We start from the raw sequence: 69,862 nt of genomic DNA, 5'->3' as shown, positions 1-69,862 counted from the left end.
TGTATATATAATATCAAAAAAGAATATTAAATCATTCCTTTCCCTTTTCTTCTCAAAAAAAAAAAAAAAGAAAGAAACTCTCAGGGGAATCTCTCTGGGTTAATAGTAATAGTAATAATAACAACAGCCATTTGCTTACTCTGGGCCAGGCTTGCTAGCTGCTTTATCGTCATTGTCCTATTGAATCTTCAAAAGAATCTCATTCATTTGATACCTCAAAGAATAACGCATAAACAAACATTCCCATTTTGCAGATGAGGACAAAAACCGGCTCAAGGAGGTTAAGATATTTGTCCAGACCGCTGACAGTGCAGAACCTGCTTGATATTTCTCCCCCTCTCTCTGCCTCTCCCCCGCTAGCACTGCCTTTCTTGGGGCGGGGTGGGGTGGGGGTGGGAAGCAATCTTGCCCAGAACCACACAGCGCAGAGGCAAGACTGAAAGAACCCCAGCCCTATATGCTTAACCAACATCCCAAACTCCCTAATGTAATTATCTGGTGAACAGAGACTCTGGTTTGGAGGTTTACTTTTATTGGGGACCACCGCAGTCCTGGAGGGACCATCCAGCCCCCATTCCACCTTCCAAGCTGGGCTGACCAAGACTATCTTATTCTTAGATCCCAAGGACCTAAGAGGTCAGGCGGTTCATCCTTAGCCTCAGGGCCAGCCTGTCTTCAAGGACACTCCTCCTATCCACCAGGGAGCCCCCAGGGCCATTATAAGAGAAGCTAAGGCCAGAAATGCACCATGCCCCCAACGTCCCACCCCCATTTCTATCTTCATCCCTCCTGAGAGCCTGGTGGAACCCAGAACTTTGATCCTACCCCATGGCCCTAGCAGTGACTCAGGTTTTATGAGGAGCAGAGATGAAAGGGGTTGAGGCCCAGGGAAGCCTGACTTGACTCCAGACTCCAGAAGCTGAGTGGCCCTGGAAAAGCCTGTGAATGGGAAAAGTAGGGGGCTGACATGAATCCCCAATCCTTTCTTCAGACCAGAATTCCTGCGGGCAGAACACAACCAGATGCCTGAGCCCTGGATCAGAGCCCTTGGCCGAGTCCCTGACCTCCTCGTGTCCTCACTAAGGAGCCCCTTTTCTTCCATCAGAATCCTGTCTGCTTGATGGGAACCTGACAAAGAGCTTACTCTCTCCTGAGTCCCCCACTGGGTCTCCTCTTTTATTTCTGCAAAAATAATAACTACTATTTCACTGAGATTCCCTATCCCCAGGGGCATTGATATTAAGTGCCAGAGCCTGGGTTCTAAGTCATTAATTGACTGATTGATTGATTCACTCATTCATTCATTCATTTCATTCATTCAGTGCTAACTGTGTTAGGTGATGTGCTGGGCCCTCCTTTGGTGTACCCCAAAGTGGCATCCTAGGAGTCCAGGGATCAAAGGATTAGATATAAAAACAGAAACCACATTTGCAAAGGTCCCACTGATTTTGGCAAAGCAGCAACGAAGAAGACCTTCAAAAGAAGCCACTGGTCATCAGATCAGATGCTGTAAATGACCTCCCAGCAAGCAGGATTCCACGCCTTTCTCAAGCCAGCCCAGCCCCTGAACAACACCCCTGCCAGTCACTCATTCCATAAGCATGTGCTCATTGCCTTCTGCCTGCACATTTCTAGGATACAGAGGTCACCATTTGACAGTTGACCTGTCCCATCCCTGGAGAGTCATGACTGCTAAGGTGTTCTTCAAACTCGGCTGGAAATCTGCTGCCCAGAGCTGCTCCCTTTCTTCCTTGCTCTGAAGGCATACCCCAATGGCCCAGGATGCCTCTTCTAGGCTAGCAGACTCCCTCAATCCCAGAGCCCTCTCTTCTTCAGGGGCCCAGACCAAAACGTATCTGTTGGCAGGGTGACTGTGAACTCCAAATAAGGTGTGTGGGGCAGGGAAAGGGAGAGGCTGAGGAGGGGGCGGGGGGAGTGTGGGAAAGAGCCTTGTCTAACCCAACAAGTCCTGGATTCTCCCCGCTTACCCGTGAGTCACCCCCAAACTAGGCCAAACCAGTCCACAGGCCCACATGCCCACAAACACATGCTGCGTCACACAGGCTCATGCTGACACACAGACACTAGCATGGACCCACAGAGTCACACAGGCGCAAAGACAGACCCAGACGCTTACACAGACACACACGGTCACAGTCAGTTACAGACGCTCAGAGACACAGCGGACACGCGAGTCACACATACACAGAAACACAATGACACACGTGCCTGTTCACAAGACACATAGTCAACTCACAGCCATCCTCTTCCTCCTCTTGAAATTTGCCTGCACTTGAACACAGACACACACATGAATGCACATAAAGCTTACACATTCCCACTTGCAGCCCCAGCTGTGTTGTGCCTCCCCCCACCCCACCCCAATATCTGCTGATCCTGGCCCAGATATGTTTCCCCAGAAAGGGACAGAGAAGGAGGATATCCCTGGAGGTCTGCTTCCTGCTTCTGCACTTGACCCCTAGCTTCTGGCCAGAGTCTGTCATTAGCTACCTAGTCCCCAAATAGCCAGGGAGTGGCGGGTAGAGCCCAGGTCCCTCAGCTAAACGGCTTCTTCTTTCTCCTCTCCAAGGCCTGCCTCCGCCACCCACCTTCCCTCTCTCTGGAGCCCTTCTCTCCCAGCTGGGGACCCAATTGGGTCTCTGAGCAAGCCTCTCCCTCCTCCTTGCCACAGGACAAGGTACCCCCAACTCCTGCCCAGGGGCCTGGACATTCCTGATGCTGCCGAATCCACCTCCACAAGGTCCCTGGAAACCCTCTACAGTAACCGCACTCCACCCTCTGCTGTCTACACAGGACCGGCGAAGCCCCCGGGAGCGACAGGATAAAGCAGTGGTTAGAGTACAGGCATCCAGGTTCAAATTCTGACCCCTCCGCTTTCTACTTGACTTTGGGCAAGTGATGTAACCTCTCTGAGCCTTAGTTTCCCTATTGTAATGGAGGCAGTGAGGAACATTAGTCCTACTTCATGGGGGCTATTTGAGGTTAAAAAGAATTATGCTTAGAAAACAAGCCATAAATAACAGCCACCACCCTCATCATTAGGAACTTTCCAGAGCCTTGTTTGAGGCCCAGTACCCCTTCCTGGTGGCCCTAGAAATGTCACCCCCTCCTCAGTGAGTTTTAGAGGATTCACCCTTCTACCTCTGAGCCTACCACGCAGATTTAGGAGAGTCATTTCAACACAAATAAAAACCAAGGCTTGGGAGCCTTGTGCCTGATCCTGTGGTCACCACCCCAGAGCCAGGTGGGGTAATTACTGCTGCAAACGAGGCGTTAGTAGCAAGCATCCCTGCTATTTGGGTGCCCCAACTCCTTGGAGTTCAAAGCATGTCCTGTGTCCACCTCCTTCTTCACCTCCAGCTACCAAATCTACTCGCCAACTCAAGGTCCATAGAGGTTAAGCAACTTGCCCCAGGACACCCAGCGCTTTGGCTGGGTGCCTTTTCCCAGGCTGGGTCTGAGGTCTCCTGAACAGAACCGGGAGTGTGTGGTGGGCGTTGCTGAGAAGGTGACCCTCCCCCACCCCTTCTTTGACAGGCGATCCACCTCCTCAGGTGGACAGAGGAGGAGAGCGGCAGTGGTTCCTGGAGGTAGCCTGCGGGTGACAGGAGGGACAGGAGGGCACAGCTCGGATCTGGAGGAGAGGGCAGAGTCAGCTCACATTCCGGGAGCTGAATGAATGAGCCTTGAGTTGGAAAAGCCCAGAGACCAGGCAGAGACCCAAGAGAGGGCAGCCAGGCCAGTTTCCCCTCCTGTTGTCGCCCCGTGTGGGGACTGGCCCCTACTCACCGTCTGTGTGGGGCTCGAGGCGTCCAGTGGGCCCGGAGCTCCTGCCGCTGGGCTGTGATCTCCCGAAGCGGTGGGGCTCTGGGCCGGGGCTCCTGGGGCAGGTCTGTCAGGCACCCCGTGACAGGGCGGGGCCCCGGGGGAGGCTCCTGCCAGCCCCAGGATTCCTCAAGGCCGCAGGGGTGGAGAGCTGGTTGGGCCGGTTTAGGCTCCTCATGCTCCTCCCCAGGTGCCTGCCCATACCCCTGTAGGGTAATAGTGATGTGGTAGCGGGTCCTCCTGCCAGAGGGACTCCGGTGCAGGGTCTGGGCTGGCTCTGGCAGGGCTGGCCCCGCTGTGACAGGCTTGCCCTTTGTCCCCTCTGCTGGGGGGAAGGACGCTGGGTGGGGCGGCCCAGGCTGCAGAGGAAGCTTTGGGCCAGTGCACGGGGGTTGCAGGCAAGCCCAGCCCGGGGTTCCTTGTTCCAAACATCCAGGGGCTGCCAGCTGGCACGAGGGGCAACTCTCCAGCCCCACGGAGGCACAGACGGCCAGGTCAGAGGCACTGCCCACAGCCGGCCTCTGTAGGCGCCCCAGGGGTCGAGCGGCCCCCGCTGAGCTGTGTCGTCTCTTCCAAAGCCGGGACCCAAGGCTCCCTGCCCGAAGGTCCCATTCTGAGCAGCTCCAGGATCGGGCCTGGGGGAAAGCAGAGGCAGGGGTCTGGTGACAGCACTTTCCCTTGCCCTCCAAGCACCCCCCGAACACCCTTGACTGTCCTCCCTGGCACAGGAGAAGCTGAGCAGAGCTGCCTAAGGCCCATGAGAACTAGACAAAAGGGCAGAGCTCTGCCAAGGCCCTCCCATTCTATATATGAGGAAAGTGAGGCCCAGAGAGGACACTGACTTGACTAAAGTCACTCAGTGAGGGCCCAACTCTCAGGCCAACTGCCACCTTCCCAGGCATCCTCAGTCCTCTGGCCCTTTGGCACAGCTGCTCTGGGAATTAGGGGCTGCATGGGCATGCATGCTACATACGAGTGTCTGTGGCCTCCACTTGCTTGCGGCCATCTCCCCAGTACCCACACAGCCTGAGATTTCCAAATACACCCGGGTGCAGAGATGCACCTGGGCCGTGGGGGAGCCAGGAAAAGGGGTTCCCCCGAAAGTGGGGCAAACCTAACCTCCATCTGCTATCTTCCTCTGGGGTCCAGCCCGGCCGTGGAAATGAGGGAAGAGGGCCAGGGATCCCAGGCCCATATGGACACTGCTCCCCAAACCACTAATTTTCAGGGACGTACTTGTGTCCTTGGCAACAGAGGAGCCAAGTCTGGGGTGAAAATTCCTCCTAGTGGTGGCCCTTGACCCGAAATACCTCAATTTACTCAGCTGTGAAATAGATGCAGTCTCTCATTCCCCAGGGGCTAAATACCTCAACAGCTAGAAGGGTACAGTGATTAGCGTAGGGGCCTGGAGCGAGGCAACCCAGGCTCAAGTCCCCGCTCTGCTACTTCCTAGCCACCCTCTCAGTGTCCCCGAGTGTAAAATGGGTGTGATAATAACAGTACCTGCTTCCTGGGAGTGCTGTGAAGATTTCGGGAGATAAGCTGGGCAGGGAATCAGCACATAATGAGCACTCAATTAAATGCTAGTAATTACTAATGGTATTCAGAACCACAGACACATGGCTGCTTGAGCCACCTCCAGAGGCAGCTGCCTGCTCCTCTAAAGGGAGGACACCCTGTCACTGTTCAAGCCGTGGCTCGGGTCCCCACTGAAGATGGGGTACTGTGGCCAGAAGGTTAAATCACTGGCCCAGCTTTACTCCTGGGGAGCCATGCCAGGAAGGTGGGGAATGGGCCCAAAGATGAGACCAGGTCAAGCTAGAGGAGGGGATGTGGATAAGGGGGTCCTGGGGACAGGCACTGGCCCTCCACGCCTCCCCTGAGGGCCTGAGCATTAGGAAGCTCATGCTTCCAGAACATCTGGTGCCCCATGCTGGATGTTCTACATGTTTACTTTCTCTCTCACAACAGCTCTGAGCCACATTATTGTCCCCATTTTGCAGATAGGGAAGCTGAAGTTCAGAGGTGGGGGGGAGGCAGTCATCTGCCCAGGGTCATACAGCGAATCAGTAGCAGAGGGAGGATTAGAGAAATCCAGGTGCCTGGTTCTCAGGGCTTCCCCAGCTCCTCCCAGAGCTTCTGGCCCTCCTCCTCTCCCACCCCTTTGGATTCTTTCTTACCTTGAGGCTGACATTGCTGGTGCTGCCCAGGCCCTGGGCCAGGTCAGGGCAGCTCTGGCCACCCGAGGGCCTACGAAGGAAGCAAAGGGAAAGGAGTGAAGTAGCATTCTCCTCTCCCGCCCCCAGACTGGATCTCGGGGTCCTCTCCCACTTCTCTCGGGGCAGACATGTGGGCTGAGCTCCTGAAACCTTGGGAGGGGAGCAAGGTCTATGCAGCAGCCTCCTCTCTGCTCCCTCCCCCAGCTGTCTACTCCCAAAGACAGAGAAAGAGACAAGGATATGCTTGGGACAAAAATGGGGACCAGGTCTGTAGCAGGGTCAGAATATAGAAAAAAGACAGCACCTCAATAATCTAAAAGTTTGCCATTTACCACTGGCCCTCCCTGTGCCGGGCTTAGTCTTAGGTATGGTGTTCATGTGATCATCTTCGAGCCCCACAATAATCCTAGAAGGTAGAATTATTATGCCCATATTTTTCCAGTAAGGAAACTGAGGCCCAGAGAGGTGAAGTGACTTGCCTGGAGTCACACAGCTAGTGAGCCTTAGAGTGAAGACACTAGGACAGTCTCACTCCAAAGGTTGGTTGGAAATCACAGCACTAATGCGGGCAAGATGGGGAGGTGCCTTGACTGCCCCCTCCGTGCATCTTGCGCCTGATGCCAGGCAATCAGCAGGGATCAGAGGCTTGTGCCTTAGTGCTGGAGTCCCATTCCCACGTCTGATGAGAGCCAAGTCCAAGTGCATGCATGGGATGTATCATCACGCTGGCCCATGAGCAGTCCCTCCCTGCCCTCCCAACCCCTGACTCACCTGCATGCCAACCCTGCCTCCTCTCAAGTGGGGAAAGGGAGGGGCAGTGCCACCTGGACCTATAGGGCAGGTTCCTGCCATACAGGGTAATGGGAGAGGGCGTGTCTTCCAAGTGGGGGCGGGCAGGGCAGTGGCAGGGTGTGGGTACCCACCGGGGGGTGGGGGGGCACCCAGGCTTCCAGGCTTCTGGGTGGCTAGGCCCTCCCCTCCCCTCTCTCTTTGGTGTGAAAGAGCAGTACAACCTTTCCTCTCACTCTGCCCCCATCACGCCCCCACCCCTCCCAGAGCTGCCAAAGATGGCTGTCATGATAACATCAGAACAAATTGCTGGATAACTGCATAGACACACAATACCCCGTGCCTGAGAGCACATTCCACCCTCTTCAGATGCCACTGTGTGAGCTGCTGGGGTCCTCTTCACTGTTCCCCTCCCAGCCATTCAGCTCTGCCATCCAGAGCCTTTTTCCTTGCCCTTAGACATTAGCTACCAGTGAATGCGCTCAGAGAGGAAGCAATTTGTTCAAGGTGACAAGGCCAGCGACACCTACGGTTAGGATGGAGCTCTGGTCCCCTGGCTTCGCAGCCCTGAAATCTCTCCAGCACATCCAGTGCTTCGGGATGTCGGTCCTGGAGCCAGGCTGCTCAAGCTTGTAACCCAGCCCGCCACTTCCCTGCTGTGTGACTGGGCAGGTGACTTCACCTCTCTGAACCTCCATTTCCATATCTGAATCACATGAAATACTGGCCTCCTAAGGGCTGCTGTGAGGATTAAATGAGATGATCCAGGCAGGGCACAAAAGGCAAATAAAGCTTTATTGTTATTACAGTCAGGGATGACGGGAAATCCTCTCTGTGGCGTATAAGGGCAAATGCAGGGCAGCCGAAGGCAACTCCAGGTACCTGTCCTGTTCATGCCAAAGGGAGTGAAGACCAGAGGTAAACTGGCCGGTGATGAGAGAATCAAAGTCCACAAGGGGCGGGAGGAGCTATGCATTTACCTTTAAACTGTCTCGGTGAGGAAATCAACTGTCTGCAAGCAGCCTGCCGGTTTACGGAATTGCAAAAGTTGTTTTTTAAAGTTTTAAAAGAGCACAGTACTTTATAAAGATCGTTTTCACATTCACATGTCCAAAATCCTGGTACATGGACACATATATTTTTATGCCCCGAGACACTCATACATGCTTATTTGAACATCCACTACCCTCTAACACACACACACACACACACACACACACACACACACACACACACACAGAGCTAGGGCCCAAGGGCACCCCTGCGGCCCTCCTCCATCCCTCTCACCTCTCCCGAGCTCTGGCCTCCTCAGAGGTCCTCTTCCCCCTGCGCTCCCTCCGGAGCCCTAGCCCTGACAAGCGGCGGGCCAGGCGTGCCCCCAGGCCCCCGTGCCGCTCCGCCATGGCAAGGGCAAAGCCCCGAGCTTCGGCGCACCAGACCGCTCCGGGGCTACGGGGGCCACCCGGATCCGCTCATTTGCAGAGAAACGCCTTCTCCGGCCCGCCCCCCTGAGCAAACAGCGGCCCCGCCCGCGGTCAGTGCGGGCGGGGGACTGACCCAGAAACTACCCTTGCCGCAGGGCAGGGGGTGTGCTCGGCAGGGGCCGCCCCCAGCCCGGGCCGCTCCGCCGGAGCCCCCTCGCACCTCCGCCCAGGCCATGCTCTCAGGTCCGCGCTACTTCTTCTGGCATCGGGAGACGCCAGGGGTACACCGCGTGCTGGCAGCCCCCAAGCTGACCTTGCACGAGGTGGGTGGGGAAAGCGGAACCTAGTACCAGCTGAGGTCAGGAGGCAGGGCTGAACAAGGGGGTCTCTCCCCTCCCCCGAGAAGGGGGGGGGCTAGAGCGCAGGGGCGGGACCAAGACCGGAGTGGGCTTGGTCTTGTCGAGTGGGTGGAGCCTAGCCCGAGTGGTTAGCTTCTGGCGCAGAGCCAAAGAGGTGGCGGGGTGGGCTTAAAACGCTGACCCTGATTACTGCAGGGAAGGCCAAAGCCGACCTCGCCATTGCCCTGACGGAAGGGGCTCCCCGTAAGACTTTTCTCTTGCGCTTCTGGAGAGCCTACAACACAGCGTGAAGCTTGCCAAGTCTCCGGGTGGGGAAGCCACTCTCGAAACCCACAGGGGCGCGAACGGAGCCCCCTGCTGGAACTTGGCCGGCTATTACTGTTTAATAATGGCTATTGGTATTTTTTTTTAATGTTTATTTATTTTGAGAAAGAGGGAGAGCGCGCGCGCCCGCACGGGAGTGGGGCAGGGGCAGAGAGGGATAGGGAGAGAGAATCCCAAGCAGGCTCCGCTCGGCGTCGGGCTCTGAGCCGGATGTCATAAATCATGAGATCATGATCTGAGCCAAAATCAAGAGTCAGTGGATTCTTAACCCCTGAGCCACCCTGGCGCCCCAATAATAGCTACTGTTTATTGTGATTAATAACCTGGGTCTCCTGCTTCTCAGCTAGTGCCCTTTCCCCTCCTGTTGCTAACTCCCCAGTGGGGTGCAGAACTTGCCCATCTGAGGGCATCCCCTAGGATTGCAGAGAGAAAGGTCACCAGGAGGCTCCTAGCTCCTCGGGTCCTCTTTGCCAGTTCTTCTCTCCTCCAACTCTTTCCCGAGCTCGCACCTCCTTAGCCCTTTGCCCTCTGTGGTGGCTGGTCATGGCACACAGGGGGATGTCGTGTTTCTGGGTCATGAATAGACACTGTCATCCTTGTGTTCCTGCCCCTCCACCCCACAAGGGGGCTCAGCTCCTGGCATGTGCCGAAGGAGGAGCTCAGCCCCACCTGACCATGGCAGAGAGCACCAGCTAAAAAGGCACAATGGCTTCTTAGGAACTGTGAGACAAGAAGCTGGTGGGAAGCAGCAGACATACATCTGGGCAGGTGCTGGGACATCTGTTCAGGAAGGAGAGCAATGTGCCCAGTGCTCGGCAGCATAGTCTGCAACAGGCAGAGTCTTGGAAGGCTGGACTACCCACTGGCAAGCTGAGATTGGAGGGCCTGGTCCCAGGTGGGGAACAGGAGACGGCTGCACGCAGTACCCCGGGAGAGGGCATCACAGACTCCCTGGCTGTGTTCCCTGACCTGGTGGGTTGCCGGTGTGGCTTCCTGTTCCACTGTTGAAGCTCAGGAGGCCTCAACTTGCCATAGAGAACAATCCTTTCATTGCTCTACCCTGCCCCCTCCCCAGGGCAGTCCTGGCACCAGGGCTCAGGCTGGCTGTCCTTACTTGCCCCCGGATGCCGCTGAGGACCTCTTGACCTTTTCCGAATCCCAGCCCAACTGCCTCTCTGATGGCACCCCCACAAGATCTAGTGCTTCCTGGTGCCATCGGGCAAGGCAGGCAACAGACGCTAGGGGCAGGTGGGTGTGAGCTCGGCCGCAGGGCCGTGGGGTGTGCAGCCGCTGGTGCAGCTTCAGGTGGATGTGCTGGGTGAAGCGACTCGGGCAGACACTGCAGTGGAAGGGCCGGGCCCCCGAGTGCATCCGCAGGTGGGTCTTGAGGTTGCTGGAACTGCTGAAGCGCTTGTGGCACGTCTGGTGGGAAAGGGACGCTGCTGTCAGCTCTGCCCACCCGGCTGGCTCAGGATCTCTGCTCCCCTTGGGCACCCCCATCACCACCACCACCACCGGTAATGCAGGCCCAGAAGCTTCCTCCCTGGGACCCACAGTGTCTGGCCCATTGGAGCCAGGCAGACCTGGGTTAGTATCCTGCTTCTTACTCCCTGTGTGATCTTGTAGAGGTGACTTCTCCTGTCTGAGCCTTGTTCTCTTTATTGGTAACATGTGACTACTAATACCTAACCTCACAGGGATGGTGGCCTGAGTGGCATAATCACAGAGAACCCCCGTGCGTGGGTCTACAGCTTCTGTGGGCGTAATTAACGTTTACTGGGAGCTGCCGCATGCCAGGGGTTAGTCGCACATCTGTCGTCCCCAGGACCCTGGAGAAGCATGATTAGGTACATGTATAGCTCCTACATTATAGTGAGAAAGCGAGGCTCAGAGGAGAGCCACTAGCCAAAGGTCACACAGCAAGCTGGAGGTAGAGCTGGGATTTGCACCCAAGTAGCCCAGATTTAGGACCTCTATATTTCTTTAATGTCTGCCTCTGTAAAACAGGGAGAGAGTTCCTACTGTTCTGACTTCCCAAGCGGTGTGGTGAGATTCAGAGAGAGGGAGCTAACACCAAGCTGGTGTTATCCATAGTGTGTGTTTTCACACACTGAGCCTTTTACTTCTCCAGCAACCCTGGGAAGTAGGTGATAGGTATGCACTCCCCAGGACCCCCAACTTCATTTTTCTCCTCTCATAGGCCTTTATCTCTATTCCTCACTTCAGACCCAGGGAGTGACCTCCAGTAGCCCTTCCAGGCTAACTAGGGTCACTGTCACCTCCCTCTACCTCCCTCCCCACTTCCACCCTTGCCTTCAGTCCTGTCTCCATTTGCTCAGGAGGACTGGGTGCCACCCCTCCAGGGGCCTGGAGCTACTCACCAGCCTACAGGAGTACAGGGGAGGGGAAGGAGGGTCTCACCAGGCACTGGTGGGGCCGCTCCCCAGTGTGCACCAAGTGGTGCTTCTGCAGGTGGGCCAGCTGGGTGAAGCTCTTCTGGCACAGGGCGCACTGGAACGGGCGCTCCCCGCTGTGCACACGCAGATGGACCTGAGCCAGGTGTGGGACAAACGTCGCCAACTGCCCAGAACCCTCCAGTGGGGTCTGGGATCCTGTCCAAATCTCTCCCGACATCCCCATGGGGACCCCTATTTAGCATTTAGGGCTCCTCAACCCCTTTGCTAGTCTATCCCTGCCTCAGGGCTTCTCTTGCCTTTCCCCAGGATACCCTCACTCTTTCTGCTGCCCTGCAGGAGGGGAGGTGACACTGGTCAGGGCTAGGTAAAGGAGTGCTACCCAAAGTGTGGGCCACAGACCAGCAGCATCAGCATCACCTGGGAGCACGTGAAAAATGCAGTTTCTCATTAACTAACAAACAAATAAATAATGGGGCGCCTGGGTGGCTCAGTTAATTAAGCCTCCAACTCTTTTTCTTACTTTTTTAATGTCTATTTTTTTTAAGTTTTATTTATTTTTGAGAGACAGAGAGAGACCAAGCATGAGTGGGGGAGGGATAGAGGAAGACAGAGACACAGAATCTGAAGCAGGCTCCAGGCTCTGAGCTGTCAGCCTGGAGCCCAAAGTGGGGCATGAACCCACGAACTGTGAGATCATGACCTGAGCCAAAGTCGGACGCTTAGGGGCGCCTGGGTGGCTCAGTTGGTTAAGCCTCCGACTTCGGCTCAGGTCAGATCTCACATTCGTGGGTTTGAGCCCCGCATCAGGCTCTGGGCTGACAGCTAGCTCAGAGCCTGGAGCCTGTTTCTGGTTTTATGTCTCCTTCTCTCTCTGCCCCTCCCCCTCTCATGCTCTGTCTCTCTCTGTATCAAAAATAAATAAAACATTAAAAAAAAAAAAGTCAGACGCTTAACTGACTGAGCCACCCAGGCACCCCCTTAATGTTTAAATTTGAGAGACAGAGCACAAGTGGCGGAGGGGCAGAGGGGAGTCACAGAATTGGAAGCAGGCTCCAAGCTCTGAGCTGTCAGCATAGAGCCTGATGTGGGGCTCAAAGTTACGAACTGTAAGATCATGACCTGAGCTGAAGCTGGATGCTTAACCAACTGAGCCCCTCAGGCACCCCGAACTTCTGACCCTTGATCTTGACTCAGGTCATGATCTTGAGATTCGTGAGATCGAACCCTGTGTCAAGGCTCTGTGCTGACAGTGCAGATCCTGCTTGGGATTCTCTCTCCCCTTTCCCACTCATGCTCTCTCACTCACTCTCTCATGCTCTCGCTCTCTCTCTCAAAATAAAGGTTTAAAAAATGCAGATTCTCAGCCCCTGCCCAGGCCAGCTGACCGAAAGTCTCTGAGGCGGGACCTAGGAATCTGCATGTTTCCTAGCTCTCCAGGTGGTTTAAGGCTCATTAAGCTTTAAGCATGCCCTGAAGAACCCGGAGGCATCCCTCCTCAAAAACCATAGCTTCTCATCAACTTCAATTGCTGCCAGCGTGTGCATAGATCCCCATCTCTGCGGACACACAGAGGGGTGCCCATGGGGCCCCCTCTGGCGGATGGGGCTGATGGCACCGACAGCACCGTGCTGTTTTATGGGGTCCCAAGTGAAAAAGGCTGGCTGTCAGGTCGGTGGGGCCTGGACTCACTAAAACCTACCTTCTCCCCCACCAGACCTTCAAACAAATAAACAAGAGGAAGCTTAACTGGGGATCCAGAAAGGGCTTTGTGCTAGATGTTGAGAGGCTAATATCAAGGTCTAACTTCACCATTAAATCAGAGTAACTTTGAGCAAACCTTTCCCTCAGTTTCCCCATTTTTGACTGAAGTGGATACTCTCACAGACTGTCTCTCGGGGTGGCCAGGACTTTGGCGGCCATCTTGCCCACATCTCCTCTCTGCAAACAGGACACTGAGGCATCCCAGGTCACAGCCTAGAGGCTGCCCAGGAGTCGCTCTGGCTTTAAGGCCCTTGATTCTGGAAGCGGGATGCCTCGGGGTCACTGCAGGGTGCGGAGGGGAGCCGAAGAGCCCAGAGGTGCAGGCGCGGGTACCTTGAGGTTGGAGAGCTGCCCGAAGTTCTTGCCGCACACGTTGCACTCGTACAAGGTTTTGCCGTTCTCTTTCTTCAGTGGGTATGGCAGCGCCGCGGTGCCGGTCTGGGAGCCGAGTGGGGTCCGCCTTGTGGGAACCCCCCTGCCAGCACTCTTTTGCCCTGAGGAGTAGGTCCTGGCGGCTCCGGGGCCTGGATTCCAGGCCTGGAAAGGTTGGATCTGGCCAGAGGCTTGGGAGGCCCCTGGGTGAGGGAACAGGGTCTCCTTCTGGGCAGTGGGGTGCCCAGGCTCGTTGACACTCACCAGCAAGCTGGGCATAGCCATGCTGGGGTGGGAAGGATCTGGGGGCCACCTGAAGAGGCGGGGGCATCGGACAGAGGGTAAGGCCCCGTAGGTGAACGGGTAAGGCGGAGGCAGGAGAAGCGGATACAGATACGCGGGACAGAAGGGATGGAGACAGAATGGGAGCTCTTTGGAGATGGGAGTGAGCAGCAGGCAGGACAGACAGGAGCAGAAAGGTAAAGGGCTGGGGCTCCTTCTGTCCTGCCAAGGGGGTGGGCAAGAGCTGCTGTGGGCAGAGAAGGATGGGCAGCGGGCCCCCTCGCCAGCTCTTTCCTGCTGGCTTCCCCTCTGGTCCCTGCTTGCAGGGTGCTTGGCCATGAGTTTCTCGCCGTCAGTGGAGGTGACATGCGGCCCTGGTGGCTGCAGCTCTGAGCAGGAAAAGGAAGACAGTGGTCAGGGCCCTACAGCCTGGGGAAAGTTCTGCTCCCCATCTAAGCTGCCCTGCTCAGGCTGGGAAAGCACTGCAGCCTTCCAAGGCTGTTGGGTGACTTGGGCAGGCATTTCCCCTCCCTGGGCCTTTCTAGTCTGCACTTGGACTTGCTGACAAAAGGGGCTAGTATTTCTGCAGGGCTCAACAATTTTAAGGAAAGAAGACAATTCAAAGAGTCTATGAGAGGGGGTGCCTGGGTGGCTCAGTTGGTTGAGCGTCAAACTTCGGCTCAGGTCATGATCTCAGTTCATGGGTTTGAGCCCCGTGTCGAGCTCTGTGCTGACAGCTCAAAGCCTGGAGCCTACTTTAGATTCTGCGTCTCCTTCTCTCTCTGCCCCTCCCCTGCTCATGCTCTGTCTCTCTCTGTCTCTCAAAAATGAATAAACATTTAAAAAAAAAAAACCTTATTAGACACCCAAATGGAGAAGCCAAGTAGGTACTTGGATGAATTGGTTTGGAATTTGTTTATCTGTTTGGTTTGGAGTTTATAAAGGAGCGATCCAAGCTGAAGACATGAATCTGGGTGCCAGGGGTCCCGATGAGACCACATAAGGACAACACCTGATCTGCAGTATCCAAAACGGTAGCCACTTGACACATATGATGGCATTTAAATTAATTAAAATAAGGACAAAAAAAAATCAGTTCTTCATTCACACAAGCTACCTTTAGAAGGCTCAGCAGGTACCGTAGTAAACAGCCCAAGTATGGATCATTTCCCTTCTTCAGGAAGTTCTGTCAAACAGTGTTGCCCTCCATAAAGTTAACGAGAGGTGGGAAAGAGGAGGAGACTGAAGAGCAGGGAAGGGGAGGGAAGAAGGCTCTGGAGTGAGTTATGAGGCATGGGGATATTTGGGAGGTAGGCAGGGAAGAGCTAGGAAGGGAGACCAAGATGCAACAGCCAGGGAACTGGGAGATAGGCTAGGAGGGATATAAGGCGGAATACTGAAAAGAAAAAATGTCACAAAATAGATTGTCCGCTTGGATCCTCATTTATTCAGTCAACCAACTTCCCTGAACTGTTTCACTCTGTGTTCTGTGCTAGGGAATAAGGGACAGGGTAGCATAGTCCCTTTCCTCCAGGAGGTCACCTACATCCTACTCCCATGGAAAAAGAAACTGGCCTTGGTGATGTGTCCAAGGTCACAGAGCCAGAAAGGGCAGAGCCAGGACTGCATCCTCAGCTTTCTGGCTCCCGGTCAGTGCTCCTATCTTATAATAAAGACTTGTCTAGCTCAAACATTCTGGGCAGACAGAGCACCATCCTCGATCCCAGGACTTGGGCTACCCCTACTCCAGATCCCGCGCTCATGCCTGAGAACGCCACTGTCCACCTCCTCTGGCTCAGGTGTACCCTGAAAGCCCCACCCCAGGCCAAGACTCCAGGCCAAAATGTGGAAGTAAAGCATGACTGAGGCTCCATCCTCACCAGTGACACCGGGTCCCCTCCCTTTCTTGGCCAGAAACCTAAGAGTCCTCTCCCACCTCCTTTTTCCATTAGCGTGCAGCCCTCGGCCCTGGCTTACTTGTGCTCAGGGCATCACTTCTGGGACCTTGTGGGACCATGCCCAGTGCTGCCAGCTGCAGGGCACACAGGTATAGGTCCAGGCCCTGGGGACAGGTCAGCAAGGCAGAGTTGGCTGGTGCCGGCGGCAAGGGGCACAACCAGCTGGCACACGATGAGCCCTGGGCATCTTCAGTATCAGGAAGTGGCCTGCAAGCTGAGAAGACCTGGCGGACAGGGGTTCGGGGGCCTGGGGGCAGGGGACTGGGACACCTATGTTCCCAGATGGTCCCAGCTCTAGTTTGGTTTCCAAAAGAGAAGAAGGTAAGACCCACCCTCCACCATTGTCTGTCACCCAGATGGCTTCCCCATCCCTCATTTGAAGACTTCCCCAGAGACTTTTGTACCCACCCCACTATTGCCCTCCTCCTACCCTCTAGAACCCCTCCCCTAGCCCCTTCTCTCTCCCACCCTTCCTTCCTGACCCCCCTTGGCCCCACTGTGTCTCAGACCATCTACTGTGTCTTGAACAGAGCCTAGATGAACTTGGAGAAAATCCTCATCAAAGGCTGTAAAAACCCCACAAGATGGCCCTGAGCTCCCCTCCCCCCAAGGCCCAGGCCATGGTCATATACAGCCAAGCTTCCTGCAGGCGCTATGCCTTCTCATGCCCCACAGGAAAGGTCTGGCCCCTGGGGCATGGGAGAGGGTCTCGGGCACCCCAAGGGCACATCCCTGTGATGTACTGGGTGAAGTAGGAGTGCCCAGGACCCAGGGGGGAAAGGGAGAATCTGGTCCCTTCAGATTCCCGCCCCCCCCCGCCCCGACACACACACACACTTCCTCCTAATATCCTCTCCCTTTGTAACCTTGCTGACCTCAAAGATTGGGCTGGGATCCCTGCGTACCTGGTTGCCTTGGCAGAGCTGGAAGTCCACGCTGGAGGACAGAGAGCTCCCTGTCCTTCCCAGAGGCTGAGTCTTGTGGCAACAACCCGATTCCAGAGCAGACTCCCCCTTCATGCCCCTACTACCTGATGGGATGACAGGTCGGTTGCAGGTGAGCAGTGAAGGACCTCCACACAGGAGCCTGGCTTCTAGAGCTGGCGCTTTCACTACCCACTGTGTGACTTTGAGCCAGTCACTGCCCCTCCTGGCCTCAGTTTCCCCGCAAAACACAAGGGTTGGAGAGGCTGATGTCTAAGGACTCCGTACTGACATTGAGAAGCCAACGATGTGCTCTTGGTAGGTGCAGGAGACGATTGGAGGTGAGAAGCCTTTCTGGGTGGCAGAGAACAGTCTGAGAGAGCAGGCCCAGAGTCCTCTGGGTCCTCTGAAAGGAAGATATTCTGATTGCTCAGCTGTCTGCTTCTCTGCCTTCTTTCACCAAACGCCACACAGCACCGGGCCCACTGCAGCTCAGCAAGTGCCCCAAGGTTCATTCCCCTTCTCCTCCATAGCCATGCCTCCCTCCTCCTCCAGTGCCCCTCGGACCCTAGCACGTTCACTCATTCACTCCAGCGTCTTCCAAAGCATGGCCTCCTTTTTCTCTTCCCCGAGTCCCCCCAACCCTGCCCACCAGAGTCTCTCCACCTACCTGCGTGAGGCTCTTCACCCACTTCTGCAGAAGTTCCCTCTGGGGGGTGCAGGGACGTGGGCAGGCGGGCAGCCGCTGCCTGTGGTTGAGGCCCCAGTGAGCATGTGAGATGACAGGAAGGTGCTTCATTTGAAGTTTGCCACAAGTAGGAAGAAGGGGGCAGGCGGGCAGGCAGGGGCCCTGAGCCACCTGATGATCGGACCCACCCACCAGCCTTTACATACCGTGGCAACTCTACAGGACAATGCGCTGATCCACGACCCCTACCGACCACTACTGGAAAGTCCGCGTGTGGAGGTGGGGCTATGTCTGGTTCTCAGAGAACCTAGGCGGTTGAGGCCAAGAGGGGCACAGCAAGGCTCAAGGCTGGAGCTGAGGTCGTTCTGGAGGAGACGGGAGCCCAGCCGAGAGAGAGCCGGGCAGTGATGATGATGGAGAGGACAGTGATGGTGGTGCAGGGACAGGGACAGTTAGAGACACAGACAAAAGCAGGCAACACAGAAGGATATAGGGTGGAAGAGAGAAGAGAAGGAATCTGATCTCACAGAGCAGAGGCCCCGGAGGCAGCAAATACACCCTCCTCTTTCTTTGTCCCATCTCTGATCTGCTGAGAAATCCTGAGAAATCTTTTCTTTCATCCCCATACTGCGCTGAGTCCCCCAACAGGGGTAAGTGGTGATTCAAGAACGTAGCCAAATGTGTGCAAGGAATGACTAGATATCAAAAGGAAAGTTCCATTGGCTAGGAGGCAGTGTTTTAGGCTAGGCAATTTCATTATTTCTGGGAGCAAGAAAAGGCACATCATTTCTGGAGACTCAAATTCTGCCCAGTTGGTGTGTCTGTATTACACAATGTCTGACCCCGTGTGACACACACCGAACCAGTCATCAAACTCCACCCAGCCCTCCCTTCGAGGTGGCCTGGAGCACACAGGGACATCCTGGACTCTCCGCCATGGGCAGGGGCATGTTGCTGGTGTTTCTCTGCCAGCCCAGCCCCCAGCTGGTGACTACCTCCTCCATGGCCTCCACCACTTCCTATCAGAGTTATTTGCCCACATACCTGATCCCTATGTGCCTATGAGTGTCTCAAGGACAGGGACCACTGTCTACTCATTTTTATTTCTGGTGCAGACATCTGTTGGGTTTCTCGGATGCTCAGAATGTGGAACTTTCCCCCCAGATGCGTCTGGAGGAGGCAGAATGCACCTCTCACTATACAAGCCAAGATGGCCGCACACTTGGTTCCACCTCCCTGTCCCAGGACATGATGCAGGCACATGACATGGACTGAGCCAACTGGATCCTCTCATCCAGACTGGATCAGAAACCAGTGGCCCTATAGTGGCAGGTCAGTGGAGACTCCACTCTGCACATTATGCCACATCGGCTTCCAAGACAGCAGAGGAAAGAAGAGGGTTCAGAGGGCCTTGCAGAATCCTTTCTGATCTGGTCCTGGGTGGGGGGGGGGTGTCCCAGCTTCTCCTGATCCAACCCATTCTCCAAGCCCGGCTCTACAGCCTTTCCAGACATACTGTGTGCTTCCCCATTATGTTTTAAATGAATTGCTTTTCTTAAATTCTCCTGAAATGGTTTCTATAGCTTAACCCAAGAATCCTGCATGATGTATGCCCAGAACAGAACATGAAGCAACAGGTTCAGGCTGGAATAGTCAAGGATCTGAGTAGCAAGCTACCTGTACAAAGAGCTTCCTGCCTTTCTCAGCTGCCCTCTCAGTATCCTTCAGATTAGTGAAGGAGCTCCCTGGTGCCCCTTGTGGTCTTGATCCACCCAAACTCCATACCACAAAAGCTAGAGCCCTCCCAGCCTCCAAGGCCACAAGCTTGCCTCCCCTCCAGCCTTGTTGGAATCACAGGGGGGCCGGGGCCCAGCCAGGCACCCACAGAAAACCCCAATTTCATCTTCGAGAAGAAGTCACATATACCTTTGACTTCTATCTTCCACCTGCCAACTTCTCCTGGCATCACACTCTGCTCCCAATTCTCAGCACAGTCTGTAAACCGCTTGATTAGGAACAAAAAGGGAAGCAGACTTGGAGATTTCTGGCTGTCCAGTCCCTGAAAGGCCTGGCTAGGAATGTCCTTGGAGGTAGGCCAAAGACATAGGCCCTCGAGTTCCCACACAAAACAATCTCTACCTGCCACCCTTCCTTGTTCTCATCTCCTAGGCCCTGCCAAGTCTTCTGTCCTATTAGCCTCCAAGTCCACCCTGATGTCATTAGCCTAACTGTGATGTCACCATGTTTCACATCCCTGGGGGGGTAGCACAGGCATAGGACCACACCCTCTTAGCCAGGGGACTTGTGCAGATACCTGGCCCCAGGTGAGAGACCCAGGCCATGGCAAGTCCTCAGTGACGCAGGGAGACTTGGGGAGTGCTTGTGGAGGGGGTATAGGATTCAAAGCCTTCAGGGGTCAATGGGAGACACCAGAGAGGCTTTTGACGAGAGCTGGAGGGCTGGACAGGGGTCCTCAGGCTCCTGGCTCTGGACACTTTCTTTCTTCTTCTTACTGTTAGTTACAAAATAAAACATACTAGTGGTAAACATTTCAAATAGCAGAGAATAAAAAGACAAAAAAGGGGTGCCTGGGTGGCTCAGTTGGTTAAGCGTCTGGCTTCGGCTCAGGTCATGATCTCATGGTTTGTGGGTTCAAGCCCCGCATCGTGCTCTGTGCTGATTGCAAGCTCAGAGCCTGGAGCCTGCTTCAGATTCTGTGTCTCCCTCTCTCTCTGACCGTCCCCTGATCACACTGTCTCTCTCTCTCTCTCTCTCTCTCAAAAATAAATAAAAAGCATTAAAAAAAAAGACCAAAAAGAATGGAAGCTAGTTCCCCTCCTTCACAATTTCCCAGGGACCGATGTGAACTTTTTGGTGTTTACATATGAACATTATGTATGAACCTACACACAAGTAAGCGAACTTTTTAGCCTTATTTTTATACAACACAGATTACATGATACGTTTCCTGTCCTGCAGCTCTTTCTATCTGACAATCTGCTGTGGCCATATTCCATGCAGAGCAAACACATTTGCCTCCTGCTTTTTCCTGATCGTATAATGTCCTATGGAGGGATGGGCAAACTGGGTGGCACTCCTATATGTGGACTCCCCAATTTGTCCCTGTTCCACACAAGATTGGAAAAGACCTCCATGCAAAAGTAATATGCAGAGTGATTAAGAATATTAGCTCTGCTGGACTTAATCCCAGCTCTGTGGCCTAATGGCAAGTCACTTAACCTCTCTGTGCCTCTTTCCTCACCTATCAAATGAGGATCTTAATAGTACTTGCTTCACGGTGCTCTTTTGAAAATTCCTCAAGTTGATTCACATAAAGCTCTTAGAACAGTGCCTGGCCCAAAGCAAGCACTTGACAAATGTGGATTGATGTTAACACTGTACATCAGTCTTTGCCTAGTTAGGCAAGTATCTGCAGGTCAGCTTCCTAATGGTGTTAAAATTGTGATGAATGTTTCTGGCTCACTTTGGAAAGACCAGGATTTGAGAAGCACACTTGGAAAGATTAACTACATTCTGTCTTATTGCTTTATTCATTAGCCTCTAGTTGGAGACCATTGGGCTCACCCAATGCTGTCCTACCCCCCCAACGCCAGTCCACACACCACACTAATTATAGCTTTTGGCATTTGGGTGCTCACCATGTGCCAGGAACCCTGTAAAGCACTTTGACAGGTTTTACTTAACTCAATCAGCGCAGTGATCCTCCAAGATGGGTGCTATTATTCCTGTTTTACAGGCCAGAAAACTGAAACTGAGACAAAGGAAGTGTTTAAGATCCCATGACCCAAGTTGGGACTACAATGTCCCAGGGAAGAAGGAGAACTCAAGGAAGAATTACCGGATGGGCACTCTGAAGAGGTAAGACGCGCCACAAACATGGAACAGTAGAGTCTGGATTCCCTTCAGGACGCTGAGAACTCTGTCTCAGACACTGGACGAGTTGCTGGGACCATAGCCCGTAGGAATATGACCTAGAACTTGGAAATTCGCAGTTCAGTTATCAGAAGGTTTGCTGGATGCTGCTGAAACAGAAATTGGGATGCAGCTCTCAGAACTTATTATTATTAGAATAGGCACCCTCTACTTTGGGAAACGAAGCACAGCCAGGGGTGTCAGGCTGGCTTGTGCAATAAGAGAGAGAAGCAATGGAACCGCAGGTAAGAGCCCTATTTCCTCTTTGAAAACCTCAAAAGCTTCTCCAGTCCATCACCATGGCCACCTCCAAATGTTTGGCCAGCCAGCTGAACTCCTGGCTGGGCCGGTGCATGGGTCCTGGGAGCTGTTGCATGGCTAATCTGAAGGACACCAGGTAAGGAATCCAGGTCAGGAGGAGATCTGGGATCATCACTGGTTCAGAGGGTTAAGCACCTGTGTGCGATGTGACTCTGAGGACAGTGTTAGGGGTGGGGAGCTCCATGCTCTCACCTCACTCTGCTCTGTGGTTGACACCTCCTTCCCACTGCCTGACACCCACTTATCTCATCTTCCTGGACAGTCTGTCAGATGCAATGAGCTCGTTTTGGCTTCACACCCTAGGGCGGGGAGATCCTGAGATAGGGTGCACCAGCTTTCACATCTGCAGAAGGGGCCTCGAATTCTTGCATCTTCTCCTGCCTCTACCTGAGACCATCCAGTCCAGAGGACACAATTAAGAGATGTATTCAAACGACATCTGAGTCATCCTACCCATCCTCTCCTATCACCCATTCCAAGCAGACAGGAGCCAAAAAAAGATCACACACACTGGATTCAAATCCAGCAGGACTGATATACTCTTAACCGCTCTGCAACACTATCTACCATGCACATGGATGTCCTTTAAACACCTTTGTATGAAATGGACCAATTGAAGCCCACTGCTTAGAGGAATGTTGCATGGTATGTGCATCCGTGCAACAAAACACTGTGCAGTCGGAAAACGCAAGGAGTACACTTACTGACTGACACCTATCTGCCACACCTCTTCACAATCATCTCTAATCTTTTTCAAACTCTTCCAAGGTAAAAGAAAAAAAAATCTTCCAAGAATTACTAATGTCCTCATCCAACTCTTGATCTCGGGTTCGTGAGTTTGAACCCCACATTGGGCATAGAGGTTACAAAACAATATGTATAATAAAAGACAAGTGTTGGCAACAATGTAGAGAAATCGGATGCTCTACCAACTGAGCCAGCTAGGTGCCCTTTATTATATGTTTAAAACTTACAACCATCTGAGGTGCCTGGATGGCTCAGTGGGTTGGGCATCTGGTTCTTGATTTTGGCTCTGGTCATGATCCCATGGTTTGTGGGATCGAGCCCTGTGTTGGGCTCTTCACTGATGGTGCAGACCCTACTTGGGACTCTCTCTCTCTCCTTCTCTCTCTGCCCCTCTCACCCGTGTTCTCCCTGTCTCTCTCAAAATAAATAAACATTAAAACATTTACAATCTACTTGTTTGAATACCTGTTTTCAGTTCTTTTGGGTATATGCCTAAGAGTAGGATGGCTGGGGTCATATGGTAATTCTTTATTTGACTCTTTGAGGAACCACCAAACTGTTTACCACAGCAGCAGCACCATCTTGCATTCCTATGAACAATGTATCAGTGTTCCAATTTCTCTACAACTTTGCCAACACTTATTTTACTAAAAAACAATTAAAGCCACTCTTTTCTTTTCTTGATGGAATCCTTTGAAGCACAAAAGTTTTTAATTTTAGGGGCGCCTGGGTAGCTCAGTTGGTTAAGCGTCCAACTCTTGCTTTCGACTCAGGCCGTGATCTCACAGCTTGTGAGATCAAACCCTGCATCAGACTCTGCACCGTTAGAAAAGAGCTTGCTTCAGATTCTCTCTCTCCCTCTTTCTCCACCTGTCCCCTGTTGACATGCTCTCTCAAAATAAATAAATAAACATTAAAAAAATAAAATTAATTATTGTGTTTAAAGATGAGAAAAGACAACCCCACAGAACAAGAAAAAAGATTTTCAAATACTATACATGATAAAGAATTTGTATCCAGAATATATAAACGACTTTTACAACTCAATAAAAAAGGAAAAATGGCCCAACTAAAAATGGGCAAAAATGTTCATACAAAAATTTCTCCAAAGAAGATATACAAATGGCCAGTAGGCACATAATATACAACATCATATGTCATTAGGGCACAGCAAATCAAAACCACAATGAATTACTGTTTCACTCCCATTAGAATGGTTGTAATGTGATATATATATACAAATTAAATGGTTGTAATTTTATATATATAAAATGAGAGACACCTAGCTGGCTAAGTCAGTAGAGCATCCAACTCTTGATCTCGAGATCATGAGTTCAAGCCTCACATTGGGTATAGAGATTACTAATATACATATATATATATATGTATGTATGTATGTATGTATGTATGTATGTATGTATGTATAATAAAAGATGAGTGTTGGCTCAAAGTGGAGAAATCAGAATCCTTATATATTGCTGGTGGGAATGCAAAATGGTGCAGCCACTGTGAAAAATAGTTTGGTGTTCAAAAAGTTAAGCAGAGAGTTACCATGACCCAGCATATACACCTAAGAGAATTAAAAACATATGTCCATATAAAAACTTGCACACAAATGTTTATAGCAACATTAGTTTTTTGTTTGTTTTTTGTTTTTTTGAGAGAATGCCCAACATGAGGCTCAATCTCCACCCCTCCCACAGTGTTAGTTATAGAGCTAAGAAGTGAAAACAACCCAAATGTCCATCAGTTGACGAATGGATAGGGCGCCTGGGTGGTTCAGTTGGTTAAGCCTCCAATTCTTGATTTCGGCTCAGATCATGATCTCATGATCTGTGAGATTGAACCCCATGTGGGATTCTGCACTGGGCATGGAGCCTGCTTAAGATTCTACCTCTCTCCCCCTCCACCCCTCCCCTGGTTCTCGCAAGTACATGTGCGTGCACTCTCTCTCTCTCAGCAAAAATCAATGAATGGATAAACAAAATGTTGTATATTCATAAAATGGAATATTCTTCATCTACGAAAAGAAATAAAGTGCTCACACATGCTACAATATGAACACTGAAACCTTACGTTAAGTGAAAGAAAGAAGCCAGTCACAAAGGTGACATATGATTTCACTTATGTGAAATGTCCAGAACAGGCAAATCTATGGAGACAGAAAGTAAGCTAGTGGTTGCTTAGAGCAGGTGGTTTGAGGGCAAATGGGGAGTGTCTACTTTTACTGATAAAGATGTTCTAAAATAAATCATAGTTGTTGCACAACTCTGTGAATTTAGTATTTTAGTATTTAGTTTTTAGTATTAAAAACCACTGAATTGTACACTTTTTTAAAGTTTATTTATTTATTTATTTAGAGAGCATGCTCACATGAGCAGGGGAGGGGCAGAGAGAGTGGGAAAAGAATCCCAAGCAGGGCCCACACTGTCAGCACAGAGCCCGAAGCAGGACAGGATCCCACAAATTGTAAGATCATGACCTGAGCTGAAACAAAATATCGGATGCTCAACCAACTGAGCCAACCAGGTGCCCCCGAACTATGCACTCTAAATGGATGAATTGCATAATATATGTATTATATCTTAAAACTGTTAAGAAAAAGAGAGAAAGTGGGTGTATTCTTGTTTTCCTGACACCAAGATGCCTTCTTAGAGTTCCCATAAAATGCCTCCTTGGCAGCTCCAAGAAATGAGTCCTCAATGAAGTCTTTATTAAGACCTATATGTCAGCATCCCCACACCATTAATCTAAGGGTATGTGAGTAAGAGCATGCCTTGGGGAGAATAATTCAAGGCAGAGACTCTGGCCTGGTAGAAATGGTGGTGGAAATGGTGGTTTGGCATCTACAGCCCTTATTTCCTATTGGCGTGCCTTCCTGTACTGCACAGGTGGACACAGGTGGAATGTGAAAAAAAAAAAACCTACATTTTCTAGACTCTCTTGCAGCTAGGATTCTGGGTGTCAATATGGTTCTGCTAATCTAGATGCCTTTGGATAAAATTTAGAGGGTGGAAGTGAAGAGCCCAAAGGTGCTAAGTCAGCCATTTTTGCAACAGTGTCCTCACAAGATCCATTGCAGCCCAGGGTCAAAATTTGAAGCATCTTTTACTTTTTTTTCCTGGTATGGATCCCAATCAGTTTTATGGTGAATGAATAAATGAGGCTGGCAAAGAAGAGAAAGGGTTCTAAGCAAAGGCTTGGAGGCAGGAGACAGTTTGGCTCTTCTGGATTCCTGTTTCCCTTACTCTTCTTTTAAGGGACACAATAACCTCTTTTGGACTTGACCCCTTACGAATGCTTTCATGCCCCTTGTAGTCTGTTAATCTCCCAAAAGCCCAGTGAAGTGAGAAAGGCACTACTGTACCTGCCAATAGGGAAACTGATCTTTGGAGAGGGAAAGTGATTTTCCCATGGTCCTATGGGAGCCTTGGTGGCCTTGCTGAGAGAACTTAGGTGTCCCGGCTCTGAAGTTTGGCTCTAACCTGCCTCCATGCTGCAGAGAGAGGACCCAGAATCTTCCTCAGTGGGCTGTAGAAACCATGAAATTAAGAAGGCACCCAAAATAATGGTGATAATAATAATGAAGAGGAGAAGAAGAATTGGAGCTTTTCTGTTATGATAGATTTCCTTTAGTGAGTGAGGTGCTAGACATCTATTCCCTCATTCATTCCTTGCCACAACCCTATGAAGTTGCTATTCTTTCCTCCTATTTTACAGTTAAGAAACTGAGCTCAGAAAGTCTCATTAACTTATCTGGGATCACACAGCCCATAAGTAGCAGAGCTGAATCATAAGCCAAGTCTGTTAAGATTTTTACCATCTTTGCTCTGGTACAGAGACGTAGGACCACTGAGATGCAGTGTTTATGCTTAGGACCAGGAGAACCTCTGAGTCCTGGCTAGGAGGCACTGCCAAGGCCAGACAGATTCCTCGGGGCACCAGAGTCAAGAGTGGAGGAAAGCCCATGGTTTCTGCTGCCACAGCTCTATCACAACAGACATTTACAGATGCCAGGTAGGTGCCTAGCACAGCCAGGATGCAAATGTAACCCAAACTCCCAGTCTTTACCAGGCCTGAGAGTAAATGAAGCCATGTTAAAAGAAATGACTTAAATTTCATCCCAACCTAACCTTGAAGCTTTCCTCAATTATTTCTCCTTGAGGTAGTTCAATGTTTTGGTTAACAGCCCAAAGCCCCAGAGTCAACCAGCCTAACTTTCCCATCTCTGCCACTCTAGCTTGCACCTTGAGCAACTTCTGCAACATGCCTTAGCTTCAGTTTCCTTAAGTACAAAATAGGATGAGTAACAGATCCAAGTCTTGTTACGAAGCTGGCCAATGCATGGAAAGTGCTTAACCCGGCACCTTGCCCAGAGAAAAGGCTGGATGAATGGGAGCTATTAGGAAGATTATTTCTGGGAAGTTTTGACCATGACCATGTGGGCTCCCAGACGTGCCACCTGAGGGATGCCACCAGTTGTGTCCATGGAAAGCCAAGGACACTGTCCTGGGGCTCCCCAAGCACTGAGTCAACAAGTCATGACTACCATACCAAAGCCATGTTTTGCTCTCAGTACTGGGAAGGATATCCCCCTCAGACCTGGTCCCACTCTGTCAGCAAAGGGGACGGGAGCTGACCCAGCTCTCTGACATATCAGAGCCCCGCATGGTAAGAGCTTTTTCAACCCTGATAAGTGGGCCTGCTGGCCTATCAGACCCAGTGGCTGTGGCTCAGTGTCTTGGCCATTTCATCATCCCAGGTGCAGGCCTTATACACAAGGGCCTCCAGCCAACAATGTCTGAACCTCAGTAGACTCCACACCTTCTGTCCACACAAAATCTCCTGGTCTGGGGAGGAAAAAACAAGATAAGGGCTAATGATGAAGAGATCTAAGAGACAGAGAAAAGTTTTGAGGGCATACAGAGCAGGGAGCTTTACTTCTGCCCATTCATGTCTGAGAAGGTCACCTCACTCTGCCACTCATGACTCAGTGCTCCAGTGCCTTCCCAGACCCCCTGGTTCTATCTGTGAGCTTGTCTGATGCTGCCCCGCGGCAGTCCACTACTAAGTATATATGACCTTGCTTCATTCCATGAGAGGAAGTAGCATTTTTACTCCAAAGACAAGTAAAGACGGCTCAGAGATTTTAAATGATTGGCCCAAGGGTACATAACAAGCAAGAATTTGAACCCAGGGCTAACTTAGAGCCTGTAGTGTAAGGATCAGCGTCTTCTTAAGAACTAAATGAGGGGCGCCTGGATGGCTCAGTTGGTTAAGCATCCAACTCTTGATCTCAGCTCAGGTCTTGATCTCAAGGTCTTGATCTCAAGGTCGTGAGTTCAAGCCCCATATTGGGTTCCATGCTGGGCATGAAGCCTACTCCAAAATATAATAAAATAAATTTTAGGACACCTGGGTGGCTCTGTCTCTAAGCATCTGACTTCAGCTCAGGTCATGACCTCATGGTTCCAGAGTTTGACTCCTACCTCAGGTGAGCACAAGCCCTGCTTCAGGTAAAAAAAAAAAAAAAAAAACAAGAGTCCCACTTCTCTCTTTCTTTCCCTCTCTCTCTACTTCTGCCCCTTGTGGGATTCTCTCTCTCTCTCTCTCTCTCTCTCTCTCTCAAAAGTAAATAAATAAAAATCTAAATGAACAACTTGTGAAAATACTTTAGAAAGCATAGGAGAGAAATTTAAAGACACCATTTGTAGTAAAAATCTTTTGAGTTAACTCAAAAATATTTTCCTCACCTTGATCAAACCCTCAAGACACCCAACAGTATTATCACATCTAGATTTGGTCATTCTTAACACACCAAAGGAAACGAAAGAGGTCAACACAAAGTGGTGGACAAAACTGAGGGTCCTCTTTCCTGCCCGGGTTGGGCAGGCACAGATCCTGGAAGGCTCGTTCCCTGCAAATGATGGCAGTACCGGACTCTGCTCTGCCCTCAGCCAGAAGAAGCTGTCTGAAGCCCGCTGCCCTTGAGCAGCGCCGGGAACTGAGAAGGTACTTATGATCCAGGTGAGTTTGGGCCAGCCCTTCACAAACTCGCCTCCTCACGGAACACTCATAAAGAAAGAACATACTAGAACACTGCCAGGAGGTCATGACCTCCAGGTTAAAGGAGATATCCCAGCCTCTCATAAAGCAACAGAGATGTCACAAATTAACTGCCACAAGAAATGATCAAAAATCAATTCCTGTTGGAATACACAGGAAGCATGGAGTATCACAGTCACTGAAACTATAAGAAAAGTTTCAGGACAGAGTGAAATTATGAAATATCTTTTTTTAAGTGTTTATTTTGGAGACAGAGAGAGTCAGAGAGTAGGGGAGGAGCAAAAAGAGAGAGACACAGAATCCGAAGCAGGTTCCAGGCTCTGAGCTGTCAGCACAGAGCCCCACTCAGGGCTCGAACTCATGAAACGGTGAGATCATGACCTGAACCAAAGTTGGATGCCCAACCGACTGAGCCAAGTGCCCTGAATTATGAAATATCTTAAATGCAATTCAGTATGTGATTGGTGGATGCATTAAATATGAAAGTGAGGAAATATTTGTTGGACCGAAACCATGCATTTCTGCCTTGGGGAGTAACTTACAGAGCTTGCAGGAATTCTTGATGTGTTAGTTCAGGTCCCTCTGGAAGCAAATATCAAGAGAGGATGAGATGTGGGATAGATTTACTGGGGAAAATACTCATGAGGGAAAATGGGCACGGAACCAGATGAAGTAGGGAGAGCTGGCAAAAGACTGGGCAGGTGAGACCCCCACAGAGGACGAAGGAAGGAATGGAGGTTGAGCAGGAAAAGTCTTAGATCATGGTGCAATTCTAGGAAGGTTTCAGCAGAGTCAAGGGGAAGTCTGCAATCCAAAATTGCCCTTCAGAGGACTCCCTCATCTCCCAAGACGGCCCTGTCTTCCAGTCCTTTTTGCTCAGTCACTGCCTGGGGCTAAGCCATGGGCAGTGTGGCCTGGGAGGTAGGGGGGAGGGGGATTCCTGCCATTACAGTTGGACGCACGCACAACGTTTGGGTATGATGTACCATTTATTAAAGGCAATGATTATGTCACAGCAAGACCAAGCATAGAAGTGTGTTTAGTTTTTTTATGCATATATTTTTCCAATAAATTTTATTACTTAAAAGAATTTTTTTATGTTTATTTATTTTTGAGATACAGAGACAGAGCATGAATGAGGGAGGAGCAGAGAGACAGGGAGACACAGAATCTGAAGCAGGCTCCAGGCTCTGAGCTGTCAGCATAGAGCCTGACACGGGGCTTGAACTCACGAGCAGTGAGATCATGACCTGAGCCAAAGCTGGACGTTTAACCGACTGAGCCACCCAGGTGCCACTCCAATAAATTTTAAAAGAAAAAATATCACTAGCCTTGACTGAGCTTCTGAATACTACATGAAAGGGCAGCTGGGTGGTTCAGTCGGTTGAGCATCCAACTTTGGCTCAGGTCACGATCTCACAGTCCAAGTGCCACATCAGGCTCTCTGCTGTCAGCATGGAGCCCGCTTTGGATCATCTGCCCTTCTCTCTCTGCCTCTTCCCTGCTCATGCTATCTCTCAAAAACAAATAAACAGTTTTTTAAAAATATAATACTACATGAAGTCTCAAGAAACATTTTGGAAAATTCTAAATTCCATGGATTCCTAGGCACGTGATAATTGGGATTATGGACAGAAGATACAGTGGGAAATCAGGCTCTAGCGTACTATTGTCACTGACTTGCTCTGGGAGCTTCTTCAAATCATTTCTTTAAATTTTTTTCTGTTTTTTATTTATTTTTGAGAAACAGAGAGATAGCACGAGCAGGGGAGGGTCAGAGAGAGAGGGAGACACAGAATCCGAAACAGGCTCCAGGCTCTGAGCTGTCAGCACAGAGACCAACCCGGGGCTCAAACCCACAAACCATGAGATCATGACCTGAGCCAAAGTCGGCCACTTAACCAATTGAGCCACCCAGGTGCCCCTTCAAATCACTTCTTTATTTTTATTTATTTATTTTTTTTAGTGTTTATTTTTGAGAGAGAGACAGACAGAGGGCAAATAGGGGAGGGGCAGAGCGAGATGGAGGCAGAATGTGAAACAGGCTCCAGGCTCTGAGCTGTCAGCACAGAGCCAGACATGGGGCTCAAACTCACTCAAACTGTGAGATCATGACTCCGGCCAAAGTTGGAAACTTAACTGACCGAGCCACCGAGGCACTCCTCAAGTCATTTCTTCAGTTTCTACACCTTAAAATGGGTGCAAACAAGAGAGGTTCATACCTGACTCTGGGGACCTGCCCTTCAGTGCCCCTTAGAGACAGACTCCCAGGCAGAGGACTGCATGGCAATGTAACTGTTTCTGTGGCATCAGGGCCTGTTGGTCCTGCACTTCCCACCTTGGGAGTGTAAAGCAGAGCCAAGCTCCCCAGCACCTTCTGCCTGTGGCAGCAGACTGACTCCACTTCTGTGCTTCTGGTTCCCCTCTGTCAGCTGTGAGAACAGCTGTGGGTGCTTGAAGGTGAGGAGGCTTGGGAAAGGGGACTGTGGTAGACAGGGGTAAGGTGTGACCTTCCAAAATAACCCTTGGCAACTTTGAAGCAGACTGAGCACCACCCCGTTTCCAGGAAAGCCCCAGAGGCTGAGTGAAGGAAGGAGTTGGGTTTTTTTTTTTAAGTTTTTATTTATTTTTGAGAGACAGAGAAAGACAGTGCAAACAGGGGAGGGTCAGAGAGAGAGAGCGAGACACAGAATCCGAAACAGGCTCCAGGCTCTGAGCTGTCCACACAGAGCCTGACGCGGGGCTTGAACCCACAAACCATGAAATCACGACCTGAGCTGAAGCTGGACACTTAACTGACTGAGCCACCCAGGCGCCCCAAGGAGGGCATTTTTAAGAAATGCAGCCTGGTGCAAGATTACAAGGCCTTCTGGACAGATGGAGGACAAGCCCAGAGTCTGAAGGCTCACTTAGATTTGGAGGGGGTCAGGGAGGGGCCAAGATTGGTGGTGAAAAGATCAGGGCATAAGATGCCCAGGAGCAGAGTCTGTGTCTCCCCCCTCCAACTAGGGGTTTCTAGATGGTCATGTCCTGGTCTCCCCTTGAGACGTATCTTGCAATAAATCAGAAGTTTCATGTGGAGCCTCCAAAATGTCCACTCATCTCCCTAGGTCTAGAGCAAAGCTTCTTCCCATCTCCCGGACGTCCGCCTCTAGCAGTGCCCTCCACCCTGTCCTGGGCTACAGGTCCAGCCTAGCCACACTCCTTCCAGAGAGGCTGGCTGACCGCCCCCTGCAGCCTTCTCTGGGCTTTACTACCCATCCCAGGTCTTCTTCCCAGCACACTTAGCCTAGGTCACTTCTACTTGTTCAGCCAGAACTCTTCTTTCCTCTGAAAGGGGCGGAGACCTCCAGCCACCCAGTGGACTCCTGGCAAGAGTATACAAACAATCCACAAAACAGACCACATCCAGTAAACACACAGAGTGACCACCCCTGCCTGCAGGCCAGCTGAGCACCAGGCACAATGCTCACACTTCAGCTCCTCTTTCAAGGTCCTTGTGTGCACTGGCCCTTGCTACGTTTGCTAGGTGCCGGAGCCACTACGGTCAAAAGCAGACAATGATCCTTGACATCCTCACAACAACTCTGAGGGCTAGGCATTATTTCCGTTTTATATTACCTAAGATCACAAAGCCACTAAGCAAGATTGATGTTCTTGCTCAATCTTTTCTAAAGTCAAGGCTCTTTAAGAAATTTGGGATGTTAGGTTCTACAAACATAATGCCCTAGACAAATAGGAACACAGCTCCTGCTTATCCCTTTCAGTTTGTAAAACACTTGGCTCCTTGAACAGATGGCTGATCTCAGTGCTGGGCTGGTAAAGCGTAGGCCAGCCTGGAACAGCTGAACATACCAGAAAGCAAGGAAGTGCCCCGAGAAAGATGAGGACCCAGAACCCAGGAAACAGTTTGAAGGGGTTCCGGCTGGCCTAAGCGAGGATAATTTAAGCATCAGAATAAATGATAGAATGAATTATAGCCCATTGAAAAATGGGAATCCATGAGCCCATTCTGATATGAGTAAATGAGCAAATCCCTCCTAATAAATGCAGAGATAATGGGATTAGAAAATCACCATTTGATAGCCATCACAGTAAAAACCAACCAATGGATCTAAAAGTACTGGGTGAACTACTGAAGGAAGAGGGTATTTATGTCATCTCAGCATATGTCCCTAAAAAATTCTTGTAGGGAAAATATAGTTACTTTGCAGTGGGAGAACCCTGACTTAACCAACCAATTCAACCTCAACACATAATGGTTCAAATAAATGTAATTTCCTTCCTGACCTCATGTACTGAGAGAGGAGTATCTTTTCTGTGATGTGCCTGCCCAAAATGGAAAATCTGAATCTAGTCAAGAGACAGCCCATATTGAAGGATATTCAACAAAATAACTGGCCTATTATTTTTTAAATATATTTAAATATATTTAAAAATAACTGGCCTATATTTTTTTTAATTTTTTTAAATGTCAGGTCATGAGGGGCACCTGTCTGGCTCAGTTGGTAGAATATGAAAGTCTTGATCTTGGGGTTCTGATTTTAAGCCCCACTTTGGGTATAGAGATGACTAAAAAAAAACAAACTTTAAAATGTCAGGTCACGGGGCACCTGGGTGGTTCGGTCAGTTGAGCGTCTGACTCTTGATTTCAGCTCAGGTCATGATCTCACGGTTCCTGGGTTTGAGCCCTGTATCGAGCTCTGTGTGGACGGTGCTGAGCATGAAGACTGCTTGGGATTCTCTCCCTCTCCCTCTGTCCCTCTTCCGCTCATGGACTCTCTCTGAAATAAATAAATAAAATAAAATGTGAAGAAACAAACAAACAAAAACCCCAAAGAATTATTCCAGACTAAAGAGATGTGAGGATTTAATGGAATGAGTGATCCTGAATTGATTCTAGACAAAAAAGGACATTATTGGAACTTTGGTAGGACAGTTGAAAAAACTCAAGTCAGGCCTGTAGCTTGTATTATGTCATGTTGACTTTGATAACTGTATTATGATTATGTTTGAGAATATCTTTGCATTTTTAGGAAACACAGTCTGTAGTATGTAGGGCTAAAAGGGATAATGTCAGCAATTTATTCCAAACTAGTTGAGTGTAATAGAGGAAGTGGGAGAGGAGAGAATAATAACAAATGAGGTAGATTTCTAACGTTTGGATAATCTGGGTAAGGGGATACAGGAATTCATTTATTCTTCTTTCAACTTTTCTATAAACCTGAGATGATCTCAAATTAGAAAGTCATAACATCTGACCATCAATTATGTCATCGGCAATTCATGTACAAGTTGAAAAAGACAATCCTATCACATCCTTATTTTACAAATGTGGGTACGAGGGTTTAGAGAACAGAGAGTACTTGGTCAGGCTGTTAAATTAGTGGGTGGAGCAGGATTTGCACTCAGATGGGGCGCTGGGTGGGGGACTCAGTCCGCATCTGACTCTTGATCTCAGCTCAGGTCATGATTTCAAAAGTTTGTGAGATTAAGCCCTGAGTCAGGCTCTGCGCTGATAGCATGGAACCCCCTGGGGATTCTCTCCTCTCTCTCTGTCTCTTCCCTGCTTATGTGCCTTCTCTCTCTCTCTCAAAATACATAGGTAAACTTAAAAAAAAAAAAAAAGATTTGAACCCAGCTCTCCAAGCTGCAAGCTTCAGATCCAGGGGTCTTCCACGTGGGTCTGAAGGATCAGTGTCATCCAGTGTCTGATGGGGATCCATCCATGCTCAGTCTCTGTCCTAAGAAATCACACCATTCAAACCATCCTCACCTCCCTCCCCCCACCCCATCTCAATATACCTAAGCATCTTCAGCGGACTGGGCCCCCTCTTTCTGCAGCACCGCCTGGAAGTGGGTCTATGCCCCTGACTCAGGCCTAACACACACCAGTGAAGCAGACATCAGAGCCAACAAGGCCCCTTACAGCTGTTGGGTGGGTCAACATGATGCAGGAATGAACTAAACAACGAAGGGATAGCAGCGCTCCCACAGACTCATTGTGGCCCAAAGACCGTGAATAGTTCGAGGTGTCTCCTCTTCAGGAGGGGCCAGGGAGACGCAGTCTGGCACTCTGTACCCCTCAACATGCTTCCCCCCAGGAACCAGGGGGCTGCTCTATCCCCTTAGCATTCCCATTACCCAGGAGCTCTCCCCGCAGGGGGTGTAGACCACAGAGGCAGGAGAGACTGAGCAAAGGGAGAGGGAGCGTCCAGGGACCAGTTAAGATCTGGAGCCAGAAGATGGGGCTCTGGAGTCCCACTCAGGCAGAGCCAGGTCTACTGGACCTAGTGCTTTTACGATTTAGGAAGCCCTCCGTAAACAAACAAACAAACAAAAACTAGATTATAGATATAAAATGTACACCCCTAGTGAATGTTTATTTAGGATGAGAAAAGAAATCATGATAAATCACATCTTTTAAAAGTTGAAAAATACCACAAATATCATAAAACATATTTGTATTAATCACCTGCCTGGCACACCTCTATACTACACTTCAACAGAGTAAACACTGGCATTGCACCTTTCAAATTCCCAGCTGTGATTTCAATACCTCATTTGTGCACATTGTATGAAAATAAGTGAGCATGTGACTTGACTCCCGCACGGCCACGGGAGGGGCTCTGAGCTTATATCTACTTCTAAATCTACTAAACCTACTGAAACGAAATCTACTTCTGTTCCACTCCTGGACAAAAAAATTTTGAGCTTAGGAAGGGGATGAATGGGAATTCTCCTTTCCAAGCTTGATTACTCTAGAAAGACCCTAGAGACCTGCTGGGTTTAAAAAAAAAAAGGAAAAGGGATTATCAAGAGAACCGAGCCCAGGAAAGCCGAGGGCTCCAGCTGTGCGTGTTCCACAATACAAAGCGTTACACCTCCAACCAAAACTGAATGCAGCCACCGTGCAGGCCTCTTTCCTTCCCTCTGAAGGGGTCCTGATCTTTCCTGCTTCAGGATCTTTGTTCATTGTTCCCTACACCACCAACACACCCGTCTAAACCTCTTTTCCATACCGTCGCCTGGTCAAGATTTAGGAATCTGCTAAGTCTCAGTTTAAAAGTCAAGTTTTGCAAGAAGTCTTTCCTGATCCCCTTTCCCTTAAATTGAATCACTGTAATTTTTTATTCACTGTAAATCTATCCTGCTAGCATCACAAAGTCTGGGTCTTTGTCTCGCTTGTTCGTACTTGCGTTTTTGCAGTCCAGTGGCATTGGGTCTGGTGCACAGTGCCTGGCACACAGGGGTCTCAATACTTTTGAAAGAATGAATGAGCAAAGGAACTTGGTTCTGTTGGCGAATAAAGGGGAAAGGTGGAGGCAGAGCGCCCCCTGCTGGACACCAGAGTACCAGGAACCCAGGACTCCTCCCAGATGGGGTGGTAAATTTCTCGCCACAGAGGTAGTCTTGGAGACCCTAACTTCACTTATGACTCCTACCGATTTATGCTTTCTCAATCCTATAACTTCCACCCCAACTGTCCTCCCAACCTTAAGAGAAGTCTGAGCCCTGCACCCATCCTCCCCTACACTGTTGAGCACTTACCCCCGCCCCCCCAGTTTCATAGTGGTTTTCTGATACTCCCCACAATTAATATCCCTGCCTCCTGGACTTTTAGCTTTGAATAAGAATTGGCCCAAATTCTTCCATCGATCTCTTTCTTCCTCCTCCTTAATCAATCAATCAGAAGTGATTGGCTGGAGCATTGGGGTGGATGTGGGGGGAGGAATGGTGGGCAGGGATCATGGAAAGTTGTGGGGGCTGGGGCTGGGGCTGGGGTGGGTGAGCATGTTTCTGAAACAGGATCCTGTTCATGTTAGGAACAGAAAGGTGGATTTGTTCTTGGCGGGGAGAAGGGGATGAGAAAATACCTGGGATGAGATACTTAGAAAATGGCGCATAAGGAATTCCTGTCTCCTGCCTTGACTGAAACAGTGTAAAACATCTCCGGATTATACAGCACAATCTGTGTGGAGGAGGGGACCCCAGGAGATTAGGCTAAGAGAAATGTAGGGTTTCTGTGAGGGTGGGATGGGGCTCAACAAACAGAATGGAGGTCCAGCCAAGAGATTGGGGTTCCGTGAGGAGGGTCAGAACTCAAGGCTAGGGATGTGGGGGGGGGCAGAGAGAGCAGGAGTTAATCTTGGGGGAAAAGGTGGGGGTCAGGAAGAGATAGAAGTCACTCCTCTGGCGGGAAGAACTGACCATACCTGTGTCTCCCTGTGATGGTTCCCACTCCTGGCCCCTCCCCCAGCAGTGCCATAAGTGGGGCTGGGGAAGAGTGACAGTTACTTAATGACCCTGAGTCCTGCTAGCTCCGCTGAACAGCCTGTGGTCACTGGAGGGCTAAAGGGGGCTGAAGCCAATGTCCCAGGTTATTGATCTCTGGCCCCAAAGGTCAGCATCAGGGGCAGAGGGAGTGGTGTTGCCACAGTGGGGGCCTCGAGGGACCCCACAACGTGGGGCTGTGCCGCACAGCCTGGTTTTCATGTCTGTATCCTTGGCTCCCCTTGACCCGCTCCTCCCCACAGCACATACATTCCCCTCCATCCTGTCCGGCCTGAAACTTCTGCTTGTGAGATGTCTCAGAATAAACTCTTGGTGTCTGGACTTTTGAGCAGCTAGAAAGCGTAAAAGCAGGAACTTGGGTAGGATTATTTGCTACTATTCCCACCCCGAAGACAAAGCCCTGTGAGTCCATGAACTCACTGGTGAGCTCTGAGCAAGCACCAATCTGGTGGTCAGGAAGGACAATTTACTATGTGGCCTTAGGCAAACCTCTTAACCTGTATGGTTTTCTTTCTCTCTTCTTCTTCTTCTTCTTCTTCTTCTTCTTCTTCTTCTTTTAATGATTTTCTTACATATAAAATGAAGGGGTTGAATTAGATGAGCTCTAACATTTCTTCCCGGTAACAATCTAAGATTCTAAGGAATTAAATGGGGACAGGGCCTAACAGTAGGGGTTAAGGGTAAGAATTAGGTTTGGTTCAGAAGACGGTAAAAAGAAGTCTTGGACTTAGAATTAACGAGACTTTAAATAAAAATTTGGGAAAAAATTCTTGGACTTAGAAATAAAACTTGTATTCTACTTTTGGCCATTATTAATCATGGAATCCTGAGCAAGTCAGGATTGTATTCATTCAACAAACATTTGTTTTAATTAATTTTTTATGTTTGTTTTTGAGAGAGAGAGAGAAAGCACAAGCAGGGGAGGAGCAGAGAATGATGGAGACACAGAATCTGAAGCAGGCTCTAGGCTCTGAGCTGTCAGCACAGAACCTGATGGGGGGCTCCGTAAGATAATGACCTGAGTCGAAGTCAGTCGCTTAACCAACTGAGCCACCCAAACACCCCCCTATTCAATGAGCATTTAATTTAACAAACAGTTACTCTTTCCCAAAATTTGTGTTGTGGGCACACAATGAACAAGACAGACATAGTCTCTGACTTCATAACATTATATTCTAGTACCAATGGGAAAGGAAAATAACCAAATATAATAAAGAGGGGAAAATACTCTGTTGTAGAAATATAGGGTACTATAAGAACAAGTGAGACAAGGGGTAGGTGGGTGAGTGGGTGGAGGCAAAGAGATCCCTGAAGGAAGGGACATCTATGTTGGAGCCTAAAGAATGAAGAAGTAAAGGAAAAGTGAAGTGAGGGAAATGGTGGTTTGGGCAGAGGGGTAAGCATGGAAAAACACCAGGAAGAAAGAGAGAGCAAGGATATGGAGGCCCTGGAAGGCTAACTGATAGGAGTGAGGAGTGTGAGTTTGGAGTTAAGTCTGATGTTGAGGATAGAGACCAGCCTCACCTGCGAAACTGAGATAACTACGTGCCTGTCTTGCTCCTTTCCTTTTGTAGCAAACCGGTTCTCCAGGGTCTGGTGAGACAGCGCATGGGAAAACATGCATGTGGTTGCAAAAGCATTGTACAAAGTAATCACAGATAATGCAAAAAGATTGTGGATCAGTAAGGAAAACGCTGGGTAAATCTGGCATTAGTTTCCAAAGGAACAGTGGAAAACCAACCAAAATCGAGATATTGAACCTCTAACAAATTTGCCCAAGGTCACACAACTGGGGAAGGTGATTCTGGGGTTTGAACAGAACGCTTGACTGTAGAGTCTTTGCAGAAGAGGGAGGGGACTTGTCCTAAAGACAAGTGGTTAAAGGCTATAGAGATCAGCTTCAATTCAAGGGAGGAAAGAACTTTCTAACAATCCAAACTTTCAGGGAATTGGCAAGGTTTCCAGAAGCTGTAGGCTCGCTGTTGCTGGAGGTTTGCAATTTGAGTCTAGAAAATAGCTGGTGTTGAATTTGCGGTCTAGAGGGCATTGGCTGATCCGCAAGATTCCTTTGGCTTGAGAATCTTGGAATCAAGGACCCAGGCTCCATTCTCTGTGCTCCATACTCTCCCCTTTAATAGAATGAAGTGGGGGCATCAGAACCTCAAAAGGTGGTTTGCATTCAGGAGAGGCCAAAGGGGGGAAAGAATAACTTCTTTTTTTTTTTTTTTAAGATTTTAAGTAATCTCCATACCTATCGTGAGGCTTTGACTTATAATCCCAGTATCAAGAGTTGCATGCTCCAACCAACTGAGCCAGCCAGGTGCCTCAAGAAAGGACAGCTTCTAGGCATCTGTCCTTCTGTCACCTTCCACCATGGCCAAGCCACACAGGCCTAGTGGTGAGGAGAGGGAAGGGACAGTCTCTTGTCATCTGGAAGCCTTGATTCTGGATCGGTGCGTATGAATTGTGGTGCAGACTCAGACGTCCTCACTGAGATGCAGTGCGGCCTAGTAATTAGAAGAGGTTGTGGCATCAGGCAGGTGGGTGGGCCAGGCAGTGACCTGGGTGGGTCACTTACTGTTAGAGTTACCCCGGACAAATTGTTTAATTTCTAAATCTCTGTATCCTCATCTTGAAAACAGAGAGGATAATTCCCACATCATGAAGTTGTTGGGGGATTATATGAGCTAATGCAGGGTCTCGACAGAGTGCCTGGTACATGGTGAACGCTCACATCTATCAGCTATGTTGTCACTTGCTGGGGAAGTTATTCAGATAATTTGAGCTCCAGTCTTTTCTTCGGTTAAATGGGGGAGATAACACCTTCCTCACAGGGTGGTTGGAGGGGGCTATGCCCAGAACTTAGCAGAATTTAACAAATGTTTCTTCCTTACCCCAAAGGAGGAAAGTCAAGAACACTTAGACTCCTTTTGCCCTATTCTCATTCTGTAATTATCACAAATGCAGGAAGAGACCTTAGAGATCATAAATCTACTCCCCTATTTGATATATGAGGAAACAGGCCAAGAGGTGATTTGCTCAAGGTCGGTCAGTGAGTTAGTGATAGAACCCAGAACTTTCTTACCATACCATTCCATCTCTCTTACTGACAAAATGTTGAATGAATGTGTGACTGAAGATTGAATGGAAGAAGGGCAGGCCTCTCTGTCTGTCTTCACAGGGACAAAGGGGACTTGCCAATGTGGGAACCAAATTCTGTAGTTGTTCCCCAAACAAGCTGTTCACTTTCAATCGCCCTGGCTTTCATTCCTGCGGGGCCTTTCCTCTGGAATGCACTGCCCTCCTTGGCTTTCAAACTCCTATACAAGGTCCAAGGCAATGCTACCTTCCTTCTGAAGCTTTCCGTAACATATTGCAGGAGTTAGCTTTCTTTGTTTCCAGAGTGTATTATACATGCTTCTATTATAAATCCCAGCTGCAATTTGATGGGACATAAATCTTTGACATCTGTCCGTCCTAATAGTTTCCTCCCCACTAAACAGACAGGGAAACCAAATTTTAGAAATGAATCCTGAATTTGAACACCTTTTCCCTGATTGAAAGGGTGATTCTAGGAAACCTGGGTTCCTAGTTCTCATTATTAACTCGGTACAGGACCTTGAGCAAGGCACTTAGATTTTAGGTCTTGTTTCCACATTTCCAAAATAGGTGGGAGGAAGACAAAGTCTGAATATACCAATATCTGAGTCTCCTTCAATGTATGTTACTGAATCTGAACTTGGATTTCAGAGCCAACCTACCTACCAGGGTTTGAATCCTGACTCTACCACTTACTCCATGGGCGTCACCAGGTTACTTTAACCCTTCTGTGCTCAGCTTCATCTTAACAATTTTTAAGATTATTTGTTTATTTTGAGAGAGACAGAAGGAGAGTGAGCAGGGAGGGGCAGAGAGGGAGGGAGAGAGAATCTCAAGCAGGCTCTGCACTGTCAGCACAGAGCTTGACACGGGGCTTGAACTCACAAACTGTGAGATCATTTCCTGAGCTGAAATCAAGAATCAGACACTTAATTGACTGAGCCACCCAGGCACCCCTCAGCTTCATCTTTAAATAGGAACAATAACCATGACTATTTTATAAATTTGGTATGAGGATTAAATGAGATAATTTATGTAAAGCATTCAGCACAATGTCTAGCACATGGTGAACCTTCAAAGAGCATTAACCAGTCTGCCTGGGTGGCTCAGTCGGTTAAGTGTCTGGCTTTGGCTCAGGTCATGATCTCAAGGTTCGTGGGTTTGAGCACCACATCGGGCTCTGTGCTGACAGCTCAGAGCCTGGAGCCTGCTTTGGATTCTGTATCTCCCCCTCTCTCTCTGACCCTCCCCACTCCTCCCCTGCTTGTGCTGTCTCTATCTCTCAAAAATAAATAAAAAATATTTAAAAAATTTAAAGAACCAAAAAGAATTAACTATGTAATTTTTATTCCACTGATAACTCTGGGTTCACAACCTCAGAATCTAGAAAAGACATCTCCAACTTCAATGTCCTCAGAGTAAGCCAAATGGCTTTCTTCATTTTGCTAGGGGTCAGCATAGCACAGCGGTAAAAAATATGACTTTGTAATCATCAAAAAAGTAAGGGTAAAAAAACAACAACACACTTAGACTTGTAAGGTCCGGAAAATTTCCCTCCAATGCATGCTTTCTTAGGCAATTACTTGAGGATGTGCTCCTTCAGTGGGAACCAAGGAACAGATTGGCATGGAGTCCAGGAATCAGTGGCTCTAGCCACTGTAGTGACGGTGACAAGGTGACAGCTATGAAGCATGCTTGGAGAACAACCAGGAAGGAAGGCCTCAGGAAAGAGGCTCTGGGAAAAACAAGGGCTAAGTAGAAAAGATAATGTGAAGGATCCCTTGAAAATAATTGAGGATAGTCCAATGACAAATATTGTAGGAAAGACAGAAAGGTAGGGGCGCTGGCTGGCTCAGTAAGAAGAACATTTGACTCTTGATCTCGGCTGTAGGTTACTTAAATAAAACTTAAATGAATGAAAGAAAGAAAGAAAGAAAGAAAGAAAGAAAGAAAGAAAGAAAGAAAGGAAGGGAGGAAGAAAGAAAGAAAGAAAGAAAGAAGGAAAAACGAACAAGAGTCTAAGAAAAATAAAATGTGATAAAGAAAAGAAATTTTGCCCTACTTAGTCTACAACTTGGCAATATGGTGAACATTTCCATTATCATAACAATATAAACATTGGTTATCAATTTGGCTGAAAATGGTGATTTAACTATACTAGGAAGGAAAAGGGGAGGCAGATCTGTAAGAGAGGTAAGTCCTCATCTACTGTAACAGGAAATCAATAGATGATATCTAAAATTGATAAATCAAGGAACAGGGGTACATGCATATAATTTAGAGATATGGAAATATCCTCCAGAAAAAAAATGACCCAAAGAGTCATTGCCTCATGGGAAAAGAGGGGGTAGGGTAGCCAGAGGACTATTGTTTTTCATTATAATTCTTTCAATATTAATTGATTTTTTAAACCACATGCATTAATTACCTTAACTGTTAAAAAAAAAAGTGAAGAAGAAAAATATTGGAGTGAGCTAGATTTGGGTTGCACCCTTTGTGATTTGTGGGTCAGGGCAAATCACTTAACTCCACTCACTAAGTCTCAGTTTCCCCGCAGTACAATGGAGGTCAGATTAGGATTGTTGGGGACAGAAAGAGACAATACACACAAAACACTTGTGAGCACCTGGCATAATCAGCTCTCAATAAACAGTAACTACAGAGTCAGGGAAGAGTAGGTTAAAGGTCGAGGCTGACGTAGTATTGGGGAAATGACAGCGTTTGGTTAGACACCCTGCCTCCTGCCTCCGCGGAACATGACAATCATTGGACACATACAAATGGACACCAGGTGAATGACAGTTTCATGAGTTGTGACCCATGGGCCAGACTAGAGTCACAGTGAAGATCACTGAAAGGATCAGCAGTCATGAAGTAAATTACGGTGGGGCATGGCAAGTTCTGTGCAACAGGACATCGGGTGAGTTACAGTCACTGGACAGAGGGCTATAGCGGGCTCATCATTTCCTCTTCTTGCTTGTACCTTGTGGGGGATGTGTCAGAAGGAAAAGATTTAGAGGCTGTCAGGGTGAGGGTCAGAGGTCAGCTGGGGTCAGGAAGTCTATTTCACTGAGGTCACTCTCGTCTCCTTTCAATGTAATGAAGCCATTATTGGTGAAAGCAAGTGCCTGGCGTCCTGCTCTGTGAAGCAAGGCCCGCATGTGGAGCAGGACTGAAAGAAGGAAAGGGACTCCCTTGGCTCATCCTCCTTCTGCCAATTCAACAGGCCTAAGAGGTGAGAGGCACACAATCCCACTTGACGTAGGAAGCCCTAGTGCCTAGAGTGGGATGAAGATGACGGCATGGGTGAAAACAGATCGCTTCTCAGTGTAATTAGGAGTGAGGTCTCTCTCTCTCTCTCTCTGTCTCTCTCTTACACACACACACACACACACACACACACACACACACACACTACTTTAGAATGTCAGAACTGAAAGAAACATTTGTCTAACAATGAATCCACTCCCCAAATTTTACCCTTAAAGGGTAAAACTGGGTTCCTTTCTTGAGATAACACAACAAATTAACAAGCTCGAATTATATATACTATACATTTTACTTAATTACTTGTTTATTATCTTTCTCCTCTAGAATGTAAGCTCTATGAGGGTAGGAATTTCATCTGTTTTGTTCACTGACATATCATCAGTGCTTCAACAGTGCTGGCTGACACAGAATAGATGCTTAAAAAATATTTGTTAGGTGACTGAGTGAATGAACAGATAAAAAAATGGAAACCCTGCATACATCAATATGATTCCCTCCCTGATCACAGAGTGCATCTCCATACTAACGGCATTGAAAAGCCCTGCATAAAAACTCTAGTTAACAGACCACTTTCCAAATATTTCACTATAGAAACTTTTTAGTTTAGTAGGGTGTATTAATCATCCCAGGTAACTAGTATACTGAAGGACACATTGTGGGAAATACTTTTCTCAAATGCACACCACCTCTCATGTTAGAAGATGGTGAGGGCTTTAACTCCAAACAAGGGGCGCATGGATGGCTCAGTCGTTTGAGTGTCTGGCTTTGGCTCAGGTCATGATCTCAGGGTTCGTGGGTTTGAGACCCACATCAGCCTCTGTGCTGACAGCTAGCTGAGAGCTTGGAGCCTGCTTTGGATTCTGTGTCTCCCTCTCTCTCTGACCTTCCTCTGCTCACGCTGTCTCCCTCTGTCTCTCAAAAATAAATAAAAAACATTAAAAACAAAAACAAAAACAAAAACCTCCTGTCTGTGTCTGGCTGTCTCAGTCAATAGAGCATGAGACTTTTGATATCAGGGTTGTGACTTCGAGCCCCATCTTGGGTATAGAGATTACTTAAAAATAAAATCTTAAACACACACACACACACACACACACACACACACACACACACACACCCATCCTAGACCTTACCAGAGAGTTCTCAAAACACCTTAGAAGTAGATGGATGGGTCCTATTTACTAATCGTGTTGAATATATATTCTTGTTCCACAGCCTTTTTGCTTGTACATATCTGTTCCTTATGCACAAATGGGGACAGCACCAATCACAGCTCACTAGAACTGTGGAAAGAATGTGAGATTTGGAGACACAAACGTGAGTTTAAATCTGCTTCTGCCATGTATTAGCTGAGCTACATTAAGCAGGTTCTATTGACTCATTGAGCTTCAGTTTCCTCTCCTACAAGGTGAGAATATTAATACCTATTACTCAGAGTTATTGAGAGGCTTGAATGAGATAAGAAATGTGCCTTATTCTTTAAAAAATTTTTTGGCTTTTCAAGTTTTTATTTTAATTCCAGTTATTTAACATACACGGTTATATGAGTTTCAGATGTACAACATAGTAAATAAATGTGCCTGTATTTCTTGACAAATAATAGCTGTTGTTATGATAAGGTGTCAGAATATAAGCTCCATAAAGGCAGCATTTTTGTTTGTATTGTTTATTGATGTATTCCCAGCACTTAGAACAATGCCTGCCACATGGGAGTGCTCAATAAATATTTTTAAAGGTTTTTTTAGTGTTTATTATTGAGAGACAGACCATGAGCATGGGAGGGACAGAGAAAGGGGAGACACAGAATCCGAAGCAGGCTCCAGGTTCTGAGCAGTCAGCACAGAGCCTGACACAGGGCTCGAACTCACAAACCACAAGATCATGACCTGAGCCAAAGTTGGATGCTTAACTGAGCCATCCAGGTGCCCTATCAATAAATATTTTTTAAATGTTGAATGAGTTATTACTAAGACCTATTTCAGCTCTTCCTTTTATGAAGATATAAACCTACATAAGAGGAACTTGGTAAAATATTCTAAAGAGATGTTCAAACAACAACAACAACAACAACAACAACAAGAGATGTTCTTTGTGTTAATACTAGGCCTTTGCCTAAAGAGCCCTTTTTCTTCCCACCTAGATATTATTATTCCCAGAAGTACACAAAAACTAGCAATACTTAGCTATATCAGGTCTTGTCTCCCTAAGCAGACTGTAACTTTTGGGAATGCAGGGAATTTGGGAATGAGCAGAGGATGGACAGAGAGAAAGAGAGGGAGACACAAGATCCAAAGACAGGCTCCAGGCTCTGAGCTAGCTGTCAGAACAGAGCCTGACATGGGGCTCAAACCCATGAGTCATGAGATCATGACCTGAGCTGAAGTCGGACAGTTAACTGACTGAACCACTCAGGCGCCCCTTCCTTCCTTCCTTCCTTCCTTCCTTCCTTCCTTCCTTCCTTCCTTCCTTTCCTTCTTTCTTTCTTTTTCTTTCTTTCTAGGGTGTGGGCTTAAACTCACAAACTCGACATCAAGAGCCACATGCTCTACTGACTTTGTCAGCTGAGGCATGCACCTTTACATGTTTCTTGTTTACTTTTTGGGGGTACCTTTTTGGTCATCATACTATTTAGCGCATAATACTTATCTGGTTCTGCCACCGAACTTGTGAGCTAGCCCATTGACTGGTTCACAGTAGGAAACTAATAAGTTTTCACTAAAACAAGGACCCAGGAGAAGGTTTAGTCAGGAGTCTCCATCTCCCATATAGAATCAATCCACTGGGGATGAAGAGTCAGTTATATTGGGAGCCATATGCCCTTTCCTAAGGCATCCTCTGCCTCTACATATGCAACTTTATGAACCCTTCTTGGGTTCATATTGTCTAGACTTGAGAGAAGCAACCCAGAAAGAATAAATATTATAATAACATTTATTATTTCAGTTAAAGATTATTCTGAAGACTCTTCTTGAGTGCCTTCTATGGTCCAGCCACTGTGCTGGGTACTGGTAAGGATGTGGGGAAAGATGCAGAAAGAAATAATACATGAATGGCCCTAGTCCTAAGAAGCAAATGATTCAGCAGGTTCTGGTTCAAAGACAATCATATGCACAATAGCTATAATAATAGTTGTAGTTTACATTATTTAAAACTATTACAGGCACTATTTTAAAAGCTTTAAGTCTGTGATCTTACTTTATCTTCATAATAAGGCTCTGAGAGTTAAATATTCTCATTTTCTCCCGTCAGACAGAGGAGGAAACTGAGACGTAGAGAGGTTAAAGAATTTGCCCCCACCCCAAAAAAGAATTTGCCCCAGATCATAGAATGGTGAAAGTACACACAACATTCAAACATGGGCAAAGCTGGCTGTAACACGTATGCTCCTATTTTCTCATTAATTAGGACAATAATTTGAAAACAAGATTAGTCTGTCTTCTACTCTGGTTTCCTTTGTGGTGTTTGCTTGTGTTGTTATTGTTGTTTGGTTTGTTGGTTTGCATTATTGTTCTGTTTTGTTTTTTCTTATATTCTGGTTTTATTTACTTATTTATTTGTTTTAAACGTTTACTTATTTGAAGAGGAGGAAAGGCAGAGGGAGAGGGTACCATGCAGGCTCTGTGCCATCAGTGCAGAGTCCTACATGAGGATCCATCCCCCAAGCTGTGAGATCATGACCTGAGCTGAAATTAAGTCAGATGCCCAACTGACTGAGCCACCCAGGCACCACCACCTTTTTTAAGATTATATTTTTATTTTTATTTTAAATATATTCTTAATGTCTGTTTATTTTTGAGAGGGAGAGAGCATGCACACAAGCAGGGAAGGGGCAGAGAGAGAGGGGGACAGAAGGTCTCAAGCAGGTTCTGTGCTGACAGCAGAGAGCCTGATGTGCAGATTGAACTCATGAACTGTGAGATTATGAACTGACAAGCTGAAGTTGGATGCTTAATCAACTTACCCACTCAGGTGCCCCTACGATTTTATTTTTAAATAATCTTTACACTCAACATAGGATTAGAACCTACAACCCCAAGATCAAGAGTCGTATGCTCTATCAACTGAGCTAGCCAGTTGCTCTTACCCTGATTTCCATTGAATCAGAAAATATTATGTCCTCTTTCCTCACTCTCTGTGGCCAAATGAATAGTTACATCCATTTTTCTGAAGGGGAGCTTGAGATACTTGCAGTGCTCTCACAGAATCATGTACTGCTGGAAATGGCGTCTTTTTTTGGCGTTCAAGGAAATCTCTTCACTTGTCTCAAGTGTGTCAGGGTCATTGACGGTTTGAGAAGAATCAGGTTTTCTGGGAAGGACTTGGAGGTGGGACGTCAAGAAGGCATTCTCAAATTTGGGAGCTGGGAGCCAGGAGAGCGTGGCTTTATTCAGCACCGTGGACAGGGCTCCTGGAGTTCTCAGGACCCTGGACAGAGAGGCTGGTCATGCCTGCCGAGGGAACAACACTCGTTTGAGAGCGGACCAAGCGAAACCAAATCGCTAAACTCTTTTCCCTCTCTTCAGCCAGACCCCAGTCACCTGCTCCTGAATCTTAAGAACGGAGATACAGGGAGTGAATATATTTTAAAGGCGCTAGTAACAAGGGGAGATAAGACTTAGGTGGGGAGGATGATATAAACAAAAATGGCTTTGGCTGATGTACTTGGAAGAACTCTGGAAGAACTAAATTAAGGTTCTCAGTCGGGAGTGGGACATTGCTAATGATATTTGTTAATGATACGTGTTTTTTAGGCTAAGTAGTGAAGGGCCACCTTTGTCCCATTAATAGCCCAAAGTCCTATCCCCTATCCCGTACACTCACGTCTCGTCTCTTGGAGAGCACTCTCTATGTGGAAAAGAGAGAAAAATAATTTCTCCACAGCCTCTTGCTCTCCTCTCTTTCCCTTCCCTACCCCTACTCATTCCCTTTCTCTTTCTCAAATATACACGTGGGCGGGAGCGCACGCGCATACACACACACACACACACACACACACACACACACACACAGGCTCAGGGTGAGAAGCGCGAGAGGTTTTACACACTTGGTGTAGAAGACTGAATTCAGAACAAGCGGATGCCCCCGAAAGCAGGCTCTGTCTCTTTAAATGGGTTGTAGCAGTGGGGGAGGGGAACTGGCCGGAGCTGGCATTGTCCAGTTTGAACTGAGCACCGGAAGTGAAGGGGCAGGGCCAGGGCCGTGCACTGAGCCCCCGGCCATTGTCCATCTCCGACCAGGGCACTAGCCACCCCCCGACCAACCCTCTTTATCTCTTAGAAGGGGAGGCTACCTCTTCAAGTAAGGAGATCCTCTACTCCTGTTCGCCAACCAACCCCACCTTAGGGAGGGAAGTGCACTTTAGGATGGGACTCTGAAAGGAGGAGGGTCTGGCTACCCAAGATTGTCCAGAGGACTGGAAGAAATGCCTCCACCCACTTACCCACTCAGTCCCTCTCCCAGCAACGGATAGGGATGGGATTGGGATAGGGACAGGATGAGGGCAGCTGGAGGAGAGAGGAACACACTTCAAGCCTCTCTGGTTTCCTTCTGCTTTCCCAGGAAGCACCACGTGGAGTCAATTTTAGACACAGATTTGGAAGGAAAAAAGGAAGGATTTTTTTTTTTTTTTTTTTTTTTTTTTTTACATAGAACCAATTAGGAGCAGTTTGAGAGAGCTAAAAAACAGAAACTCAGGGAGGCAGAGACATTCAGTCAGAGACAGCGCCTTGAGAGGCAGCGCTGGAGATCAGCCCGGCCGGGTCTCCAGCCCCCGTCACCCCCCACCCCCGCTTCCCCATCTCAGGCTTCCTAGTGTCCTGAACTCCAGGTCTATCTAAGCACACGGGGGTGGGGGGTGAGAGCGGGTCAGCGCCAAGCAGTCGGGTCAGCTCGGAGGCCTGAAGGGGAAGGGAGGGGGAGGGGCGCTCAAGAGCTGGGGGGGGGGGAGGGCTCATCCATTTCTCCCTTGACAGGTGGTTTAAGTCTCTGATTGGCCAGGGCTGCCAGGCTCACACCTCCCTCCCCCAACTCTCTGGAATGTATAATTATCTGCGCGGGGGGCGGGGGTGGTGTGTGAGTGTGTGTGGGAGCAGTCACATGGTTTTAAAACTACCCCCCCACCAGCCCCCCACCTGTATGCCGCTCTGGGGACCCCCACCAAGTCCTTAAAGTACAGGATCCCAAATTCCAGGGTACTCAAGACTTCTAGGGCTGACGGCCCCCATCTCCAGATGTGTGTGTGGGGAGGGGGTGTCAAACCTCAAGGTTCTGAGAAGGGACACCCCAGAGGTGTCAGAGACCATAGCTATGGGGGAGGGCCGGAGCTGGAGCCAGAAGGAAAGGGAGGGGAAAGAAGAGGGAGGGGAGGGGAGGGGGCTGCCCGCGGGGGGTTGGGTCATTGTCTTTTAGAATTTGGGAGCCTTTGAAAAGCCGTGGGCCCTCCCACCGCTATTGTGCTGGGGAAGATGTAGCAGCCTCTTCTCCAAGCCACCCCTTTGCCTCCGGACTTCTCTGGGGCCAGCAGCCACCCGACCAGGGGCCCGGGGCCGCGGGCTCAGCCGACTACCATGGGCTCTGTGTCAAACCAGCAGTTTGCAGGTTCGAGCTCGGGACTTACTGGGGACACCTTAGGCTTCAGGGGAACCCAGGAACCATATAAAAGGGAGGTGGGGAAATGTCCCCCAGCCTGGCCGAAGGACCCTAAGTCTGTGCGGCCTCCTGCTTCAGGGGCCATTTCTGGAGTAAAGAACCCTGGTGTCCCAGCGGCTTGCCCGCCGAGGCTACGGGGGTGGCCGGACAGAAGAGGAAGGGCCTGTCCGGCCAGCTATCCCTGGGCAACACGTTGTGGGAAGAGGAGCAAAACTTTTGGGGCAACATTGGCTTCAGTGTAAGCTTGGGGAGCGCGGGAGGCGGCCAGGACAGGTCTTTTCCTCGCCAGCTGCTTGGTAGCTGTAGCCACCTGGGCGCACACCCGTGGGCTGGACACTCGGGTCTCCCTGCTGGGTCTCGAGAGGGCCCTCCCGATTCCGCGCCCCCCCCCCTCGCCCCAAGCTGAGCGCCCTCCCAACCTCCAGGTGGCTGCGCCAAGGCGCCGGAGGAGGCGCCGGAGGACGCCGCCCGAGCAGCCGAAGAGCCGCAGCTGCTGCACGGTGCCGGCATCTGTAAATGGTTCAACGTGCGCATGGGGTTCGGCTTCCTGTCCATGACCGCCCGCGCCGGGGTCGCGCTCGACCCCCCGGTGGATGTCTTTGTGCACCAGGTGAGACCGATTCTGGCAACTTTGCCTGGGGAAAGGGGTGTTGGCGCGCATATTCAAGGTTGGGCGTCGGACTTGGCTGTTGGGTTGAGGGAGACCATGGGCTCTCATTGTGCCCTCTCATCTGTGCAGTGGCACCCCAGTTCTGAGTCCCCATTAATTCCAACGGGACGGGGGCGGGCAGAACCGATTAACAGCACCCCCACCCCCTTCCCGGAACCCCTCGGGCTTACCACGTGTCTGTTACCTCTTTCCCCTGGGAAGGGGGCAGGGGGCAGGGAGGTGACCCCATGTGGCAGAAACTAAGGTTGTATTGTGCTTGCTGGTGGGGGGAGGGCGAGCAGGCCGGCCAGGGAAGCACATGCCGGTTCTGAGCAGGGCCCTGAGCGCCCAGCGTCTTTCACTAACATGTGAATGGAGCTCCCTGGCGGGAGAGAGGCAGGCAAACCACTCTAGGATCAAATAGGGGTAAAGCTGAGAAGTCAGCCGGATTCCAGTACCCAGGTGGTCACCCAAAACTAAAGCCCTGGGCCTGAGTGAGTTTTGGCAGATCCTTGAAGAATCTGTTTGGGGGTCCGAAACCTCTTCCAGAGTACCCGTCCCTGGCACAGAGTTCACCTACTGGCCTTTTGCTGTCCAGTTCTGCCAGCAAGGAAAACCTAAGGAGCCCAGGCCGTAGATTTCTGGTCCAGGCTGGGAGAGAGTTAGGTCACAATCCCAAGTTCTCAGTTAAAGCAAGGCAGCCCAGGGGGGTGAAATTCAGTGTCGCAGGGCAGGGGGGCAGTGGAGGGAGGCTAGCCTCTGGACCTATTCTCTGCTTGGCATTTATGGCCCCAGACAGCCATTGATTGCTGTCCTAACATTCTGGCCTCGAACAAGGAGCCAGAGACTCCAGGTTTCCCTCCTCCCTGGCTGCCTCTTCTCCTCACCCCTTCCTGAATATCTTAGAAGTGTTCCAGTGGCCCTGGGACACCAGCCACCCATAACCACCATGTCAAGTAAGTTGCCGCCTGGGTCACTTCCACCTTTGAAGGTTTCATGTTGGACCTGGGAAGGAGAAATTGATGATCTCAGGTCCAGTAGGTTGACACCCAGGCCGGGCAGGGAGGGGTTACTTCGGGGAGGTTGGCTTTAGGAGCCATGGGGGAGGGGAAAGGAGGATGTGGGGATTAAGGGTTGGAGCCTGAGGGATGGTATTCTGGAGGGGGAGGGGTGAAGAGGGAAGATCCTGGGTGGACTGGTCCGAGGCAGCAGGGAAGTCTCCCAAGCCTGGCCTTCAGTGAGGACACAGAGTCGGGGGAAACAAGGGAGTTGCGGGATGCAGGGAGACAATGTTGGGTAACTTGGGGTCCCTGGGCTACTCGGACATCTGGGAGGGTATGCAGCAGGATGCTTAGCCACCTCCTTGCTGTGTCCCGGACCTCCCCCCCCAACTCTTAACCAGCCCCCCATCAGACTACTAGTTCTGGCTGGTGGCTTTGCCCCCCTTCCCTGTCTCATTTACATATGTGAATGATAACCCACAGGAAGTAATTGTGGGAGAATGCAGGGAATTGGCCTCTTTAGATCTATTAAATCACTTTATTACAGGAACCAGCTTTGAATGGCCCTCCTCAGCGGGGTAGCCAGCTCTCCCACTCTCCCATTTATCTGATCACAAAGAGATTAAAAATTTTTCGGTCTGGAGACGGACTGGACAGCTTCCCCAACTTTGGGAGGCTTAGAATTAAAGAGATCCCAAATTTTCTTGCCTCCCTTCCAAAGGTTGCTAAATAGGTTCTGGGAGGAATGTAGTCCCCTCATCATCTGGGTTTCCTGGGTGATATCCAAATCCCAAGGAAGGTTTTCCTGAACAAATGAATCTGTGCCTCAGTCCACTTAACCTTAGGATCAAAAGCAGTTGGAAAATATTGGGTGGCATAGAGGAAAGCAGAGACCTTCAGGTTTGGCTCGTGGAGCCTGTACCAAGCTCCTTCAGATGGGTAGGCTGGGAGAGAACCTGGATTTAGGGTCTTGGAATGTCCAGGGACATTCCACAGCTGAATAAGTTATCATGAGGGAGTGCAGCTGGGATAAGGAATCAAGAATTTGTTTCCCTAACACCGTCCACCAGCAGCCCTGGAAGACAATGACTGGAAATTCCCTGAGCCTATGGTGCATGCTGTTGGGGCTTGGGTTGATCCTCAAAACTCTATGGTAGCAGTTAGACTGGTGATTACAGTCCCTGCACTTGAGGAATTTGAAATATCTCTTGGGGGCTCTCATGGAGAGGAATTACTAGACAAGGATGATCCCTAAAAATTGTTCTAGGGAAGGAAAGTGTTCCCAACGTGTGCGTGGGGGTAAGGCACTCTCTCTAACAAGAAAACCTTCCCTCCTTTGGTTGCTGGTGGTGGGTACCTTGGAACCTGAGGTGGTGAGAAGGATAATTGCCCTAAGATAAACATCTGCCTGGAGAGAGGATCAGGAAGCCCCTTTCTAAGAAAAGAGGAAGGAGGGAAGGGGAAAAGCAATTTAACATTTTCCTTTCCAAGGTTGGGCTTTTTTTGGTTCCCGACACATTGTCTTTTTCTCTCAAACTACATTATGCCTCCTCAGAGTTGATAAGTAGGAAAGAAAACTTAAACTTCACCTTAAAGGAAAAGAAAAAAGGCAAAGAGGTTTCTCTAAACAATCTTTTTATTCAGACCCAGATTTTCAGATCTAGAACTCTCTGCTTGTCCCTGGTGTTAGGTGAGTTTAAGAATCCTAATATTGACAGATGGCCAGCCCTTAAACTGAGGTTTTTCATCCTCTACACTTTTGATATATTCTGAGAAGGATAACTCTTTGTTCAGAGCATTTTGGTTGTGACAACAAAAATGTCTCCAGACATTGCCGAATGTCCCCCTGGGAGGCAACCAACCCCCCAAGAGAGAAACACAGTTCTGCAGGGAACATAGGTGCAAGAAAGCACTAAACTGTTTTCTTAAGGACCACTAAGAATTTTGAAATCTGAATAGCCATTTTAAGAGTTTTGGTTTAACTCCTGTTTCCTGTGGCTCTACTCCCAAACCCCCAAGACTTGTAGAAATTTGAGAGCAAGAAGAGTCCTGCCTGCTTCTACAGCTGCTCAGAACCCAGATATGTTTAAAACGGCTTTCCAGCTAAAATACTGTATTGGAGGGCCTGGAGGCAAAAAAAATTTCAATCCTGAGAAACTGTGGGAAAAGCTGAAGCCACGTGGCTTGCTTTTCCTGAAAAGGATGAGTGGGAGGGTGACCTCAGGCAGGGTCTGGATTAGGACTCCTGAGTATGGGGTGGGGAGGGGAGAATGTAGAGAGAGCTTTCTTCCCACCTGGTTTATAACCTTACTGGTGTCTCTGATTAGTCACCACATGTCTATTTAGTGATGTGCTGGTCTTATCTCCTCTTCTAACCTGGAATCTCTCTGAAGAAAGGGACTAGCTCTCTGGTTGGCTTCCTAGTACAGACTCGATGGGCAGAAGGGACGAGTATGCAGAAGTAAGGGGCTCCTGAATTGGGAGGACAAATTTGGGGTTCTTGTCAGTATAGGTCTTCCTCCAGAGAGAAAGACTGGCCATAATAAGGGAGAGAAGAATATTACTGCTCTTTCTCAGAACTGATGTCTAGAATAGGGCTGGGTGAACTGGAGTGACCATCAAAGTGTTTCAACCCAGGTAGGACCCTCTAGTTTTTTGTTTATTGACTGGAAGCCACAGGTTTGGTGGTCATTCGTTAGTTTTTCATTTTCATCTTAACAGGAAAAAGATCAGATTAAAGTAAGGGAATCACTTTGATTTTCAGAACATCAGTAGAGTTTCCACATTATGGAATCTTCTTGGCTCTTGTCTTCCTGAAAAGCCATACTTTCTAGACAGTGGCCCAAGTAAAGGCTGTGCTACCATCCTGAGCAAGGGTTCAGTAGGGGAAACTTGTAACCTGGTTTTAGCTGGTGACACTACTGCGCAGTCCAATAAGCTTTTTTTTAGTGACTATCCCCAGGGCAAAGTTGTTTCTTGAACATTCCTAATCAAACTCTCAGGCTCCCAACCCTTCTGGAATTCCCTGTTATTTGGGGGAAACTGCTCCAGGCAGAACCTCCACCCTCCCTTCTTCCTGCAGGCATGAGTAACAATTACTATCTATAAGTCTGGGGTCAGGAGGTGTAGGGGAGGAAGAGACAACTTTCAGGAACAGTATGAAATGTGTGCAGACTCGTTTTAAATGATCTCAGCTTGAAGTTCCATGAATTCAGAAAGGAAATCAAAATCCAAGAAGACTAAGTGGCTTTTGTAGGCAAAGAGCAAACGAACAACTGGGTTTCTGACTTTAAAACCCCAGGACCCTTTCTTCTGCTCCCCTTGAGTGGGTGGGGACCTGTTGAGAAGTCTGCTCCCTATCCTAGAAAGTAAGTTCAGTCCCCTTAACTCCTTCCTGAGGATGGAGGATGCCTGCCCTAAAGAGCTGGGGGATAAATCTCTGGTTCACAGTTCAGAACCCGGCAGCTCCTTTCTCCAGTCTCCCTCCGGCTGCCTTTATGCCACAGCTGATGAGCAGCGCCATCTGGTGGAGAACTCCAGGCAGTAACGTCGTCCTGGCTGTGTCGAGGCAGAGGTGATTTATGGGGGTTGTCTGCCTGCAGCCTTTGGTTCTGGATGGACCTCTTTACTCAACCCTCCCTGACAGATCATCAAATAAACTGCTTCTGGTAGGACCGGTTGGTTTCCTAGCCCCTACCAAACCCTACCTTCAGGTATGAAGTCCAGATGAGACGATGGGGACACTTCAGGACTGAGTCATTTCTTTCATCTGCTTCTGTTACTTATATGTGGCTATCAGAAAGCTTTAATATATATATCTATCTAATATATTTATGTATAAATACATGACTTGCATTATACTACCCAGCACTGGCTGTAAGGTCAGGCTAATAGTGATCAGCACAGCTCTGCCTCTCACTGAATTTGGAGAACGCTTCACTTCTAACAAGATTTCAGCTGTGACATGTCCTAATGAGGCCTATCTGACAGGCTTGATGTGAAGGTTCGACGCACTACAACACTGAATGTGCTTAGAGCTCTCCTTAGCCTATAGTAAGCTTAGATGAATATCAGCAGTCTGGGATAGTGGAGAACTTGGTTTATTCCACAAATATTTGTGTACAGCTAGGCACCAGGTCTGAGTGGAGAGACACGCACTAGACAGTCTGGAGCTGGGATGGCCTGAGTGATGCAGAAAAATCAGAAATGCAAACTTTGATCGCTGGGACCAAAGCAGGTTTCCCAAAATTCTGCCTGCCACTTCTGTAGAAAGGAGCGATGTGACTAAAATCAGGCAATGTTGGAGCTGCTTATCATGAAGTCTGATACCCTGTTTTTGCAAATGATTAAAGAACCAGCATGTGTCCGACTTTCATAGAGCAAGTTGGGTTCCTGTGTGCTTTTCACAACACCATATTCTCTGAGTAACCCCTAAGCTGAAGCCGGGGGATGATGCTGGATGGAGTATCTGATAAAGGGAAGGATGGTGGAGACCCTGGTGAGGTATTAAGGAAGCAGAAGGTCTAAGATTTAACTGCTCTAAGCCCTTCCCTGCCATCCAAAAAAAGAAATGCCTCCATGCAACTGTTTTCTGTCTGATTAGATGCCACCCTCCCCTGCGCAGTGGGCTCCTTGTGGGCGGCCCGCCCTCCTGCCTGGAACAAATTGGGTAAGGAAGATAGGAAGGAAGTCTGCCTCTCCACCAACCTTTAAAATACTTTACCTGAATAAATGACCCTCATTCAGGTTCCTGCATAAAGGATTTGACCAAAGGTAACAAAGAGGGGTTTCTGTGTAGTTTTATCTCTGGAAGGCTGGGATGGCAGGTCAGGGAGAAGTAATGACGGCTGCTGGCGGTGACTTTGGCCAACTCAGCAGGCTTGACTGTTAGAAAGGTGTCTATCCGTTTCTCTCAGTGACCCTAACCCCATCATGGAGAGGAAGGAACTGATGAATGTGGGGTAGGGGGGAGCAGGGGGAGCCAGGGAAGCTACCGCCTCTGGAACTCCAGGAATCTGACCACCAGAACCAAGCAGTGTCAACTCTTTGTTTCCTGGGGCTGGGCTCTATTGGGGGAGCTCAAGCCTTGCCCCTCCCCCCCAGGCCTTTTCTTTTTTGGAGGGGATGGGAAGAGGGGCGGGGCCATGCTTTGTGTGTGGTTGGGGATGGGGTGGGGGTGAGAGGAAGAATTTCAGGCTCCTTTCTGATGCTGGGCCTGTGAGGCCAGCTCAGTGGGGCTGCACAGTGATTACCTATCTGATAAGAGAGGAATTCAAACTATGTGTTGTAGAAAAAGGCGGGGTGGGGGGGGCAGGGAGCCACCCCTGGAGACCACCAGTCTAAATCTTGGACGTGCTGCGGTAAGATCCCTGCAGGGTTACATTTTAAAATTTGAGAGCCTTAAATAAACCTCAAATTCTCCAGTGATTGAGTGGGTGACCCAAGAGGACCAGTCAATTTCATACTACCCCCACTGGTATCCTCTTGTTCTCGCAGTAAGCCTAGGAGGTGTAGATGGGCATAAAAACCCACCTGAGTTTCCATGGTTAGTTATAAAAACCAGAGGTGAAATTTTGAGCCTCTTGACAGTTCTGTTACCCCGCCCTGATCTATTCTGAAGAGGTTGATGATAATTGCCACTCACTGAGGATCCGTGTGTGGTAGGCTGTGTGTTAACTACTCTTCACCCATAAAACCTCACAGGGCCACCATAAATTAATAGTTGCTCCATTTTATAGGTTAGCACAGAAAGGAGGAAACAAGCCTCAGACTCCAAACCCTTGTCGTTAATCGCTTATTTGCTGAATCACAGCTGGAACGAGCAGTGTCCCCACCTCCGAGTCCACTAAGCAAATGGGAGGACGTGAGATTGTGCCTCCTGCAACTGGTTTATCCCAGTTGAGAAAGAGACAAGTCATATCTACCTTCAAATCAAGGTTGTTTCTGTGCAACAGAAAAGGGGAAAGGGCCCTTCACCTTGCTGCCGAGTTTTTAGTTGTTGCTTTAATGCTCTGCTCCTTCGTCATCTCCCCCTCACATCAACGTAGGGGAGAGGTCATCACATCCCTGGCTGTTCCTGTGGGAATAAAAAGAAGGGAAAGGATAGTCCTATGATGGAACTGGTGGACAAAAGTGATAGAGACTACATGAAATATTTGCAGAGCACATTCCTGATGTTTCCATGCCCGCATTAGAGGCTGGGTAACTTACTGTTACTCCTTTCTCTGAAGGATCCGAGCTCCAGACATGAATGATTGACTAAGGTCATGCAGCCCTCAATTGGTACAACCAGCATTTCATAAACTCTACCTCAGTGTGTCTGGCACTCAACCCTATACTCTTTTAACCAATTACCTGAATGGAATCTTTGTCTTAAACAGTGCCATCTAAGTTAAAACAACAATGTCCATGATTGAGAAATTGAGGATCATGGCTGGCAATAGTGCATGGCTCACCTAAGTCCCAGTTTGAAATACTCCTCCTGACAACCACCACCCGCACGATACAATCGTGTTACTGATTCACATTCCCTCAAGCCAACACTAGGTGCACACTGATCCCTATTTTCTGTGATGACACCGTATTGACATTTGACACACTCTGGATATTTTACTCTAATGGAGTAAGTGATGGTAAAATCTATTCTGGAGAGAGGCTGTCACCTCCACTAATGGGTTGCTGTTGATGCATTAAGTGGGAAGGTAGAAAGGACTGTGAGTTTTAAATCAGGAACCCTAGATTCTTCTGAGCCGTTAGTGCCTCTCAAGTAGGTATGTGGAAACTCCCTGTTTCTTGGAAGGCTGCCAGGCTCTCTGCAAGTGTCGATATTTTAAAATTTTGATATAAACACATAGTGTTTTAATGGGATTGTTCCAAACATTCTAGATCTTTTCTCCTTCAGCAGTATCACCTGGTCATCTTTCCAAGTCAGACAATTCAGATTTACCTCTTGGTTCATTAATTCATCCAAAAATGTATTGGGCATTATACTCTGTTCTGTGATTCTTTTTTTTTTGGTTTTTTTTTGGACTGACTTATCGTAGCTTTTTATAGTTTTATCAGTCTGTCTTGACTTTTACAGGTTGTTAATACAGTTTTTCAACATTTTGGTGTTTAATTCCTCTGGAATGTAGTTTGCATACAAGTGATAGGAAATGTTGAGTTCTGATCTGATATCCAAAACAGATAGCTAATTTTCTAACAGTATTGAACTGTTTCCCTCACCTGTTGATTTCTCTATATATGCTTGAATCCCCAAGTGGACTTTCCCTTACAAACTTACTGATTCATCAGCTTTGATCGTATTGTCTTTTTCCTTTAACTTGCCAGTAACATTGTGTCTTACTCTTAAGGTTACAGACATCAAGCACCTTTGTCACTAAATATTTCAGTGTGTGTTTTCAAAACTTAGAGTCATTGTCTTTCATAATCTCAGTATAAAGATCAAACTCTGGGAATTTAGCATTGATATTTATCTTCATCCCATATGTAGATTTTATGAGTTGTCCTAATATTTTTTTCCCTGTTCCAGGAGCACACATTGCACTTAATTGTTCGATTTCTTTCTTTTTATTTTTTTTAATTTTTTTAAATTAGAAAAAAAAATTTTTTAATGTTTTATTTATTTTTGATACAGAGAGAGAGAGACAGAGCATGAGAGGGGGGAGGGGCAGAGAGGGGAGACACAGACCCGGAAGTAGGCTCCAGGCTCTGAGCTAGTTGTCAGCACAGAGCCTGACGCGGGACAGGGCTCAAACCCAGGAAAGTGAGATCTGACCTGAACCGAAGTGGGAGGCTTAACCAACTGAGCCACCCAGGAGCCCCTAATTTTTTTTATTTTTGAGAGACAGAGAAAGATTGCGCGAGCAGGGGAGGGTCAGAGAGAGAGGGAGACACAGAATCCGAAGCAGGCTCCAGGCTCTGAGCTAGCCGCCAGCACAGAGCCAGATGTGGGGCTCGAACCCACAAACCGTGAGATCATGACCTGAGCTGAAGCCAGACACTTAACTGACTGAGCCACTCAGGTGCCCCAATTGTTCAGTTTCTTTACTTAAGACTTCATCTTTGATGACCTTGACATTTTAAAAGCATACAAGGCTGCTAAATTTTATATTTTACAATTATGTATTTCTTGATTTATACTTTCTTCCTTTTTATAAAACTCTGCACCCAGCATGGCGCTTGAGCTCACAACCCTGAGATAAAAGAGTTGCACGTGCTCCACTGACCCCGCCAGCCAGGTGCCACTATTTGTTGATTTCTCATAAATGTTAAGGTTAAGACTTTTCCATCTTTCCTATTTTTGTTTAAATGAGAATAGCTACAAAAAAGTTATGGCATCTGTTTATGTAATGATTATTTTTTGTTAATATAACATAGATTGCTTGCTTAATTGTGGTAACCTGTTGAGTCGATCATTTCTTTACTGATAACATGGACATATCATCACACTTGTTCTTCATACCCTACGAGAATGCGCGTATGTGGTTTTTTGGTATAAGCCTGGAGACTAACGTTAAAATCTACCATGTTTTCCTTCCCCAGAGCAAGCTGCACATGGAGGGCTTCCGGAGCCTCAAGGAGGGTGAGGCAGTGGAGTTCACCTTCAAGAAGTCGGCTAAGGGCCTGGAATCTATCCGGGTCACTGGCCCCGGTGGGGTGTTCTGTATCGGGAGCGAGAGGCGGCCCAAAGGGAAGAACATGCAGAAGCGGAGATCAAAGGGGGACAGGTACGGCTTGGAAGGTGGCTGGGAGTTCTCCCAATCTTGCCCCTTTTCTTGGGCCAGGATTTCAAAGACGCAGTGAAGCCTGCAGTCCCCGGCCACATGTGGGTGTTTGCCGTTTCTGCCTTAGGATATGGGAGATGAGGAAAGGGCTGTGGGTCAGAAGGACACTTAATTATTTCATAAGCAAAGGAGACCACGGATGGAAAAGTGTAAGTGATGGGGCAGGGGGGGGGGGACAAGATGGTGTGTGTACCTGTTGCTTCTTCACTAAGCCTCCAAGTGGCTACTTTGTCTTTGCTCTGTGCTGGAGCAGGTCCTATAGTTGCCTGACTCCTTTCATTTTCTCTATTTTTAGTGAATGACTGGCTTAGTTTCTCAAGGGTATGGTAGTGTCTTCCCTATTTCGTGAATTGCAGTTCCCAGTTGGTGGGGGGTGGGGGTGGGGTCCATGACCTCTGTCTTCCATCATTTCAGAATTTTCAAGTGGACATGAATCTGAAAATCCCATCTAGACAATTACAGATTTAGGAAGAACTTAGAGGTATCAAGTCCTAGTCCTAGTCTTCCTTTTGTAAGTGGGGAAATTGGTTTCCAAGAAAGGGAGTGAGTGCAGTAAATGACCAGAGCCCAGGTGTCCTCACTCAGAGGAAGGCTTCTGCTCTCACTCCTTTCTCAACTTTACCATCCTGCTTTGTACTAGGTGCTACAACTGTGGAGGTCTAGACCACCATGCCAAGGAATGCAAGCTGCCACCCCAGCCCAAGAAGTGCCACTTCTGTCAGAGCATCAGCCATATGGTGGCCTCGTGTCCACTGAAAGCCCAGCAGGCCCCCAGCTCACAGGGAAAGCCAGCCTACTTTCGGGAGGAAGAAGAAGAAGAGATCCACAGCCCTGCCCTGCTCCCAGAGGCCCAGAATTGAGCTACAGTGGGTGGGGGCTGTGCTTTTGTGATCAGGAAGTTTTGAGGAGCAGGCATCAATCGGCAGAGTGGAGAAAGTGGGGACAGGGTGGGTAGGGGACAGCTGGCCCTGCCATGTATCTCAGGCCGGGGGTCCATAGCATCACCCCCTCTTCCTTCTTGGCAGGGTAGGGGGGAAGGGGTGAGGCAAATGAACTCCGACCATGCTCTATCCAAATGCTTGTGAGCGTTCTGGGGAAGATCCTTCCCCGTGTGCTTTATCTGAGTCTCCGCCCCCAGATCTCCAGCTTTTGAAAGTGGCCTGGGTAGGGGAGTTGTTTTCCTTTCGAAGAAGGATATGTAATAATACTTTTTCCCATGCCAGAATGTAAAGATCAAGCATGAGACCAGATTGATGGGCCCAACCCATGAAGCGCTATTTTCCGTGGGAGGGAATCTCTCAGGGGTGAGACAGGGTTCCCCACTCTTGGGATAGGGTGCCGAGATCTCTTCCCCGCAAAGGGATTGTTGGGGGAACAGCTGCAGACCTGCTGTCCCCAAGCTTACTCCCACCACATTCTGGGCCGATAGAATTTTATTTATTTGCTCCCTTGGATGAGCACCTTGGGCCCCACTTTCTCCAGGATGCCAACTGCACTAGCTGTGTGCGAATGACGTATCTTGTGCATTTTAACTTTTTTTTTTTGGTAATATAAATGTTCTGGTTTTGTACTTTTGTGTATTTTAATCTTAAGGCCCTTGTTCCTGCACTGTGTTCTCAGGTACACAAGCAATCTCAGGGATAAGTTGGCAGCAGCTCCAGGTCTGCACGGCAGGAATACCGTTTATCACCAGGGAAAACAACTAGTTGGAGTGCATAGCCTAGTGAACGACCTCATTTTTGCCAATTAGAACTGGCTTCTCTGCCATAGTCTCCTCTTAAAACCCCTGCACCTTCAGTGTTCCGTGGGAGACGAGGTTTGAACTCAGTTGTCCCGTGACTTGATCTCTTTCTACTGGAAGATTGGAAATTGGTCCGAACAGGAAAAGGAGGTACAGGAAGGTTTGAAGAGGCCGCACCAAGCCGAACGGTGCAGAGCGAAAGCCAAGATTAGGAGAGGGCTATCTGTAAGTGTAATAGAGGATTTCTGTTCCAGACTTCTAATCCCAGGGCACGGGACTCACTTTACATACCAGATCCATCCTTCACTGGATTGGGCTAGGCCTACCATGCACAACAGGGTGTGTGTGTGTGTGTGTGTGTGTGTGTGTGTGTGTGTGTGTTTAAAAAAATGAGTTGGTAAGGACAGCTTTAAGAACAAACAATACCTCTGTATCCATCTTGAGCTGCCCAGGGATGGGTGTATAAAGCAAAGGCTAAATTTCTTAACTTTTTTAAATTCTGGGCTTTTCTTGTTGGCTTCCAGAGAGACCACAAGCCATGGCTTTGTGGTGCCCAGAGCCAGTGTCCTGCCCTGCTGTAGCAGTGATTAGTGCTGTGGTAGCTAAAGGAGAAAAGACGTTTTCGTTTACATGCTGTGAGATCACCACAAACCTACCTCACTGTGTTGAAATGGGGCGAATGCAATAGAACGCATTGGGTGATGTGTGTCTGATCCTGGGTTCTTGTCTCCTCCAATCGCTGCTCCCCCCACCCCACTAGTTATATCATATTTGTCTGGGTTTTGTAGGACTTCACAAATAGCTGATTGGGTGATTGCTAGGTGGCCTGGTTTGTGTAAATATAATGTGTTGGTCTTCTCCATGTTCTTTTGGGGTTTTATTGTTTACAAACTTCTTTTTGTATTGAAAAATAGCCAAAGCATCTTTGACAAAAGCTTCTGCACCAAGAATAGAATCTGGAAAATAGCTTGGTGATGCCTCTTAAAGTATGGCAGTCTTGAACCATCCTTTCTTTTGTGTTTCCTTCCCCTATTTCCTATTTTGGGCCAGATCTTCTATCCTCAAAACTTGACACCTACCCCTCTTTTATCCTCCTCCTCTCAAAAAAAGCCTCTTTCCCACCTTTATACCCTGAAAAAGCTATAAACACTCTATCCCGTGTTCCTAATATCCTGTGTCAAGACCATTCCTTGATGTGATTCATGCTCATACACTTGTATTTGGATGGATCAACCCTACTTTAATCTCTAATCTTAGGGTAGAGAGAAGCAGAAGCGATGAGAGGGGCCTTCTGTGTAGAAATAGGGTCTGGAGACCAAGGAAGGGAAGATGAATGTATAATCCAAGTCACTCAGGAACTTTTATGCAGGTGCAAGAAACTTATGTCAAAGTGGCCACAAGATTGTTTAATAGGAGACGAACGAATGTAACTCCATGTTTACTGCTAGAAACCAAAGCTTTGTGTGAAATCTTGAATTTATGGGGGTGGGGTGGGGTAGGAAAGCTTGTACCTATCTGTTCTTTCCCTGATCCCTTCTCTTCATCTCTGAACTACAGGAGACTGAGCCCCCTTGGGCTTTAGTGACTCCATCTCTGGGAGGTGTCTATGTGATTGGTTTTTGCTGTGCCGGGTACTTCCTTTTCCGCTTACTGTTGTAACACACATGCTGACCCTTTTCCCTTCTCTTTTTACCCTGGGAAAATCCAATGAATAAATAAAAAGTTATTGGTACCAAAACTGTCCTCTTGTTGGATATTTAGGGTGTTTTTCTTCCAGAATTCCTACCTTCTTGAATTGGGACTCAGAAGTCACAGAAGAACCATTAAGTTTCCTGTTCAGCCATTTTGTTAGAAATGAATCTTGAAAATTCAGTCCTCTTAGCACCTCATTACAGTGGATTTTTGTTTCTAGTGAAGGCCTCTTGTCCTTTTCCTTGGAAGCTGCCACATTCAAGAGGGGATTAGGAGCTTGGCATGCATAAGAATGGGGTTGCCTGTGCCACTGGCTGGGATGAAAGGATGGGGCCGTGGCTTGGGGCATGAGACCCTAATACTTTCTCCCCTGCTCCTCAAAGCCTTTTACAAATCTTAATTAATTAACCCCCTGTAGCACCCCAGGGAGGGGAATATGTGGAACTAGGGAAATTGAGGCCAGAGGAAGTAACACTGATTAGCTATACAAAAACGTTAACATTTTATTTGAGCGCAAGTGTGCTAGCCTTCTAATGAACACTATTTTAAAACATCTAGTTCCCCCACCCCCAAGGGAAAGATTTGAAAAGAAAAAAAACTTGCTTGGAGGCATGCCATTTATTACACAATAACACAGAAAACCGCAGAACAAGGCTAAGAAATTACATGTATCCACTCCAGAGACTTAACACCCAAAAGTCAAAGTTGACCATGGAAGCTACTAAAACTAACAAACTCTTACAGGGCTTCAGTAATGGTCTTCTGAAACACTGAAGTAATCAGCTAGGCTTGAAACTTAACTCCCAGGATGCAAAGCAGGAAGGATGGAAAAGCTTAAGACTATTCATGGGAGGGTTACTCATCTCTAGGGCTTTCTTTGATCATGTGTGTTGAAAGTAACCCTTTCATCAGATACATGATGAACTGGGAGTTACCAGTACAATAACTCTAACTTGCCTTGTTCCCCGGTTGCGATTACAAAGCGATAAACTATGAGAAGGTTCCTTGGAGATGGTAAAGTTGGTTTGTTCCTGCTTTATTAATTTTCAGAAAATTGAACTCCAGTTTCTTTTGTGAGTGCCTCAAATTCCTGCAAGTTTTCCTCAAAGGTTTGGGACAGAGCTCAATGTCTTTGATTTTTCTATCGGGGGTAACTGATGGCCTTTAAGTTGTTTTTTTAGTCATTCTTAGGGCAGAGCTCTTTCTGGCCTCAACCCCTTTATGAGTAGGTCCTGAGAATCTGAAAATCCTAAAATATGAGGGCTTTAAACCAGCACAAAATGGATCGATAGTTAAGTGGGTCTGTGAAACTGACTAGAGCTAGGAACTTACCAAATGATTAAGTCCGCTAAATAAAACTGCAAACAGTAAACAGAATTTGAAAGACTTGAACCAGGTCTCTAGGCCTTCCAGCGAGCGGGACACCGCCCAAACTCATTTCTCAGCAGTCCTAAACTGCCACCAGCGACTGCAACGCCCTTGCGCTTCTGCCTGGCGATCCCGGAATCGTAGCTCTAGAAGGTGGCCCGCCTCAGGCCTCCCAGATCTGCGGAGAGATAACCGACCTCTGCTAGCCTAAGTGATCTCGGCCCCGCCTTTCCCGGCTGGGTCTCCAAGCACTTGGCCCGGAACCCGCCCGCCCCACTCGGTCACGTGAGCGCCGCTCTTTTCCCCCACCCCGCCCCCGGCAGTGCGACTTTCGGCCGGAACGTTAGCGCCGCCCCTCCTCCAAGCCCGCAGGCGCAGGGCGCGATCCCGCCCATAGGGCGGCGGGAGGGGGCGTGTTCCAGCGCCCGACGATGACATATTCTTCCAGCGCCACGTCGTGAGGAAGTGTTGATCCGCCGGAGCAGTTGGAAGGTTCCGGGTGGAGCTGAGCAGGTGCTGCGTTTGAGCGGTGAGCGAGAGGCGGCTGCGGGAGAAACAAAGGGGATAGCGGAAGAGATGAGTGAGGGAACAATAATCGGGAGACCTCTGAGGTTGGAGGTGACGCGTGCAACGCCTGAAAGGGTTGGTGGGTTGGAACTCAATGAGAAACGGTCTCTGGAAGGATGGAGAAGGAGAAAGCGGGGAAGGATCAGGATGCAGGCACTGTGATGCGGCAGGAAGGCGTCTTGGATGGCCAAGAAAAGTCGGTGCAGTTGCCAAGGAAAACGGGACAGCAGCAACGACACCAAGCCAGAACTAGGGAAAGGCCTCTACCCCAAAGGTCTCATTCGCTGTAAACTCTGGTTGGTGAATTATAGGTGTAGACAGGTGTCTTTGGATCCTAATGCTGGCTACTCCCCACCGACATCTGAAGCTGAAGCTGTGATTTATTCTCTTTCATGTTTATCCAAGGTTACCTGTCTCGTGTCTTCTTGTTCTGGGCTCATCCTCTGCCAAGGCAGGAGCTATGTCATGGATCAAGGAAGGAGAGTTGTCACTGTGGGAGCGGTTCTGTGCCAACATCATAAAGGTGAGCACCAGTTGGCCTGCTGGTTCTTTGGGTAATCTTGTGTCAAAACCTGTTATTAGAATGGAGTAATCCATGATGGTAAGTGGAATTTAACAACGGAACCGAAGAGTCTGAATTGCAAGGTAACTTCCAGGTCTACATTTCTGGCAGGTAATTGTCCTCATTTTAATGCTTTCAAAACCCCAGGACCTCCCAATATCAGAGACTGTTAGGTCTTCCTTATAGAGAGCTGCAGTGTGTTACTTGGAACTTTGATCTATTTTTCCTTATACTGTTTTCTCAATTTAGATAGAATAGTCTTTCCTTGATGTGGCAGTAGAGCATAATGGCTAAAAGTGTGGGCTCTAGAGACAGACTGAAAGTCCTAGTGTATCATTTATTAAGCATGTGACTTTACATGGTTGTTTTGAGGATAAAACCAAATATACACCAAAAATAGCACGGTATCTAGCAGTTAATTACTGTTATTACTGGGGCTGTTTTCAACGATTTGAAGACTATGATCATTCTATTTCCTACATCCCCTTACTTCCCCAAAGCATGCCTCTGCTTCTTCTCTGGGAATCACAACAACGTTATATTTTGTCCATATAACAGGTCTGAGATTTAAGCTAGTCAGCCTGGTTTTGTCTTTCAACCATAGACTGTCAAGCAGTGGGTAGCAGTGAATTTTGGAGTCAGCAAAGCCTTATACTGCCCCCCAACACACACACTCACACACAAATGCCAAGTGATCTCAGGCAGACAAGCACGTAGAAAGTATCTTTTTGGGGAACCTCTGCAGTCATGTGTTGGAAAGAACAAGTTACATGACTTGACTGGAATTTATTTTTTTTTAAGACTACATGTCGAGGACAAAAGCCAAAACTGTCGGAGAGGTATGGAGGAAGCAGTCAGGGAAGAGGCCCTCTAGTGAGGGAAATTAGGCTAAGGGGTGAATTTTTGCTGTGATAGGCAATGCTAGAAGCCAAATAAGAAGCTTTGTTGGCCCCCAAGATGCCTTGTTTGTTTGCTTTGAAATGGCTCCTGATATTTACATTTTGAAAAAAATCCCGATGCTTGGCCTCTCTTGTGTAAGTGACACTGGGCGTCCACTCCTATGTGGCGGCGATTGGATAGGGAGGATTCGTCTTTTCTGCGGAGGTTACCCTTGCTGCCGGACCATAGCCATCAATATCGTTCCTGTGCCTTCCAGGCAGAGACAGGAAACCAAAGTGGTGGTCAGATCGTGTGGTTAAGAAGGAGTTCTAAAAGCATACAGACCTCAATGTAAATTTCCACTTTGGCTTTTCTTAGCTGTGTGACTTGGTGGAAAGTCATTTGACCTCTCTGAGACTGTTTTTTGTTCTGCCTGTGAAATGAAGATACTATTTACTTTAGAGGTTTATATTTAAAAAAAAAAAAACTGACATGAAGTATAAAAAGCCTAGCATAGTACTCGGCATATAGTAAGTGCTCATATGGATAAATATATATACATAAGTAAAAGTGCTTAATACCCATCTATTGAGCCAAAGCACAGAATACCCAGTTCCCTTCCTCAGGGGGCTTTTATCATATAACTCGAGCCTGTCAGCTTGGGTTTCGTGTCTCCCTGTGCCCATCATCTGTCTTCTGACTTCCCAGGCAGGCCCAATGCCCAAACACATTGCCTTTATAATGGATGGGAACCGTCGCTACGCCAAGAAGTGCCAAGTGGAGCGGCAGGAAGGCCACTCACAGGGCTTCAACAAGCTGGCCGAGGTGAGAGCGGGAGCAGAACCCGATGGCAGCGGTCTATGGAGAACTGAACTGCAGCCAGAAAATCAGGCCCTGAGTTTGCTGTGGTTTGAGAGTATTTTTTTATAACTGTTGTCTTTTTTATCATTTGCTCGCTTGCTTGTTATGGGTCTCATATCAACATTAACAGAAATCAAACTATAGAGTGAATCATCACAAAATATTAGAAACAACAAAATTGACTTCTCTTACCACCTTAGTACATCAGTTTAGAGTTTTTTGTGCCTCATTCCAGTTCTTGTTGTTTTTAATTTTTTTTAATGTTTTTTATTTATTTTTGAGAGACAGAGAGAGACAATGCAAGCAGGGGAGAGAGGGAGAGAGAGAGAGAGAGAGAGAGAGAGATACAGATTCTGAAGCAGGCTCCCGGCTCTGAGCTGTCAGCACAGAACCCGACGCGGGGCTCGAACCCACGAACTGTGAGGTCATGACTTGAGCCGAAGTCGGACGCTCAACCAACTGAGCCACCCAGGTGCCCCTCATTCCAGTTCTTGTAGTATGTTGTAATATGACTTGACATTTGTAAAATGACATCTGTACTTCAGTAACCTTATTTTCCATGCAATTTTGGCAAGGTGTATATGCATAGGTTTTCTACCAATATGCTTTAGTGCCCGTGGAATATTTTATCATAAGGATCTGACGTAACTTGGTTAGCTGCTCCACTATTACCAGATATTATAATAGTTCATTTTTTAAATAATTTTTTTAAAGTTTGTTTCTTTTGACAGAGAGAGCAGGGGAGGGGCAGAGAGAGAAGGAGAGAGAGGATCCCAAACAGCTTCCATGCTGTCAGCCCTGAGCCCGATGTAGGGCTCGAACTCAAGAGCCATGAGATCATGACCTGAGCCAAAACCAAGAGTCAAACGCCTAACTGAGCCACCCAGGTGCCCCTTAAACAGTTCAATTTTAGAATAAATTCCTAGAAGTGCCACTTCTGGTAGGGTGACTACCTATCCTGGTTTGCCTGAGGCCTTTTAGTGCTTAAATTGGGAAAAGTGCCAGACAGCCCGAGGCATCACTCTTAAGCAAAGGTCATGGGCATTTTACAGTTATGTTTTGTCTTTTTAAATGATTCTTTTTGAGAGAGCACAAGCAGGGGAGGGGCAGAGAGAGAGGGAGACAGAGGATCTGAAGTGGGCTCTGCACCAACAGCAGCAAGCCCGATATGGGGCTTGAACTCGTGAACTGTGAGATCATGACCTGAGCGGAAGTCGGACGCTCAACCGACTGAGCCAACCACGTGCCCCATTTTACAGTTTTAATACGTGTTGCAAATTGGAAAACATTACGTTTAACAAAAAGATTGGAATACTGTCTGTTGCTGTGAAGCGGACTTTAAGAAGAATGGAAATATGGTCTGGACAGACCTCAGCGTCCCAGCACGAGAACATGGCCTGTTGCCAGGGCATTGGTATTTTTTGCCTTGAGTGAGTGGCTGTGAGGCTCTCTTTGCCACACTGAGGCGGTCTTCAGGTTTGGTGACCCCAGCTTCTCTTCCGTGACTGAGAGGCAGGTTTGCCTAGTGCTTAGGAGCCTTACGCTCCGGGGTCGCTCAGAACTCATCGACACCCTTGCTCTGCCGCTTTCCGGCCCTGTGGCTCACAGCAAGTCACACAGCTTCCCTTTGCCTCAGTTTCTTGATCAGCAAAACGAGGACAGCAATAATCTGTACCTCCAGGGACTACGTGAGGGTTACATAAAAGGGCACAATGAAACACATGCAGGATTTAGCAAAAGGAGGTGCTCAAAAAGTTGAACCCATTATTAGCAGCTGTATTGATTCCAGTCGGTGGTAGGTTCTGGCCCAGAGGTGCCAGCCAAAAGGTGGCTTTGCTTTAAGGGCTGTAGAACCCGAGCCCTGCTTAAGGGTGAAAGTCTCACAGCTGGTTTTCCCAAAGTGGCGATGAACTTCGTGTATGTGTGCAAAGCTATTAGAAAGGCAGCTCTCCTGCTTGGTTTCTTCAAGTTCAGTTCTGAGGGGGTGTCCGTGTCCCCTACCTTTAATCTCCAGG

The 69,862-nt window shown here is 48.4% G+C and overlaps 3 protein-coding genes across 13 annotated transcripts in view; 2 read left to right on the top strand and 1 right to left on the bottom strand.

Moving 5' to 3' along the window:
• Window positions 1-9,159: 9,159 nt before the first annotated feature.
• Window positions 9,160-19,566, bottom strand: ZNF683 (zinc finger protein 683). Of its 9 annotated transcripts, none has more exons than XM_029949842.1 (11): window positions 19,502-19,566; window positions 19,289-19,367; window positions 17,569-17,727; window positions 17,345-17,467; window positions 16,967-17,080; window positions 16,657-16,781; window positions 15,771-15,975; window positions 13,473-14,182; window positions 11,383-11,511; window positions 10,076-10,383; window positions 9,160-9,196 (listed from the first exon to the last, which is right to left on the bottom strand). In XM_029949842.1, the coding sequence occupies exons 6-11, from the start codon at window positions 16,768-16,770 to the stop codon at window positions 9,190-9,192; spliced, it is 1,473 nt and encodes a 490-aa protein (XP_029805702.1). In that variant the 5' UTR covers window positions 16,771-16,781; window positions 16,967-17,080; window positions 17,345-17,467; window positions 17,569-17,727; window positions 19,289-19,367; window positions 19,502-19,566; the 3' UTR covers window positions 9,160-9,189. The 9 variants fall into 9 exon arrangements, with proteins under 9 accessions (XP_029805702.1, XP_029805699.1, XP_029805707.1 ...); XM_029949839.1 differs by having other exon boundaries at window positions 17,345-17,423; XM_029949847.1 differs by having other exon boundaries at window positions 15,771-15,855; window positions 17,345-17,423.
• A 30,093-nt stretch (window positions 19,567-49,659) lies between these two features.
• On the top strand, window positions 49,660-61,696 carry LIN28A (lin-28 homolog A). The gene is made up of 4 exons (XM_029949355.1): window positions 49,660-49,690; window positions 50,167-50,351; window positions 59,936-60,120; window positions 60,818-61,696. The coding sequence occupies exons 1-4, from the start codon at window positions 49,660-49,662 to the stop codon at window positions 61,035-61,037; spliced, it is 621 nt and encodes a 206-aa protein (XP_029805215.1). The 3' UTR covers window positions 61,038-61,696.
• A 3,671-nt stretch (window positions 61,697-65,367) lies between these two features.
• DHDDS (dehydrodolichyl diphosphate synthase subunit) overlaps window positions 65,368-69,862 on the top strand; it is a 31,330-nt gene continuing 26,835 nt past the window's right edge. The window contains exons 1-3 of one of the 3 annotated variants that reach the window (XM_029948460.1): window positions 65,368-65,507; window positions 65,951-66,068; window positions 67,695-67,811. In XM_029948460.1, the coding sequence (XP_029804320.1) occupies window positions 66,006-66,068; window positions 67,695-67,811 (180 nt within the window). In that variant the 5' untranslated portion in view covers window positions 65,368-65,507; window positions 65,951-66,005. Of the gene's footprint in view, window positions 65,508-65,673; window positions 65,842-65,950; window positions 66,069-67,694; window positions 67,812-69,862 lie in introns of those variants that run through there. The other 2 variants (XM_029948459.1, XM_029948458.1) reach the window with 2 other exon arrangements.

The sequence above is a fragment of the Suricata suricatta genome, chromosome 8, assembly GCF_006229205.1.
Source record: "Suricata suricatta isolate VVHF042 chromosome 8, meerkat_22Aug2017_6uvM2_HiC, whole genome shotgun sequence".
In the NCBI taxonomy this organism is placed as follows: Eukaryota; Metazoa; Chordata; class Mammalia; order Carnivora; family Herpestidae; genus Suricata; species Suricata suricatta.
Note: the sequence above shows the minus strand (reverse complement) of the source record. Positions and strands in the feature narration are given on the sequence as shown.

Coding starts and splice junctions, on each gene's coding strand:
- ZNF683 (XM_029949842.1), bottom strand. CDS start 16,770: ATGAAGGGGGAGTCTGCTCTGGAATCGGGTTGTTGCCACAAGACTCAG. Junction 11,512..13,472: donor GGCAGCTCTCCAACCTCAAG/GTACCCGCGCCT, acceptor CACCTGGCTCAG/GTCCATCTGCGTGTGCACAG. Junction 10,384..11,382: donor AGCGGCCCCACCAGTGCCTG/GTGAGACCCTCC, acceptor CTTTCCCACCAG/ACGTGCCACAAGCGCTTCAG.
- LIN28A (XM_029949355.1), top strand. CDS start 49,660: ATGGGCTCTGTGTCAAACCAGCAGTTTGCAG. Junction 49,691..50,166: donor GTCAAACCAGCAGTTTGCAG/GTTCGAGCTCGG, acceptor CCCAACCTCCAG/GTGGCTGCGCCAAGGCGCCG. Junction 50,352..59,935: donor TGGATGTCTTTGTGCACCAG/GTGAGACCGATT, acceptor TTCCTTCCCCAG/AGCAAGCTGCACATGGAGGG.